Below are 72,089 nucleotides of genomic sequence, written 5' to 3'. Positions count from 1 at the left end.
TTTCAGCTTCAGCATCATTCCCTCCAAAGAAATCCCAGGGCTGATCTCCTTCAGAATGGACTGGTTGGATCTCCTTGCAGTCCAAGGGACTCTCAAGAGTCTTCTCCAACACCATAGTTCAAAAGCATCAATTCTTTGGCGCTCAGACTTCTTCACAGTCCAACTCTCACATCCATACATGACCACTGGAAAAACCATAGCCTTGACTAGATGGACCTTTGTTGGCAAAGTAATATCTCTGCTTTTGAATATGCTATCTAGGTTGGTCATAACTTTCCTTCCAAGAAGTAAACGTCTTTTAATTTCATGGCTGCAGTCACCATCTGCAGTGATTTTGGAGCCCCAAAAAATAAAGTCTGACACTGTTTCCACTGTTTCCCCATCTATTTGCCATGAAGTGATGGGACTGGATGCCATGATCTTCGTTTTTGAGCTTTAAGCCAACTTTTTCACTCTCCACTTGCACTTTCTTCAAGAGGCTTTTGAGTTCCTCTTCACTTTCTGCCATAAGGATGGTGTCATCTGCATATCTGAGGTTATTGATATTTCTCCCAGCTATCTTGATTCCAGCTTGTGCTTCTTCCAATCCAGCATTTCTCATGATGTACCCTGCATAGAAGTTAAATAAGCAGGGTGACAATATACAGCCTTGACGTACTCCTTTTCCTATTTGGAATCAGTCTGTTGTTCCATGCCCAGTTCTAACTGTTGCTTCCTGACCTGCATACAAATTTCTCAAAAGGCAGATCAGGTGGCCTGATATTCCCATCTCTTTCAGAATTTTCCACAGTTTATTGTGATCCACACAGTCAAAGGCTTTGGCATAGTCAATAAAGCAGAAATAGATGTTTTTCTGGAACTCTCTTGCTTTTTCCATGATCCAGTGGATGTTGGCAATTTGATCTCTGGTTCCTCTGCCTTTTCTAAAACCAGCTTGAACATCTGGAAGTTCACGGTTCACTTATTGCTGAAGCCTGGCTTGGAGAATTTTGAGCATTGCTTTACTAGCGTGTGGGATGAGTGCAATTGTGCGGTAGTTTGAGCATTCTTTGGCATTGCCTTTCTTTGGGATTGGATGAAAGCTGACCTTTTCCAGTCCTGTGGCCACTGCTGCGTTTTCCAAATTTGCTGGCATATTGAGTACAGAACTTTCACAGCATCATCTTTCAGGATTTGAAATAACTCCAGAAAGAATGAAGGGATGGAGCCAAAGCAAAAACAATACCCAGCTGTGGATGTGACTGGTGATAAAAGCAAGGTCCGATGCTGTAAAGAGCAATATTGCATAGGAACCTGGAATGTCAGGTCCATGAATCAAGGCAAATTGAAAGTGGTCAAACAAGAGATGGCAAGAGTGAATGTCGACATTCTAGGAATCAGCGAACTAAAATATATGCCTTAGAGATTGACAACTCTCTATTTCTGATATGAAGTGGCATTTGAGGTCTAAAGAATAGTGACACAATTAAATAATGTTACTGATAAAAACTAACAGTATTCTAGTTAGGGGGAGGTATATTTGGGAGGGATAAGCAGCTTCAATATAAAAGACTTGTAAGGAATCCCATGGAAGTTTGCAGTGTAATTAATCATCTGCATGTAGAAGCACTTCTAAAGAAGACTCTGTTTAACTACATGGGATGTAACAACTCTGAATAATTTCCTGCAATCAATTTTAAAAATCTTTACTACTTTAAATTCTTTAATCCTATAGAGGCTCACTTTGGATTTATTGCTAGTACTCATCAATCAACAGGCGCAAGTTTCTTCCCATATCTTTGCCACTGAGTATTGCAAAACAACTGAAATTAATTTAAATGCAGCACTGATTTGCTATCTGAAGTCTTTAAGAAATTAGATATTTTTCAAAAGACAAGTGGGAAAGAAGCCTAGAAAAGAATTTGGATCTCGAAATGTGGAAGGAAATAGAGCTTAGATAGTTTGAAAATACAGAAGAGAAGCTGCCTTCATAGAAAGAAATGAAAAAAAAAGTGAAAGTTGAAAGGAAGGTAATCAGACAGTTGTTCAGAAGTGGATTCATCTCCAGTACAGTTTCTTACACACAGATCTTTATCCACTGGTAATTCCCTTCTTACCTCTTTCCTGAGCATTTTGACTTAGTAAGAACTCGATATCTATTAAGTAAATGCCTAAAGCACACGGGTTCTGTATCATTAAGTGTGTTTATTTAGAAAAGAGGGAATTTACATAAATTATATCAGACTCTTCTTAGTAGTGACATCTCTACTAATCGGATTCTGAGAAACCATGACCTTGCTAGTCTACGTATCTTAAGCAGAAGTCAGTGGGTGTTACCATAGTCATCTTTCCCATTGAGTTAAAGTTTCCATCTCAAAGACTAGGGTGTTTTGGTAGTGTGCAAGTGTGCAAACTTATTGTGTGGGTTTGGATAGGACTTTTGTCTTCTAGAAGCCTGTAAACACATGTATGCTGCACACTATGCAATGGTAGGTACAAGACAGGGCACCCACGCTTAAAAAACTCATCTTTAGAAAAATAAGAATGTGGAAACCATAGCAGTCACTGGTCCACAACATTGATGGAATCTTGATACTTGATTTGTATGAAAAAGTGAAGCAGAAACAGTCTGTTAAATAGAAACTGAATGTGCTCTCCTAGATAATTCCCTTTCTGCATTTCTGCATGGTTCCTGCTTCTCAGTTCTGGAGAGTTCTTTCTTGTCCAGTGTCCTGAATGGAGATCTGAAGTGGGTTTTACATAATAAAGCATTTAGACTACTGCTTGTCAGTGAATATTTAGAGGCCTGAGAACCATTTTAGAATCAAGGGCTTTGGGGCAATATAAACTTCCTTGATAACTTAGGAGGGAATTTTAATCCATTGGTTTTCTTGTGTCATGTTAACATATAGTCAGTTAAAACAACCAAATCTCTTTCATAAACAAAGATCTTATATCTATATATTTCTTTGCTGCTGCTTTAACGCCATACATACCCCTTCTCTGTTTCTGTTTCTTTCCTTCCCCATCCCTTTCTCTCCCATTTTTCATTTGATTTTTACCAAACAATTTAATCCTCTGTTTAATTTAGAATTGTTGATAGTCTTCTACTACTCAAAGTATGTGTCAATCTCATTCCTACTCTTGGGTTAGCCACAAAGTTCTTTGAAAAACCTAAATGATCTTTTTGGCCAACCCAATATTTTAAATCCCAAAACAATAAACTTTTCTAACTCTGCAAATTCTCTGTTCTGGGTTCTCTGTTTCCTTCCAGTATGCTCTCAATGTAACCAATTCTTGATGGAGCTCATCTGTTTTGCTTAAAATCTTGCTTAACATGGTAACATGATAGCTAACACATACTAATATTTTGGTTTTCCATTTTATCCACTTGAGCTGGAGACTTACTGGCATCTGGTCTACTTTTCAAATTATTAGAGGTAAAAGCTTTACCATGCATTTTACCACTGAATTAAATGAATCTCTACCTTTCTAGGCTCCAGTTAACACCTCCTTATCACTTTCCAATACCACATAGTTTATATTTTTGTCAACAACAACACATAACTTCGAGGTACTGATTTTTTATTATTTAGCATAGGATATTCTGCAATAATAAATAGGCCTAAAATGTATAATGGCTCAAACTACAGCCTCAGGTGGAGATTTCTTCACTGTAAGGTGTTCTCTTCTTATAGAGACCTGTCTTGTTCTGGGTTCAGCATCTTCTATGGTCTTGTCACCATTGTCCCTTTCTCTCAGGGCCACTAGTGTGGGGCATTTAGGGAACACAGACAACTCTTGAAAATCTTGGCCTCAAAATAATACATACTACTTCTGTTCATAACCTGTTTACTCGAACTCAGGCACATGGCTAAGTTCTTCAAAATGAAAGTGTTAGTTACTTAGTCATGTCTGACTCTTTGTGACTCCATGGACTATAGCCCATCCATGGAATTCTCCAGGCAAGAATACTGGAGTGGGTTGCCATTTACTCCTTCAGGGGATCTTCCTGACCCAGGGATCAAGCCTGGATCTCGTGTATTGCAGGCAGATTCTTTACAGTCTTAGCTACCAGGGAAGCCCACAACTGCAAAAGAAGCTGTGAAATGTAGTCTAGTGATATGTTCGAAAAATAAAAGAATAAACGTCTGTGACTATCTATGCCTTTCACAGTTTCCTTTGACCGTTTCTCGAATGTTAAGGTTGCCAGGTCAGTAAAAATAAATTTATGTATAAAGCATCATTTTTTTATTCTGTAGGAAGAGGAAGAGGGTAAATAATTGATACAAAATAGTTATGTGGTTATCTTATGTTTTTATATCTTTTACCAGTTGGATAAATTGTGAAGTCCTTCGGGAAAGGACCCAAGAGCTTATATTTTGAGTATTGATAGAGGCCTAAACATAGATAGGATAGTGTAGCAGTGCTGAATAAATGTATTCCCCTTCATTGTTTTATGCTCTAGAGCATAATTCAGCAGTTTCTTTCAGTATGGCCAGAGGGAAGCAATTTAAGCCTTTCTGGACACATAGCCTCCATCACAACTCTGCAAACCTGTTTTAGTGCAAAAGCAGTCATACACAATAAATAAATGAATAAGTGTGACTGTGTTCCAAAAGAATTATTCATAAAAAGCTGGCAGTATGCAGGAGTTTGGGCACTGGATATAATGATCACTTTGCTCTGACTGGTTGCTTGATAGAAAACAACTTTCTTAGACTCCCTGAATCTTCAAATTCCATGGAAAGGGGAAAAGCTACATCTTGTGGTTAGTTTTAAATATTCTGAAAGTGAAAGTGTTAATCACTCAGTGGTCACTTTGTGACCCCATGGACTATAACCTGCCAGGCTCCTCTGTCCATGGAATACTCCAGGCAAGAATACTGGAGAGGGTTGCCATTTACTTCACTATGGGAGTTTCCTGACTCAGGGATAGGACCTGGGTCTCCTCTATTGCAGCCAGATTCTTTACTGCTTGAATCACCAGGGAAGCTTTTAAATATTATATGTGACAATATATGAGAGGATCCATCACTGAGGCTGAAGCAGAGGAGATGCCCATTCAGTAGACACCTATGATCATCACACCTATTCCTTGTTGAGTGTTTAAAAATATGAAAGGTAATTTTGAATGTCTTTTTAATATAAAATAAGAAACATTGAAGAATTGAAACTGCATTATTTTTCCTTTTAGTTCTTACCATGAGTTTGATAGTGGATGCTCAATAAATATTTAACTAAGGACTTGAAGACTGGTGTCTCTGTATTGTCATGTACTAAGGCATCCGGTCCCATCACTTCATGGGAAATAGATGGGGAAACAGTGTCAGACTTTATTTTTTTGGGCTCCAAAATCACTGCAGATGGTGACTGCAGCCATGAAATTAAAAGACACTTACTCCTTGAAAGGAAAGTTATGACCAACCTAGATAGCATATTCAAAAGCAGAGACATTACTTTGCCAACAAAGGTCCGTCTAGTCAAGGATATGGTTTTTCCAGTGGTCATGTATGGATGTGAAAGTTGGACTGTGAAGAAGGCTGAGGGCCAAAGAATTGATGGTTTTGAACTGTGGTGTTGGAGAAGACTCTTGAGAGTCCCTTGGACTGCAAGGAGATCCAACCAGTCCATTCTGAAGGAGATCAGCCCTGGGATTTCTTTAGAGAGAATGATGTTAAAGCTGAAACTCCAGTACTTTGACCACCTCATGTGAAGAGTTGACTCATTGGAAAAGACTCTGATGCTGGGAGGGATTGGGGGCAGGAGGAGAAGGGGATGACAGAGGATGAGATAGCTAGATGGCATCACTGACTCGATGGATGTGAGTCTGAGTGAACTCCGGGAGTTGGTGATGGACAGGGAGGCCTGGCGTGCTGCAATTAACCTTCTCAATGTTATTTTCTTCCCATTACTATATCAAAGACTGAGGATCTCAGCATGATGGAAATAAAAGAGCACTTTATTCTGAGAAAGATGTGGAGATGTTTATAGACATCGTGCTGCTGCATTTATCCTTGATGGTAAATTTTAAGGACAAGACTACTGCTTTTGTATTGATGAAAACTATTTTCATAGCTCTGGTTTTAAAACAAATAATTCTGTTCAGCTTTGAAATGTGTAATGATATAGATGAGAAAAAAGATATTTCCATGGTATCTGTAAAACCTACAGATAATAATGATTTTTTTAAATTAAAATGCTATTATGGTTAGGTGGAAATGGCAGGAGAAATTGGCAGTACTGGTTAAAGGCTATAACAAATGAGGGATGGTTAATTGTTAAGAACTGTTTTGAAAACCTTACAGCTCATCGGGATATTTTCTTGTCCTTCCCTGGTTGGGCTTATAGTTGGTTAAAAACAGCTCTGTAGAGAACTGAGAGCAAAGAAAGTTCTGTACGCCCTCTTACATTTGAAATCGATGTGAATGGACTTTTTAACTTGACGTTAAAAAAATCCTTCCCTCTCATGCATGGGAAAAATTATTGTTACAGTTTTATCACATGTGATTTAATTAACATTTGAAGTGCTAGCATGTTCTAAGAACAGTGGTGTGTAATTTGAGCATCAAATAAATGAGGTAATCCCCATATATGAGATGCTAAGATACTAGTGGAACAAACAGGTAAGCACATACATTTAATACAGTGCTCCCAGTTATAGAGATAGAAACAAGATACTATTGGAGCGAAAGAAGAAACATTAAGTTTAAACTGAGGATTCAAAGATTGATCTGTGAAATAAGTCTCAAAGAATGAAAGAGCCTATATGTAAAATAGATGAACAACAAAGTCCTACTGCATAGGACAGGGAACTATATGCACTATCCTGCATTAAATCAAGATGGAGAAGAATACGAAAAATAATATATATATAGGTGTGTGTATATAGATAGAGCTGAATCACTTTGCTGTCACCAGAAACTAGCACAACATTGTAAATTAACTATGCTTCAATTTAAAAAAAAAAAAAAGGTAAAAGAACAATGAAAATGCTTTCCCCAAAAAAATTAAGATGGGAAGAAAATTCTAAGTAGAGAATTTCAGAAAAACATCTAAAGCAAAAACCACTGATGTTGTTTCTTCTATGCTGCTTTATTTTTCCTTGAGTTTGCACATGCTTTTTCTTTGTCCTTGACTATCTTTGTTTTTACCTGCCTGGTGAAAATAGTTATTCTTCAAATATCAGCTCAGATGTCTCCTATTTGTGAAACCTTCCCTGCCCTTCACAAGCACATTGAATCAACCTCTCCTTTGTTCAGCAAATGCCATTCTCCTGCTTTATGTCACATCACTCTGCTTGGCAAATATCTCTTCTCTTGCTTATTTTTCTCATTAAACTAGAGGCACCTTAAGGAAAAACACCATTGTTGGCAAGCAATAGTTCCTCAAACATTTACTCGTTGGAAAAATAAATTAATATTTTCTTATTCTATTTTTGACTTAATTATTTTCACTGTCACATGTCATATCACATCTTTATTCCCTTTCTTCCATCACATTGTTTAAACTGTTTTACTATTTGAAAGAAAGAAATTGACCCAACATTAAAACAATATTTTTTAAACCTAATACTTTATTTTTATATATTTAAGTGACATTGTTAGAGAAGGAAATGGCCACCCACTCCAATAATCTTGACTGGAGAATCCCATGGACAGAGGAGCCTGGGGACCTGCAGTCCATGGGGTTGCAAGAGTCAGACATGACTTAGTGACTAAACCACCACCACCAAGTGATGGTGTATTTAGCAATTTTATATTTGTATGTAATTATAACTATATGGCAATCAGATTTAAATTTTATCTCATATTTTTTATTTCTATAAAGAAATAAAGAATTTATTTGATATATTCAAATTTGCTTGAAACAATTTAAGTCAAGAAAAATAAAGAAAGTCTTAGAGAGAAAAAGATATATACAAATTATCCCAGAAGAACTTGGTATTAAGTAGAACTTCGAGCTAAGTAGCCATGGCTACTTAGGCTCTCAAATCTGAGACTTTACAAATATCCCTGAGTCTACAATTATTACAAAGCACTGTGTTTATAGGATTTGTGTAGATCATTTTATTTGTAGGCTAAATATAGCAATTATATTATTAATTCAATTTTAGAGTATAAAAAGAGAAGTTAAATGGCTTGGCTGAGATCACCCAGCTCATCACGGGTAAAATCAAGCTCTTCCTTGTTTGTTTCTCAGTCTCTGTCAATTACATGATAGTGACTATCTGGAGGAAAGGATTACTAGATTCCAAATAATCTCCTAGAATCTTATTGATTACTTAAAAATATCACCTACTCAAGGAACATGGTATTAAGGGAGAGCAATAGGTAAAAATTCAGAGGGTGAGAATTAGAGCCCTCAGTTCAGTCTCTCAGTTTTGTTCGACTCTTTGCAACCCCATGGACTGGAACATGCCAGGCCTCCCTGTCCATCACCAACTCCCATAGTTTACTCAAACTATGTCCATAGAGTTGGTGATGCCATCCAACCATCTCATCACCTGCCGTCCTCTTCTCCTCCTGCCTTCAATCTTTCCCAGCATCAGGGTCTTTTCAAATGAGTCAGTTCTTTGCATGAGGTGGATTAGAGGCCTAGCATAGACCTAATGATGCTTCTAACCAGATGAAAGTCAATATCAGCTTTCTCATTTGTAAAATTGAAATGATCATACCTTCCCTAACCACACCCCCAAATTACTGTGAAGATTAAAGAACTTTCTAAACTACAAATCATTATCTGAATGAAGAGTATCATTAAAAGTTATACAATAATAGATGTAAAGAGGACACTACAACCTGTCTTTGTGGTCAGGTTCCTGGTATGGCTTTATACAGTAGTGAAGAGATACATGCTCTAACCTTGGCTCTGCTACTGCCTGACTATGTGTCTTTGAAAAACTCCCATAACCTTTGTCTGTTTCCTCATTTACAATATTAGGATGAACTATATAATCTCTAAAGCCTTTTCTGTGTTGAAGGTCTGTGATTCTAAGTGAATCTAACCATACTTTTTGGCTTAGACTTCCTAATCATCAGCAAAATAAATTGCAGAGACAGCTGGCTGGGGTGAGGGGTACAGTCTCTGGCCACAGAAGAACATAAAACTAACGGGACCACACAAGCCATCAAACAGATGACGGGGCTCTCATTAGCAATGTGCTGAGGCCAGTGACATCCAGGGACAATTGCAGCTGGTCTTTCCTCCACATTAGGATATCTGTTCAATTGTTTTTCTGTGCTAGCTCAGTCTGAACTCAATCTCTGCAAACTTAAGAAAGTGCTCCTTGTTTAATAACCAGAATTTGGAAAATAATCTTTAAATTCAGCCTTTATAGCACATCTACCATGTGTGTAACAGTATGCTGGGCAATGGCAAAAATTTTAAAAATGAATGGCACTCACCCTTCTGTTTGGGAGGAAGTCTGAGCTTTGATGCCAGAGAGCTTTGCATTCGGGACCCCATCTGTTGCTTATTAGTGGTATCTCTTGTATATGTCATTATGTTCACTGAGTAACACTACACATGACACAAAGTAGATGCTTATTATGTGTTAATTAAATAGATATTTTTTGGCTATGTCATTTTTCCTCTAAGTTTCTTCATATAAAATGGGAATAGTGATACCCGATATCTAAAGGAGTTGTGAGGATTAAATGAGATAACAGAAACTTCCTTGGACAGTAGAATCTCTCAGTAAACAAACATCTCCTTCTCTTGCACAAACTCACCTACCTTTTGTTTTAGGGTGGGGGACGAATTGAAGATATTTACCAATGTGGATATTAAAGTAAAACCATCTATGTTCTAGGGCTTCCCAGGTGGCTCAGTGGTAAAGAATCTGCCTGCCAGCGCAGGAGCTGCAGGTTCGATCCCTGAGTTGGAAAGGTCCCCTGGAGTAGGGGCTAGCAACCCTCTCCAGTATTCTTGCCTGGGAAATCCCATGGACAGAGGAGCTTGACGGGCTACAGTCTATGGGGTCACAAAGAGTTGGACACAACTGGAGCGACAGCATGAACACATGCACACATCTATATCATACGTAAACCAAACCAGCCAAAGGAACTGTTAATTCAGACTGAGTAATGAATATAATAAAAAAAGAAGCAAATGAAATCTGTGTAAGTAATTGAAAGCCACTGAAGTAACCAGTTCAACCAGAAAGACACATATATATCTAAACCAGACACCAAACTGGGTGGAAGCCTCTCTCCCCTGTCCTGACCACCTACCTCACTGGTCAAATTGAAGAGCACGCTGGATTAGAATTACAGAGCAGTATCCAGGGTCACCAAACAACAGGAATTTTGTTCCTCTGTCTTTCAATAAAAATGGTGTTATCTAAGAAGGAACATTTATAAAGCTGAAATGGAGAACAATTCCAAGCCTTACATCTGATACAGATAACTTATGAGAATGATTTATAGTTCAGAGTCACAGAAACACTGGTTTGAGTCCCACCTCCGATACTTATGTATTGTGAGAACTGGGGCAAGTTGTTCAATCTCCTTAAGCATCAAATGTTACCATCTAAAAAATGGAGATAAAAATAGTGACTTCGCTGAGTTATGAGTATCAAATGAAATTATATGCCCAGTACAGGGGAAGGACAAACTAGTACCTCAGTGTCTGCAATGTAGTAGATACTCAATATGCATTATTTGGTAAAGAGCCACTGAATTAATAATTGTGATAATTTCACTTCAGAAGGAAGATGTTATGATTTAGTATGAATTTATCTATAATAATATCTGGCATTTAGTAAGTACTTCATAAATGTTTCCTTCTTTGACTTAGGATTTGTGGAAACATGTCCTAATTTTTAACTGCAACCCATATTATTAGCATTGGCTGGAATTTTGAAGGTCAAGATGATTAAACCAAACAGGAATAATTCAAAAACCACAGTGCATGTGCGACACTCAGCATTTAGGAAAAACCCTGGCGCCTCTGTGACTTAGGGCTTATAACACTTTATTTTGCAGGTTAGCAGAGCTAGTTTCAAAAGCATGTGACCAGGACAGGGCTCAGAGCTTGGCACTCGGAAAGGCACTTTGCTTGAGACGTAAAGCCCAGTGATTACCATCTTGAAATTCTTAACTATTTGATCTTTGAATTTGTAAGTGAATTCTGATGGCACAGTGGAAGATCGTCCGGGGAAAGGGGCTTTGGTTCATGTGTGATACTTGCTCCCATCTCCTTTCCACGTCTCTAAGGTTGGATTCTCTGTTATTTGCCTTCTGCTCACTAGTACTCCAGGCCCCAAACTGCCTGGCTTCCTCTTCCTTGCCCTGCAACCGTTCCCGCCCTTACCTAGGGCCACAATTTGAACAGGAATGGGAGGTCCACATTCTTTCAGTGCTCTGCCACTGCCTGATGTGGACACATGGAGAGAAAGACTTGGAGTCAGGCATACCCTGTGCAGTTTCTTAGGCTGGGGAGCATGGCAGACACCCCTGACCTTGGCTGGCAGGGACGTCACACATTCAGCAGATGGGTCAGCATGGAGCTGTCATCCACCCCCTAATCTGGGTACTGGACACAGAGGAGAGGTTTAATCCCTTCAGGGTCATCCGTCTACCCTGAGTTGAAGCAGTGGGCCCATGGGGAGGACAGATTCACTTCCACCCTCGGGCAGAGCCCTTCACTCACATTTGGCCCTAGAACTGACAAATTATGGGGCCAGCCGTAAATGTTCAGCAAACCATATGGCTGAGGCAAAAACTTGCACAGATACTTTATTGTGAGACTGGTCCCCTCTGGACAGACATCTAGTCATATGAAGCATCTCTGAGCATGGGGCCCCTGCAGCCATCTATGTACTCAACATCTTCTCTCGGAAGTCTAGTTCCAAATGCCTCAAACTCATAACAGCTTAGATAACACAGGGTTACTTGCATCCCACCCTTCCCCAATTTCCAGTCTGATTATTCTCTGAGAACTCCATGATTGCTTCAATTCATTTTATAATCTAAAGGCACAGAATCTCACTTGCAGCTTCCATTTTTCTCACCCTCATATGTGATACACAGAATTATACATCTATCATCCTCAACACAAGCTCCTGCAACTTGCTTTATCGTATAGCATCCACTCACCCCTGCCCTTTTCAATCAAGATGATTTTTTTTTTTGCAAAGCAAATCAGATTACATCATTTCTCTTACATTAAACTTTTAATGACTTCTGATTTTGCTGAGGGAAAAAAGATAGCAGAGGCTTAACTTGACCTACAAGTCACTACATGACCTATCCCCTGCTGACCCCTAGTTACTGCCTGTTTTTTGGTCACAAACTTCCTTTCCTAGCTCCCTAGAATTTGAAGATCCCCTTGCTGGCTTAATCACTCACCTTTCCAAATTTTTAATCAACTCTAACATATCTTCATATTGTGGTTTACTTATTGCTTCTTTCAAGGAGGCTGCTTTTCTATTATACAATGTGTGCACAATGCAACATGCCTTTGTAATAAAAGATTTCTAATGGTTATTTATATGTGTGATTAAAAAATATTTGATTGAAGTATAGTTGATTTACAGTGTTGTTAATTTCTGCTGCATGGTGAACTGACTTCATATATATATATGTATACACATATACTTTTTTTCCATTATGGTTTATCATAGATATTGAATATGGTTCCCTGTATACAGTAGTAGGTTGTTGCTGTTCAGTTGCTAAGTCGTATCTGATTCTGCAGCCCCTTGGACTATATAGCACGCCTCCTTTGTCCATGGGGATCTCTACGCAAGCATACTGAAGTGAGTTGCCATTTCCTTCTCCAGGGCTCTTTCTGGATCCCATGTCTCTTGCACTGGCAGGTGGGTCCTTTACCACAGCCACAAGGGGAGCCCTTGACCTTGTTGTCTTCCTGTGCTGTGTATAGTATTCGCCTCTGCTGGTCCCAACCTCCCACACCATCCCTCCCCTGCCCCTCTCCCCCCTTGGCAACCACAGTATTGTGTTTATGTCTGTAGGTCTGTTTCATAAATACATTTGTGTCATATTTTAGGTTGTATGAGTAGTTCTTTGATTATGTCTCTCCCTTCAGTGGAATATGGACATTTGTGTTATACCTCCAGGAGTTCTCACAGTCAATAGTATATAGTAGATGATTAATAAGTACTGAATGAATGAATATGCATTTACCTTATGCTTTTCTTCAACAAAATTATAGGGCAAGTAATATACATAGTTCATACAGTCTAATATGTGGTATGACTAAGACTCGTAGGTTAAGATTATGCAACTTTTAAAGAATAATTTAATTTCTTTGGATCTTAGAGGGTCACAATAACTTGTAAATGTGTTGGGAAACAGCTTGATGAAGCTATTTTCCCTTTAACAGGGAATTTTGTTTAGCAAACCTCACTTTATTTTGGCTTTGTATTTTCACATTTTTCATGTGTGAGCAGTAATGTGTCCATTTTGGAGAGGTTTATTTCAGTTGTATAAATATGTAGCTCATTGTTCCATTGCTATTTTATTTACTTGCTAGCTCGTGTTCATGACTCAGGATATTTTTTAACATGCAAACAACTCACCAGGTATAGTAAGGATAGAGAAGAGGTAGTGGGGTGTGTGTGTGTGTGTGTGTTAAGATAAGTTTTATATTTTATTCTAAGGTTTTCGTCTTTTCATTTGTTTTTATAAAGTCAAAATTTTTTTCTAGAAAACATTCTAAATTCTGCAATGACTCAATACTTTCATTTAGTAAACTGCCACCCAAAAACAGCCCTGGGCAACCAGTCCCACTTACTCTAACTGTATTGGAACCTCAGGCTCCCCTTACCACCACACACACACACACACTGTCTTCTTTTCATCCTCAGTTCCAGAACAGCTGAGCTGTTGTTGACCTTGTGTCCCTTACCAGAGCCTTGAACTTTATGACCCAATTCAACTGTTTAGTTTATCTGTCTGTCTTCTTCCCAAGATGGCAAGTGTTTTGATGGTAGGAACAGTTTCTTATTAAAATTATATTCCCTGGGACTTTGCTGGTGGTCCAGTGACTAAGACTCTGCACTCCCAAAATAGGAGGCTAAGGTTTGATCCCTGGTCGGGAGATTAGATCCCACATGCTGCAACTAAAGATCCTGCCATACATTAAAAAAAAGAGAGAGAGAGAGAGAGAGATCCTGCATTCTGCACATAAGAGCTGGCACAGTCAAATAAGTAAATAAATATTTGAAAAAAAAATTATATTCCCTGACTAATCCACAGCTTCTCACATAATTGCTGCGTGAACGATTGAATTATATCTTGTGAATACCTAGGATATGATCATTTAGGATGCTGGGAGAGATTGGGGGCAGGAGGAAAAGGGGACAACAGAGGATGAGATGGCTGGATGGCATCACCGACTCGATGGACATGAGTTTGAGTGAACTCTGGGAGTTGGTGATGGACAGGGAGGCCTGGCGTGCTGCGATTCATGGGGTCGAAAAGAGTTGGACACGACTGAGCGACTGAACTAAACTGACTGAACTGAGTGGCCACCCATTCCAGTATTCTTGCTTGGGAAATCTCATGGACAGAAGAGCCTAGTAGGTTACCATCCATGGGATCTCAAAGAATTGCACATGACTTGGTGACTAAATAACAACGAAACCACCTTATCTTAGCATCACTCCATCTAAGCATATCCTCTGGGCCACCTCAAGGAGTGGATTCAGCCTTCTGTTTGTCTCCTTTTCTTCTTTCTCTTTTACACATGAACTAGACTCCAGGATATTTGCAAAACAGAGCGTTTCAATAACTCAGCACTGATTAGGACCCTTTCAGAATTCTTCAATGTTCATAAATGGAATCTGGGGTTCAGGAGTCAGGCAACTCAAGTTTAGTAATGGCATCTGTTATCTGTCTGTGTTTGAATGAGTGTTATTTTTGTGTGTTTGAATTAGTCAGTTATCTTTATCAGTTAATCTGGCTTGCTAATAATAATGATTTTGCCAGTTGGTTGTTAGAATCAAGTGAACTATTATAAATGAAACCACTTTGTACAGAATAAAACATCCTTTCATGGTAATTATCACTTATTTTTACTTACTGGTTTATGAGCTATTTTATTGCTGAAGACTAGACTAAAACTCTGACTTTTTTTTCAATATGATTAACCAATTTCTATTCTGAAAGGTAATTCCTTATTAATAATTCTATGGATGATTTCTGTATGTGGTTACCAAGAAGAATTTTGAGTTAGTGATTTTAAAACCCTGAATCTAAAATATGGATACATAGTAACCACATGATGCTGCTGCTGCTAACAAATTCTATGCGTTCACCATGTTGGAGAGTTAACTACCTCATCTGATGCTCAAAGCATGACTTGCAGTAGAATCCTGGTTTATAGTTGAGAATATTGATACATTAATAAAAGAGCATTGAAAATTTCAGACCTACCTTTCTCGTTCTCTCTTTTTCTTTTATTCTTGGGCAAGAAAACCCAGTCAAGCATTTGTGATGACATTATTCATTGCATACAATCCAGAGACAAAAGAGCTCTTTTAAGTTTTCTGGGGGAGGGGGGAATGTTATTTAGATTTTTATAATGCTTTCATAAAGATATTCTATTTATCTTAAAATGATTTTCCCCATTAATTGGGTTCTAGAAAGCACATTATATTTCTGTCAATAGAGTTAAAATGCATATGGCTGTAGGTGCCATGTGTTATTTTAAAATAAGAAAGCAATTGTCTTGATAAATCCAATGGAAATTTTTGAAGAAACGTTTCTTTACAAAGAAATTATTTCTACAGAATACTTTGCACAAAGAAAATACTCTAATGACAAAAGCCTCCCTTGTTTCTAATATCAATGCCTATATTTTTCTCTCCAGGAGTGAAAAAAAAAGTTATCGGAAAATGGGATTTTTTTAGTGGTTTTGAGAGAAGAGCTTTTTCACCATGAACATTTTGACAATCTCTGTGAAACCAATGCATAATTAATCCTTACTGCAAGCTCTTGATATTTACAGGGTCTTATATATCAGAATAGTAGACTTGGTCATGACAGCTTCTTCTATTTCTCAGCATTGAATAGCACAGATAGATAACAAGCAAATCAACTGTGTATAATCATGAGACCTAACTTGAAGCATTTGTATAGAATTAACAAAATTACTAGTGTTAAGGACTATGATTAGTTCTTCCCAACCTCATTAATTGAAATAATTTTACCCACTGACTTAATCATGAGATTTTCTTAAACCATAATTATATTTTTAAAAATGTTGACATATTAGTGCATATTCTCATAAGGTAACGACTACTGGAAAACACAGTTAGACTTAAGCTTTACAATGCATTTTGAAGTTTAGTAGGAGATAGGTCTTATTAAACCTGTCTATAATCTCTTGATCCCTGGAGTCCTATACTGGGGTCTCTGCAGGCTTCTAGCAATGTTTTGAATAAAACTCAAAACCTACATTCTATACTTTGAGCCCTTTTGGATATAAAGAGGAAGGGGATAAGCATGTGAATGGATTCCCTGTGAGTGTTATTATTCTACTAAGCCTTTGTGCTTATAAATTCTCATTTTATCTCTCAGTTACCATGTGAAGGGGAAAAGGGGGCCAACATGCATTGGAAAATTACTATTTGCTAGGACTTCTAAAGGAAATATGAATTATTTCATTTATCTTAATGAACATTATTCCAACTCTATACAGGAAGAAACTGAGTCACAGTTTAGTGACTTGTGTTGGGTTCCACAGGTGGAAAGTGAAAGATTTAGGGATAGAACTTAGTCTTCGGATGCAAAGTCTCAGGGCTCTTGCTTTATACCATGGCCGACAGCCTGGCAAGGGCTGCCGCACAATTATTGCGTGGCTGGACCCTGTTTGGCAAGCCCTTTATTTCTGCCAGCTGCTTTCATTTGACCCTCAGCCACAGACACAGGACATGATAACAAAATTCTATGTTGAGGTATCAGATATAGGAAAAGAGTTGAAAGGAAACTGATATCCTGGCCTGGACACAACAAGGACAAAGGGAATTTTTGTTGACAATTAGGCACTTAAGATGGGTGAGTTCTCAGCAGGGGAAGGACATGAAGCATTACCAGATTATCTTCCTGGTATGAAATCAAGACTCTAATGGATAAAAAGAATCACATGTTCTAAAACAGAATAATCAAATGATACCTCTGGGTCATCTGTCATGTGTCCATAACAGGGGAAAGACATGATATCTGCTTAATAAAAGTAAATCTAGCTGCATAAACAGAAAACTTTTAAATAGCCAGTGGCTTGAAACAATCTAAGTCTAGTTTTCACCTACCATAGTTTGATGTATTGTTCCTGATCTGGTAGCATTCTTAAATAGACTTTAAAAATAACTGTGAATTTTGACTGCCTTAAGAAGATCATTGAGGACTTGGACAGAAAGCATCATATCTTTGAAGTAGAAACCTTGTCTCTCTTATTTACCACCACACTCACTGGGAGACAGATCCCTACCTGAAAGAGAGTTTAAGTGCTCAAAAATTGTTTGTTAAGTGAATGATTAACTGAATGAATGCTATCTAAATATGATCATGTGATTTACTGACCTCATGGAGTTTTCTTTTCACTTTTAAGTTTCTAAGTCAAGAGTTGTTTAGTCACTAAGTTGTAGGTGACACTTTTGTGACTCCATGGACTGTAGCCTGCCAGGCTCCTTAGTCCATAGAATTTTCCAGGCAAGAATACTGGAGTGGGTTGCCATTTCATTTTCCAGGGGATCTTTCTGACCCAGGGATTGAACCCACATCTCCTGCATTGCAGGTGGATTCTTTACCATTGAGCCACCTGGGAAGCCCCCTGAGCCAGGAGAGGAAAGGTTTATTTGTATACCTTGCAAATGCATATTGAGCTACCATAATACATCAGGTACTCTGCTAGGCACTGGAGATAAAATAATGTCAAGAGAGCATCTGTTCAGCTCTTTGAACTATGGGTAAGTATTTTTTAGAAGATATGGTTACAGAAAATAAATATTTTGTGTTATTTGAAATGATACAATGTGGGGAGAAACATCACTGTTTGTAGCTCCAAAAATCATAGCTAGGTATTATGGATATAAGTTATAGGAAGGCAACATTCTACCTAATGTTAATGGAAAGGCTTTTAAACAATTTTCTTCTCCAAGATGCAAGTTCTGGCTCTAGAAGTGATGAGTTCCTTTTCACACAGAAGCTGGAGAAAACTAAATATCATTAACAATTACATAGTTGATATAAAATTCAGCTGTAAAAGTGTCTTGGGTGCTTATTTGAATATTTGTAAAAAATTTCAGGTGTTAGTATTAACAGTTGTAGTAAAGGAGACATGGAGAGAAGGAAGATTGGTGGTAAACCAGAAAGCAGCTTGCCATTTAGATCCATGAAAGAGAGTGTGAAATTCATCTGGTTTGTAACTCAGTTCTTATCTATTTGCTCAAATTTGGAACAAGAGGATCCAGGTCCTGTTATATCAGTCAGATTACAGATATGTTCTAAATTCTACAGAATTCCTCCTAAGTGGTGTATTGGCGTCAATTGCCTCATGAAGCAAAGCTGTCTTTAGCATTCCCTTCCATTCGCAGAGGCACTTAAGAAATTTTTCATGAATCAGGGGGACTTCTCTTTGGTAAAATGGAGTTAAATACATCACTAAAGTACATCTAAAATTGTTCTTTCACCTAAATCATACCAATTTTCTCCACCTCGGGAAAGGATTGCCAAGTTTAGGAAAGAATACCAGATGCTCAGTTAAATTTGAATGCAGCATCTGAGACATGCTTTTACTAAACAATTACTGTTGGTTTATTTGACATTCAAATTTGATGAAGTATCTAGTTTACATTTAATCTGTCAACCTTATTCCAGGACAATATACACAGTGGGGCAGTCATCAACAAATGGTACATGTTAACTTGAAAATAGGAAAATGTATTTATGTGAAATATAGACATTTGCATTGCCCCAGAATTTTTCTAGTAATCAGAAATAAGATGTCAATCCTACTCTCCTAATTCGTCTCACCCCCTCCCATGTCTACATGTCTATTCTCTGTGTCTGTTTCTCTATTCTTGCTCTGCAAACAATTTCATCTGTACCATCTTTGGGAGAATAGAACTGACGTATATATACTATAGTGTGTAAGTCAGAGAGCTAGTGGGAAGCTGCTATACAGCACAAGGAGCTGAATCTGGTCCTCTGAGTTGCCCTAGAGGGGTGAGATGGTGGGGGTGGGAGGGAGTTTTAAGAGGGAAGGAATATATGCATACACGCAGCTGATTCACTTCATTGTACAGCAGACACTAACACAACCTTGTACAGTGATTATAATCCAATAAAAAATAAAGAGCTAACAAAAAAAGAAAGAAACATGATATGACTTTAAAACTGTCTTTTCCCTTATGGATTTCAGAGTCTAGTAGTCATAGGTGAGAAGAATATAAAGCAAAACCAAAACACAGTATCACTGACACTGTGAGAGATCTAATTTGGGGTAGGTTGGAAGTAACCAAGGATGGGAAGTGTGGGCCTGACCTGGCAGGAGTGAGGAGACTTCAGGGAAAGTCTTATCACACAGACAATGTTTAAGTTGAATCTTGAAAGATAAAATGGGCTTCACTGGGAAGACAAGCTCTACTTAATACTTATTGGAGATGATTTTTCTATCAACATCCACATTATATCATAAGTCTGCAAAGTATAGCGGTAAATAAAAAGTTGGATGTTGCAAGCCAGGGGTCCTTCATTTTTAACCAAATGAAATGTATGCTTTGAAACCTACATTATTTTTATAAGCAAAAATGAAGAGTTAGATATTTAGGACTCTAAGCAGAATCCAGAGAGTATCTTTAAAATGAGAAACCCAGCTCTTACTGAGAGAGTCAATAATATATTAATTATTATTTTGAACCAGCTTGCTGTTGTCTGTTTATTGGTCTTTCCATAAAGTATTTCATTTAAATTTATTGGGATGGATTCTCCTCATAGCATGTAGCAAGCTATTAAAAGCAGTGCCAGTGAATAAAATAATTACTCAAAAGCATGGCCACCAGCTGAGCCAGAGGCTTGATCGGTTAATCATTTGAAGAGCAGTGGCTATGACAAGATGCCTTTGTTTAAACTTATCCCAACCCTGTGCAAAAGCACAAAGAAAACTCATTTGCATATCAGCTTCATATTGAAAAATAGATATCATGATGAACTAAAAAGAAAGATAATGTAGTAATATTAGTAGCTGATTGAAAGGTCCTACAATAAGACTTAAAGGAAGATGAAATAGGAGTAACTAACAGGTTTTAGAAAACTAAGATCATGGCATCTGGTCCCATCACTTCATGGGAAATAGATGGGGAAACAGTGGCAGACTTTATTTTTTTGAGCTCCAAAATCACTGCAGATGGTGATTGCAGCCATGAAATTAAAAGAGGCTTACTCCTTGGAAGGAAAGTTATGACCAACTTAGATAACATATTCAAAAGCAGAGACATTACTTTGCCAACAAAGGTCCATCTAGTCAAGGCTATGGTTTTTCCAGTGGTCATGTATGGATGTGAGAGTTGGACTCTGAAGAAAGCTGAGTTGACTCATTGGAAAAGACTCTGATGCTGGGAGGGATTGGGGGCAGGATGAGAAGGGGACGACAGAGGATGAGATGGCTGGATGGCATCACCGACTCGATGGACATGAGTTTGAGTGAACTCCGGGAGTTGGTGATGGACAGGGAGGCCTGGTGTGCTGCGATTCATGGGGTCGCAAAGAGTCAGACATGACTGAGTGACTGAACTGAACAGGTTTTAGAACCCACTGTGTGCTAGTTTCTTTATAGCATCTATTTAACTCAAATACAGTGTGATAGTTAGAATATAATTGTATATATCTCTATATTTAATAGTTGAGGTAAAAAGTTCTGAGATGTTAAGCAACTATAAAAGGACTACTTAGCTAAGTAGTAAAGCTGAGACGTGAGCCAACTCATTTAGCACCAAAGTCCAAATATTTAAACTCTACCAAGTTGTAGGTAGGCATATTTAAGTCCAATACTGATGATGATTTTGATTTTATACTGATTTAAATTATTAGAAAGTAAAACAGACTGCTCCCCCAAAATGGCAAAGTGGAGTGTTTTGCCCCTACAATTTCCAAAATCAAGCCTAGTCACCCATAGATAAAAATGAAAATTTCTATAATGAAAGCAAGTTTGTGCTAAAATTAAAAACAAAAATCCCATCTAGTCTAATTCTCTCCTTCTCTGTGCTATTTATTGCATGTGGCTTACTCTTTTCCACCTGAGGTTACCTCTTGATATTTAACAATAACAACCATTTTCAAGAGTTTTTATTATTCTGCTATCATTCCTTCTTAGCCTACCTTTTGTTTTGTGAACTAATTTTGCCTTAAGATTAATCACTGATTTTTTACTCCCTCTTAACTACTTTTCATCCAAGTAGATTCAGAGGTTCTTGTTTCCCTACTCCCACTGTACGCTGTACATATTTCTATCATAGTTCTTATTATAATTCATTAGAGATAGTATATGTGTGTTCACATCTAGATTGTAAGTGCCAAGCTCTTTGGGGATCAAGAGGCTACTAAAATCATTAGACAAAAATGAGATGAAAGAGTTTGTGGCCTATTTTGAAGAAAAAAAGTTTGCAAGGATCACATCATTGAGTCCAAGGACATAAACACCCTTACCCTCTAGAGGTAATATCGCCATTCACTTTTTTTTTTTTATCAGTAATGCTTTATTTCTTTTTTTTTTTTTTGGTATGCCTTTTATTTTTTAATTTTTAATATAAATTTATTTATTTTAATTGGAGGCTAATCACTTTACAATATTGTATTGGTTTTGCCATACATCAACATGAATCTGCCACGGGTATACACATGTTCCCCATCCTGAAACCCCCTCCCACCTCCGTCCCCATACCATCCCTCTGGGTCATCCCAGTACACCAGCCCCAAGCATCCTGTATCCTGCATTGAACCTGGACTGGCGATTCGTTTCACATATGATATTATACATGTTTCAGTGCTATTCTCCCAAATCATCAAACCCTTGCCCTCTCCCACAGAGTATATCCCCTACTCATGTTTAGCCATATTCTTAAAACATGCTTTCTTTATTCCCATCTCCAATCTTTGCCTATATTCTTTCACTTCTCAGAATAGTCAACATCAGAGATGACAAATGGTTTCATACAGAATATTAAAATGGTTGGTCAAAGCAGCCTGAGTGTTACAAGTAGAAGAATGTGGACTCTTTTCCTTCACTGACAAAGACCTAAATTCTGTTTTCCTTCTCTGAATCCCAGTATATTTAGTCTGTATCCCACAGGATAACAGATCTAGAAAGGATTTTACATCTGTCTGGATTTCCATTCCTCGATTGTGCTATAAGAGTGGAGAGGGCAAAGTAAAAAACTGAGTTTTTTAAATCTATTTTGTATCCCAATTGCAAACTATTGATAACATAGTGGAAAATACAGCATTTCATTTTGATTAATTCCAATATTTTGATTGTTTCTTGGACTATGCTTTCCTCACTACAGTCCTCTAAAGAACTATTGGTAAGCTAGATTTGTACTTTATCTCTAAACATTTCCCAGGAATGTGGATGATTAAAGATGTATAAATAAGAATAAATTCTGAAAATAATTTAATACAGGAAAAAAAGTTTGCACACATTATTTAAGTTTGCTTATAAGTTATGAGGATAACAATGGTTAAGCAAATATATATGTATATCTTCCACAGTGTAAAATACTTTATATGATGTCCAAGATGATATAGCAATTCGACTCCAGAAATAGACTACAACTCAACCTAGCTCACTACTATACCCCAGGATATTTTCTCTTGGGTTAAAATGGCAGCTAGGGCTCCAACCATCATCTTCGTGTTCCAGGCAGCAAGATTAAGGAAGAGGTAAAGAAGGTAAAATGCACTTGGAGATGTCTTTTAAAGAATTTCCTAGAAATTGCAACAGCATAATTTCCCCAACCTGCTGGACACAACTAAACCACATGCACCTACTTTATAGTGTAGTTTTAGTTTGGCCACCCTTCTGCTTTGTTAAAAATTAGTTTTCTATTATCATGGAAGACAGAGAGAACAGATATTTGAGGACAATTATGAGTTTTTCCCATAAGGACTATTTTTTGCTTGTTTTTTTTTGTTTGTTTGTTTTTTGAGCTTTAAAGAGATGAAAAGTATCAAGATTCTGTCCTGGAAAAAAAAATTGTTGTCTCCTAAGAAAACTTCAGTCACTTAACATTTATTGACAGTCAAGGCTAGAGTACTGGGATTAACAAATTCTGGATCACCACCCTTATGGCAGAAAGTGAAGAGGACCTAAAAAGCCTCTTGATGAAGGTGAAAGAGGAGAGTGAAAAAGTTGGCTTAAAACTCAACATTCAGAAAACTAAGATCATGGCATCTGGTCCCATCTCTTCATGGGAAATAGATGGAGAAACAGTGGAAACAGTGTCAGACTTTATTTTTGTGGGCTCCAAAATCACTGCAGATGGTGACTGCAGCCATGAAATTAAAAGACACTTGCTCCTTGGAAGGAAAGTTATGACCAACCTAGATAGCATATTCAAAAGCAGAGACATTACTTTGCCAACAAAGCTTCGTCTAGTCAAGGCTATGGTTTTTCCAGTGGTCATGTATGGATGTGAGTTGGACTGTGAAGAAAGCTGAGCACTGAAGACTTGATGCTTTTGAACTGTGGTGTTGGAGAAGACTCTTGAGAGTCCCTTGGACTGCAAGGAGATCCAACCAGTCCATTCTGAAGGAGATCAGCCCTGGGATTACTTTGGAAGGAATGATGCTAAAGCTGAAACTCCAGTACTTTAGCCACCTCCTGCGAAGAGTTGACTCATTGGAAAAGACTCTGATGCTGGGAGGGATTAGGGGCAGGAGGAGAAGGAGACGACAGAGGATGAGATGGCTGGATGGCATCACTGACTTGATGGATGTGAGTCTGAGTGAACTCCGAGAACTGGTGATGGACAGGGAGACCTGGCGTGCTGCGATTCATGGGGTCGCAAAGAATTGGACATGACTGAGCAACTGAACTGAACTGAACTGATAGAGTAGAAAGGGCTTACTAGTGGCACTAGTGGTAAAGAACCTGCCTGCCAATGCAGGAGACATAAGAGATGTGGGTTTGATCCCTGGGTCTGGAAGATTTCTCTGGAGGAGGACATGGCAATGCACTCTAGTATTCTTGTCTGGAGAATCCTATGGACAGAGGAGCCTGGTGGGCTGCAGTCCACTTCGTGTCCATCATGAAGAGTCAGACATGACTGAAGCAACTTAGCACGCATGCTAGAGTGGGAGATAAATAAGAAAGTGCAGGATTACAATATTGTATAGGCTTATAAAATAGCAGTCTATACAATAGACTGTATGCTATATAATATTGGCACTCTGTACAAAGTGTAGTGGTGATTATGTAGCAATTTTTGGTGGAGAATTGGGAAAGGCAAGAGGGAGATTGATTTACTAGACACAGACACATCAAGGTGATGGAAAGAAAAGTTTCTGTGAGTAGATTGCCTTTTAGATGAACATTAAAAATAGAAAAACATTTAAAGCTAGCTGTGGAATTGGCCTGGAGGCTAAGGTCAATTTGTGAACAAGCCAAGGAGGTAGTTAGGCAAACAGGCAGTATTCTGAGAAAATATACTTAGTCTCATATGAGTTGAAGTAATTTCTGTACCAGTAAGGACTCTGTGGGTTTCAATATGAGTTTGTTAAGGCATAAAGAAGCTTATGTAAGCAAACCCATCTGTTCATTAACTCCAGAAATAAGGATCAAGAACTTACTATATGTACAGTGCCAGGATCTAGGGTTATGGACAGTGACTAAGATCAATATAATTCCAGGACTCACAGAGCTAAATTCTAACTTAATCTTTATAATGATCTTGTTTTAAAGATGAAGAAACTGAGAGAGAGTTGCATGACCTACCACAAAATAAACAGCTAGTAAAGGGCAGAATCCAAGTATGAACGCAGGTCTTCACATTTCCAAAGCCTAGGCTACCATACAGTACTAGAGATAGACCTTCTCTAAGCTTGACATTACCTTCGGAGCAAGTGATCTTTTTACATGAAAGGGATCTTTACTTTATTTAGAAGTTTCCATGGAGCCTGCCCATAAACTAGGTCTAGTTTTGATGTCTTAGACTATCTACTACAACTTCTAGTGTAAGATATGTTATAAACATACAGCAAAAGTTATAAGCTGGGATAGGAGTAAGGCAATAACAGAAACAAGCATATACTGTGTGCTTGGTACTGAACTGTAACTTTGACATATAATCCTCCTTTGTATTCTCAACATACCCTGTGAGTTTAACTTTTGCTATCCCCTTGCTGTTCAGTCACTAAGTCGTGTCCGCTCTTTGCTATCCCATGGACTGCAGCACTCCAGGCTTTCCTGTCCTTTGCTGTCTTCCAGAGTTTGATCAAATTCGTGTCCATTGAGTCAGTGATGCTATCTAACTATCTCATCGTCTATTGTCCCCTTCTCCCCTTGCCCTCAATATTTCCCAGCATCAAGGTCTTTTCCAATGACTTGGCTCTTCATCAGATTGCCAAAGTATTCAAGATTCAGCATCAGTCCTTCCAAAAAATACTCAGGGTTGATTTCCTTTAGGATAGTGAAAATAAATAAATAAAAATAAAAACATCATCTTCCCATTTCAAGTCTGTTTACACTATTGCATTCTCTGATTGAGGATTCAAGTTAGACTGATTGAGAGGTATATCTTGATTTTTGATAATCTTAGTATTTGAATATCACACAACCAACAAGCTAAGAAAGATGTTCCAAGTTCTCTATACTTAAGGGCATTCAAAGGGGATTTTTACAAATTATGATTACAATCCCAAATAATACTTGTCTGTTGTTCTCTCTGAGAACTTGCCTCTGGTGACAATGAAGCCACAACATATCTAAGAAGGATAAGTATGGATATAGATGAGCATTCATTTATCTAGTAAATTCTAACTAAGTTCCTATGCTGACTTATTTGCTAGGTTCTGGGAACACAAAGATAAAAAATGAGTTTAGTGCATGCCCTAAAAATTAATATTCTGATGGAGGAAAGAGAAGCCATAGAACATCAATACTTTGTGTTTATGGCAATGATGAATGTATGATGGGTGTGTAGAGGAGGGCATTTCAGTCAGCCTGGGAGTGAGTCCTTGACCCTGAGTTGGGGTCAGAGACCACCCAGAGAAGGTAATCATAAAGGGGATCTTTCAAGGAAAGTACCAAGAAAAAACATGTCTTCCTCCAGGGTTCTAGAAGTAAACAGTGTATGACCTGAAACATAAGATTTTATTACAGTTATCTTTAAAAGCACACTTGTCCAAATGTGGTTCAGGGAAGAAAATTACCAAGATCTTGTCCTGAAATCAGGATGTATCCGAGGCTGTAAATCATTCCCCAATCATGCATGGTGCAGTGCCATATTTCCACTTATTTGTTTAACATTTTACTTCCAAAGGGATGAGCAAGCTGGTTTTTCCTCATGTTCTTGAAAATATGAAATGTGTCAGCCAATTATCTCCCTCAGCCCTTCATCTATACCAAAGACATGACTAGTCCACAAATTCCCCCAGAGGGATGCCAGTATGTGCTCTGTACTTCATCTCTTTTTTTGTTTAATGTTCTCATCGGATAGAAAAGTAATATTGATTGTCATGGAAACACATTAAATTCAAGTCCAATTTATTTCTACACAAACTGTAAAGATGCTGCTCACGATCTTTAGAATTGTTTCCTACTGTACCTTTTTTCTTAATTTTACCTTTTGATTTTTATTTTACTTTTATTAATCATGAATCCAGTAAGTTTTCTACAGGGCCTAGCATAAATTGCCAGCATAAAGCAAAAAAGTGTCTTTTTAAAAATAGATGTGTATTATTAGTATTTCTATCCTTTATTACCAGATCCTTACAAATACACCTGTGGAGAATTTCCTTCCCATTTTGCAGATAAGAACATTAAAAATCTTAAAAGTGAAGTAACTTGCTAGAATGCATGCCCATAACAGAACAATAGAGCTCAGACCTGGAAGACACTGAAACATTTTTCTTGCTTTTAACTGGACCTTAAAAGTGTTCAGTAGTCAAATAACTGAAGGGACCTTAGAAAGTTTCTCCTCTGTCTCTTGACTTCAAAACACAAACTCATAAATCTATGTTTTATAATTTGTAAGGTACTTTTCATAGCTATTGATAGTGCCCTACAATACTATGAAGTGTGATTCTTAGCCCTGTTTTTAGAGATGAAAAAACAGAGGCTCAGGTAAAAATGAATTATTTTCTTCAAATATTAAACTTAGTAAGTTACAGAGCTGGCTCTTGAAAGGAAATCAAGACTACAAACTCCATGCTCATATATTTCACTCTGATGACTCATTGTGAAGGCAGATTCTTCTGGGTTCAATAAGGCTGAAGATCTCAGCAATGGTTAAATCAGGTTTTCAATTATGACAGGAAATGCTTGGAAAGCAGTGGCAGCAGCAAGAATGGGTAGGCTTAATGGTCCTCTTCCCTCCCCCTTCCTTCTCATCATAAGTATGTACAGATTCTGAGTGTTCTGAATGATTTCTGACAAAAGAATTAAAAACCAAGGAGCAGCCAAGACATCTCAGAGCACTAAGTTTTTCAGTCTCAAAAATTAACCACAGCTTTCCTCAATTTGTTAAATATTCATGTTTTAGACAATGAAAGATCTTACAGAAACTGACTTTGCCAATGGAATAGTACTTCTAAATTATGACTCCATAATTTGTAAATAAAATTAAACTTATCTAATGTGAAAAATCACTAAATCATCCATTTTTAAATGATGTTTTATAACAAGGATAGCCTCTAATAGAATAATTAAATATCAATAAGTTAATATTGGGCTTCTCTAAGGTTCACTGGGAAATGCAGGAGACGTAAGAGATGCGGGTTCAATTTCTGGATTGGGAAGATCCCCTGGAGAAGGAAATGGAAACCCACTCCAGTATTCTTGCCTGGAAAATCCATGGACAGAGGAGCCTGGTGGGCTACAGTCCATAGGGTCACAAAAAGTTAGACATGACTAAGCAACTGAGCACACAAGTTAATATTACCAAGCTGGACTTTTTCATCTTCAGAACTTTGTAGATATGTGATGAGAATAAATGAGCTTAGAAAACAGGTGTAGTGAATTCTTTTACATTTGCCATGATCATAAGCAAGTCAGTAATCTTTTACTTGAATGAATCCCATCCATTTTTAAGAGGAGACGGTAGAAACAGTTAAATTTGACTTTCACAAACACTTATCAAGCACTATTATATCAATAATGGTGTTCAGTTCAGTTCAGTTGCTCAGTTATGTCCGACTCTTTGCGATCCCATGAATTGCAGCATGCCAGGCCTCCCCGTCCATCACCAACTCCCAGAGTTCACTCAAACTCACGTCCATCAAGTCAGTGATGCCATCCAGCCATCTCATCCTCTGTCGTCCCCTTCTCCTCATGACTCATGAACAAATCCATTATATCATTGTATAACATTACAGATGTCTTTTCAAAACTATCGATAATGCCTACCTTTTTTTGTGTCTAAATCGAGCTTAGAAATGCTCATATTGTAGTGGTTTTTGCCATACATTGACATGAATCAGCCATGGGTGTACGTGTGTCCCCCACCACTACAATATTGTAAAGTAATTAGCCCCCAATTAAAATCAATAAATTAAAAAGAAAGAAATGTTCATATTGATGAAATGTTGAAGAAGTGTCTTAAACTAAAATGACACAAAATAAAGTCAAATATGTCTGGATTCCAGCATTAAGTTGTCTTTCTGTAATGCAGAACTTACAACCAATCTTGACTTTGTGGTATGGATTTGAAATGTTATATGAAATCACCTTCAGAACCTTGTGGGCCCTCACACTATAGCCATCATCCTCATTACTACTGCTAACTCACTTTTGTTTTTGATGTTGTGGTTTGTTGTTACTGTTGTTTTTATTCTTAACTTCATTATTGCTCTAAGTCTGACCAAAGATGCATTTATAGAAAGCCCCCAAAGCAACACTTTGTAGCACCTCATTTTGGGATGTAGTGCTCTATATTGAAATCAATTACTGGAGCAATCATCACCTCAATGATTGGAAGATATCATTATTTTTATATATAATTTATTATTTACTAAGCATGCAATAGATGTTATATATCCTATGATAAGGAAAGGTAATATATTTCCTTCCCTTAAGGAATTTATAGTCTAGTTGGAGAGGACACAACTAAGACAGTTCCACAAACACGTGTCAAATTGCGAAAGTAATAGGTATAACTGAGGAGCAGTCTCACCGGAGACTTTGCAATTAGGAAAAGTGGGATTCAATGGAGCACCAGAGGCTAAGCAGTGTGTGAAATCTACCACAGCATAAATGTTATGGATCTGCTTCCAAGTCTCACCAGCACTGCATCTCTATCCAACTGACCTCCAAGCAAATTGATGAATCTGGATTCATCTTGCAATTAAAACGCATCTGTTCCTTTAGGAAAATAATACACTATAAATGTGAAAATTCAAATAGAGAATCTGATAAAACTAGAACCATAGAAACGCGACTATAAGTATGTGACTGTGCAACCACCACACTTCATTGTTACGTCATCTGCAGTTTATCAGAAGAAGAAATGTGCTAAGATTTATGTTAGGTTCATGAGACAATGTATATGAATTATGGTGAGATTGGCTTATACAGTTGTTCATTTCTCATTGTTTTCCTCTTCAAAACCATCTTCTACATCTAACCTTGTGGTGTGTATTCATATAGTTTCTTAACCAACAATTATTTAGCACCCCATTATGGGATAGACGTTATGAATAACTTTAGAGAAACTTAGACAAATAACAAATGTATGAGTAAAATCATCTGCAAGGAACTCCCACTCAGTTATACACAGACTTGAAAGTAGATAACTATAAGACATGATGTAAATATTTTATTTTATTTGCTTATTTTTATTGCAGTAAATTTGCTTTATAATGTTGTGTTAGTTTCTGCTGTACAAAAGTTTGTATCAGCTATTAATATATTACTGTCCCCTTCCTCTTAAGCCTCCCTCCCTCCTTCATGCCCCAACCCACATTTCTAGGTCATTAACAAGCACTAAGCTGAGTTCCTTATACTATGTAGCAGGTTCTTACTAGCTATCTATTTTACACATTGTGGTGTATATATGTCAATAATATTCTCCCAATCCGTCCCATTCTCTCCTTCCCCATCTGTGCTCACATGTCCATTCTCTACGCCTGTGTCTCTGCTCCTTCACTGTAAATAGGCTCATAAAGTACCATTTTTCCAGATTTCACATATATGCATTAATATACTATATTTGCTTTTCTGTTTCTGACTTACTTACTTCACTCTATGTGAAAGACTCTAGGTCCATCCATATTAACAGTCAATAGAAGGTATGTTGCTGTTTAGTTGCTCAGTCATGTCTGACTCTGCAATCCCATGGACTGCAGCCCACCAGGCTCGCTGTCCATGGGGATTCTCCAGGTAAGAATACTGGAGTGGGTTGCCATGTCCTTCTCCAAGGAATCTTCCCAACCCAGGGACTGAATCCAGATATCCCACATTACAGGTGGATTCTTTACTGTCTGAGTCACCAGGGAAGCCCAAGAATACTGGAGTGGGTAGCCTATCCCTTCTCCAGTAGATCTTCCTGGCCCATGAATCAAACCAGGGTCTCCTGCATCGCAGATGGATTCTTTACCAGCTGAGCTACCAGGTATAGTAATAGCAAAAATGGGAGTGATAATCAAACTTCCCCTGGGGCAAGGGAAAGGGAAAAATAATATAAAACAAAATGAGTCACTATTTCTGGGTTGTGAAGAATGAATATACATCTGTTTATTACACAAGTGTGTATGTTGAAATGTGTGCTTTCATGAGGGAGTGAAGGGTCCCTGATGTGAGAGCTTATAGAAGATTAGCAGAGCATGGTGACTAAGCCAAAGCATAGGCTTCACAGTCTCAGCTGTATGAAGCAGTGCCACAGATAAATATTGGTCTTTTTGCCTGAGTTCAGCATCCACTTTCTCAGCCTTGGTGGATTAATTTAAAATAATTGAAATGACAACACACACGTTTCATCTCAAAATATTTGGGCTTCTCTAAAATAGAGGATTTGAGGAGAAGGAGTGGCTCCAGAATAGATGATCAACCATATCACTCTTCCAACCTTTCAGCATTCCTACAGTCATGTCCTTGGCAGGGGTGCTCAACAGGGCTTCCTCTTCTTTGCTAGCCTCTGAAGCTGGTGTTTCTGGATCACTCTTCCTTCATTACTGGCAATTTCGGTGATATCAACAGAGGGAAAGGAGGTCACATCAGTGTCCCTTTAACTCTACAGCTTATGCTGTACAGCTTCAAACATCAGTGTCAAACCTTAATGAGGCATCATAGCATCTAGATGTCCTGGAATAGATTCTCCATTGAAAAAAGTCCTATACCCTGCCTACATCCTGGGATAATTAAATGAGAAAATTAGGAATCTGGAGTAAAAGTGATAACCTCAATCTCTAGTTATTGAACATATTACACAAGCTAGGAATTTAGCTTGCAGGATGCCTGATTCACCTGGCAACCAAGCACAGTTGGCAATCAGTCCTCCTTATAAGAACGAGAACAAGACACAGAGGTCAAGTTCACCGTTGGATCCAAAGTTACATAGCTAGGCAATAGTAGAGCCCAGATAAGACCTGCAACCTATTTTAATTTTCGCAATGGCCATAATAATATTAGTAATAATGTAATCCTGGAATGTGAATTCAAGTGGGTCTTAGGAAGCATCACTATGAACAAAGCTAGTGGAGGTGATGGAATTCCAGTTGAGCTATTTCAAATCCTGAAAGACGATGCTGCGAAAGTGCTGCACTCAATATGTCAACAAATTTGGAAAACTCAGCCATGGCCACAGGACTGGAAAAGGTCAGTTTTCATTCCAATCCCAAAGAAAGGCAATGACAAAGAATGCTCAAACTACTGCACAATTGCACTCATCTCACACGCTAGTAAAGTGATGCTCAAAATTCTCCAAGCCAGGCTTCAGCAATATGTGAACCGTGAACTTCCTGATGTTCAAGCTGGCTTTAGAAAAGGCAGAGGAACCAGAGATCAAATTGCCAACATCCGCTGGATCATGGAAAAAGCAAGAGAGTTCCAGAAAAACATCTATTTCTGCTTTATTGACTATGCCAAAGCCTTTGACTGTGTGGATCACAATAAACTATGGAAAACTCTGAAAGAGATAGGAATACCAGACCAACTGACCTGCCTCTTGAGAAATCTGTATGCAGGTCATGTAGTAACAGTTAGAACTGGACATGGAACAACAGACTGGTTCCACATAGGAAAAGGAGTATGTCAAGCCTGTATATTGTCACCCTGCTTATTTAACTTCTATGCAGAGTACATCATGAGAAACACTGGGCTAGAAGAATCATTAGCTGGAATCACAATTGCCGGGAGAAATATCAATAACCTCAGATATGCAGATGACACCACCCTTATGGCAGAAAGTGAAGAACTAAAGAGTCTCTGGATGAAAGTGAAAGAGGAGAGTGAAAAAGCTGACATAAAGCTCAACATTCAGAAAACTAAGATCATGGCATCTGGTCCTATCACTTCATGGCAAATAGGTGGGGAAACAGTGGAGACAGTGTCAGACTATTTTTTGGGGCTCCAAAATCACTGCAGATGGTGACTGCAGCCATGAAATTAAAAGACGCTTACTCCTTGGAAGGAAAGTTATGACCAACCTAGACAGCATATTAAAAAGCAGAAACATTACCTTGCCAACAAAGGTCCATCTAGTCAAGGCTATGGTTTTTCCAGTAGTCATGTATGGATGTGAGAATTGGACTATAAAAAAGCTGAGTGCTGAAGAATTGATGCTTTTGAACTGTGGTGTTGAAGACTCTTGAGAGTCCCTTGGACTTCAAGGAGATCCACCAGTCCATCCTAAAGGAGATCAGTCCTGGGTGTTCATTGGAAGGACTGATGTTGAAGCTTAAACGCCAATACTTTGGCCACCTGATGCAAAGAGCTGACTCATTGGAAAAGACCCTGATGCTGGGAAAGATTGAGGGCAGGAGAAGAAGGGGACGACAGAGGATGAGATGGTTGGATGGCATCACCGACTCGATGGACATGGGTTTGGGTGGACTCCGGGATTTGGTTATGGACAGGGAGGCCTGGTGTGCTGTGGTTCATGGGATCACCAAGTGTCGGGCACAACTGAGCGACTGAACTGAAGTAAAATAGAATGCTTTCTGAAAGCTTTTTTAAAATTTATATTGAAAATGCCTATCTTATACTTAAACCCTGTAAAAGTTAACTTCTCCCCTTATTCTATTTTTCTATGAAAAGATTCTACTAAGGGCAGTGTCAAGAGGTGAAGAATCCTGTTCACATTCAAGTAGTGTTGACTTACAAACCAGAACAAGAAAGCAAGTGCCCTGACACCCAGTCCACACTTAGTTATCTGGTCCATTTCAGGGCTACAGAAGCAAAGCAGATAATATTCAGTGCATGGAATTTATTTGATTTACTTTTTTCTAATTTGTGGAACTATAGTTTCTCTTATTTGAATGTGCCTCAAATAGACAAAAACATACAAATAGCTTCAAAATGTTTCACTGCTCTGTGTATAAATTCATCCTCTATTCTGTATTTCATAAACACTTTTGAGAATAATTATAGCCTGAACTTTGACAGTTTCTCTTTTTTTCTCTCTCTTTGTAGTAACATCAAAAATGCCTATCCACTGACCACCCCCCTGTTTATTTTAAGTGAGTGACAATTTGTCATATTTTTGGGGGCCTGTAAGGCTAGGGTGAGAATGATTTAGTCAGCACATTGGTGTGAAAGATTTTTAGATATTCTTTAATTTATGCCAAGTATACTAGTCCTCCCAGTTTGTTCAATCTGGACAGAGGCTCTCTGTGAGCTGAAAATCATAAAACACATAGTTAGAATCTTATGCTTCCAATGGCTACAATTGCTGAGACATCATGTTCAGGAGACCTTTTAAATCAAGCCTGGAGGAAAATGAAGGGTTAAGCCTAGAGAGTGAGTTGATGGAGACCATTTCAGGGGAGGGCCTAGAAAGTGCAAAGAATCCCAAGAGGATAGGGGACAAGCTCAGGGTATGGGAAGAAAAACAATCCCTGTGTGCCTAGGGCAGAGTAAGGAGTAGAAGGAGGCGAGGTGCAAGGGTAAAGGGGAGATAGTCATCTGTGCCCTTTCAGGACATCAGCTTGCACTTTGCATTTACTCTGAATGAACCAGGAAGTTTCTAAAGGAATTTGAGCAGATAAGACAGGATGTGACTTTAAGCAGTCCACCCTTGAGTTAAGTTCAGTAGAAAAACATTAGTTGATTTTGTAGAGTCCTTTTATTGTGCTAATCTCCCCCATCAACTTAAAATCAGAAGAGAAGGAAAAAATAAAAAATCCAAACCTAATCAAACAGAGCTATATTAAACTGATGTAAAACCCCTGTGCAGACCTTGGCTATCCTGTCCCTGTCTGAGAGCTCGAAGTCTGTTCTTCCAGCTGCCTGCCAAATCTCTGTTTAATCTGAAGGCTATTACTATTATACTTTTTTGTTGTTGATTTTTAAAAATTGAAGTATAATTGATTTACACTGTTGTGTTAGTTTCTGGTACACAGCAAAGTGATTCAGTTTTACATTCTTTTATTGAAGAATGTATATATATATTCTTTTATTATTCATTTTATTGTGGTCTTCCCAAGTGGCTCTAGTGGTAAAGAACCCAGCTGCCAATGCAGGAGACATAAGAGATGCGAGTTTGATCCCTGGGTTAGGAAGATCCCCTGGAGGAGGGCATGCCAACCCACTCCAGTAATCTTGTCTGGAGAATCTCATGGACCTAGGAGCCTGGCAGGCTACAGTCCATAGGGTCGCAAAGAATCAGACACAACTAAAGCAACTTAGCATCCACTTAGCATGCAGCATGTATATATATATACACACACACACACACATATATATACTCTTTTTATATTATTTTTACCATAGGCTATTAAAAGGTATTGAATATAGTTCCCTGTACTAAGTAGGACCTTGTTGTTTATCTGATTCATATACAGTTTGTATATGCTAATCCAAAACTCCTAATTTGTTTCTCCCCACCACTTTTCTGTTTGGTAATCAGAAGTTTATTTTCTGTGTCTGTGAGTCTGTTTCTGCTTTGTAAATAAGTTCCTTTATATCATGTCTTAGATTGCACATATAAGTGATGTCATACAGTATTTGTCTTTCTCTTTTTGCCTTACTTCACTTAGGGTCATAAACTCTAGGTCCATTCGTGTTGCTGCAAATGGCATTATTGCATTCTTTTTTGTGACTGAGTAGTACTTCATTGTATATGTATATTGACCACCATTTTTTGGATACATGCTCCCTGATATTCATAGCAGCACTGTTTACAATAACCAAGACAAGGAAGCAACCTAAGTGTGCATTGACACATGAGTGGATAAAGCCTATTACTATTTTTATCATTATCATCACCTTCATCATCATCATCATCAATTGTTTTATCTGAAGGCTTAAGATCATTTGGGAGGAGGAAGAGTGCATCAACCAATGAAGTTAAAATTCTACAGCTGCTAAATCCAATCTTAACTGGATTCATCTCCATCTGTAATGATCAACAATCTTAGAGATTTGAGAGTGACAGAGAAAATAAGATGGAGGAATTTATTTGTTTATGTGTTTCTGGTTTATTGAATCTTCTAATCCATCAGAAGATTAGATCGATGTAGATATAACTAGAGATATAATATATGCAAATTATTTTTCTTAGTAAGGAAATAGTATTCATTTTCTCTTAAATATCAGGTGCTTGATATACTCTATTACATTCAGTCTTCTCTATACACATGTAAGATTTGAATTTATATCTCCACTTTATAGATGAGGACAGGGGGACATGGGAATTAAGTAATTTACCTAAGGGATTTTAACTCATGTTCTGCCCGACTCTAAGTGCAATAGTATTCCACTGTATTCCACTTTCAGAGATACATGGTGGGTGTGTCAACCTTTCCCTCCTTATTTTCACAACTGGTTTTCTAAGTCAGCAATATTTCCAGATAAGCCAGATGGGGTTTCTGACTCTTTCCCATCAGTGTTCTAGACAGCCAGTTCCAGGCAGATGGAGTCAGCCAGTGAGAGGAAACCCATTTTCCCACTGTTCTTGTACTGTCCCTCATAGCTCTCCCTTCTCATCTTTCAAATGATGAGAACCTTTCCCCTATAATTAAATGTGGAATATACTGTGGTAGAGGCTTACCATCATCCTGTAATTACCTTTAACATCCATTGAAGATAAAAACCTTGTTTCTTGGCTAATCAACATCACCATCTACAATTTGCTGAAACTAGGAAATGAAGGATCCTCCTGGATTTCTTTCTTTGCTTCATGCAGCATATACCATCCATCACAATATTCTGCCCACTATACCTGCAAAATATATCTTGAATTTAATGCCTTTATCTGACATCACTGCTATGAACCTATTTTAAGATTGGTGTATAGCCTAGGTTTGTATTAAATCTTGCCTAGATTATTGCTTCCATGCTTCCATGAATGACTTTCTTTACAAAAGTTTAGCTATAACACAGCTAGGAAAAATAAGTCATTGTTTTTCTTAGAATAAAATCCACACTTGTTGACATATAATGGCCCCAGTTACCTTGCAGCTGCTGGCTTCTATGAAAGCAGCTTCTAGCATTCTTTCTATTATTTCTCTAGAGAACCAGATGTTCTAGAAATGCTCTGGAGAGCTGGTATAGATATCCTGGATGGTCTAGAGATCAGTGATGCTCCTTTGACATTGCCCCCCTTTATCTCACTGCCCCCCTTTATGTCACTGCAGACAGCCAAACTCATTCCTGTATTAGAGTCTTTGCCTTTGAAGTTTCATCTGTCATCAAGTTCTTTCTCCTGGTATATTTCTTTTTTCATTGGGTCGCAGGTCAAATATCTCCTTTCCCAAGAGCTTTCTTTGACTCCCATCTAAAGTAGTTTCTTTTCTTCCTTGAGTAATACCAGTTGAAGTCATCTTATTTGTTTGTATAATCACCCTTTTCTGTCTCTATTTTAGCAAAATAGGCTTCATTAGAGAAATCCAAAATCTCCTATTCATCACCATGCTCCTAGTGCTTGCATCAGGCCAGTAGCAAGGGCTCGGTCATGGTTTCTTAGGAGGAATGGGTAAGAAGTATCAGAATTGTTACACCCACTGATAACAACATCTAGTCGATCCTTAGATGTAAGGCAGTAAGTAGCTCCCTGTCCTCTGCATCTCCTTTTCCTCAGTTGATAGAAAAGTCAAAGCCTACAGCTAATGTGTAAAGTACAGCAAATAGATGATTATCTTTTATTTTCTTAGAAGTTTTCTCTTTGGCCTACAGTGAAAGGAACATTTCTATGCTAAGACTGCTTTTTACATACATAGTAAATCCTGCCCCGGGAACAAGCTTTATTGACTCCACAATCATGACCTGGGACTTCCCTGGTGGCTCAGTGTTAAAGAATCCACCTGCCAATGCAGGAGATGTGGGCTCAGTCCCTGGGTCAGGAAGATACCTTGTAGAAGGAAACGGCGATCCACTCCAGTGTTCTTGCCTGGAAAATTCCATGGACAGAGGAGCTTAGAGGGCTACAGTCCATCGGGTCACAAAAAGTCGGACAGGACTTAGTGACTGAACAATAATAACAACAGTCATGACCTGGCTGGTTCCTCCTGCATTCAGTGAGTCCTGCCTGTTCAGTATCTTCCCATTCTACTTTTCACTTTAGATAATTGCACACAATCCTTAGAGACCAGTCCAAGCAGCCTTTCTGGTTCTCATGCCTGAATCTTACATTTTGATGTTCAGAATATCTGACTTGCAGTTTCAAATAGATTTTATAACTTGATTAAAAAAATATCCTGTGAGACAAGTCTATATTGTACTGTAGAAATAAACATGTTTGTGAACGTAGGCTTTGTCAGTTTCTCTTTCTAACTCAGTCATCAGACAGGCACTTTCTCCAACTTGCTTATGACCTAGCCATATTGAAATGTGTTCAGTTCTCCAAATATGGTAAGCTCTTTTTACTTCTCTGGGGAAAAGTCAGATGAAAAATAAGATGATTTGGACTTTGCCTGAAAGATGCTTCACCCTTTACCTCCCATTGCTGCCTAGATGCCCTTTGACTTTCAAGTCTTAGTTTCACTCTGATTTCCTTTAGAAAACTTTCTCTTGCATGACCACACTCCAACCCCATGCTTCCCAAACTGCAGATACCATTTGTTCACATGAACATCCATAGTATATAGAACTCACTGTCACACAACTTACACTTTATTCACTTAGTTGAACTCAATGAGGACAGGGACTGAATCCATCATTTTTGTTCCAGATTTTGTACCCCGTAATATTTATTGTAAATACTAGATGACTGAATGGATGAATGAATCATTTCTAGCCTGTCCCATTTCTAATGGTCCTATTGTGTAGATCTCATCAAAAGGTCCGTGAAGATGAAGAACAGTTCTTCTTTGATTTGTTTGTATCCTTCACAGAGCGCTGCTGCTGCTGCTGCTAAGTCGTGTCAGTTGTGTCCGACTCTGTGCGACCAATAGACGGAAGCCCACCAGGCTCCTCTGTCCCTGGGATTCTCCAGGCAAAAACACTGGAGTGGGTTGCCATTTCCTTCTCCAATGCATGAAAGTGAAAATTGAAAGTGAAGTCGCTCAGTCATGTCTGACTCTTAGAGACCCCATGGACTGTAGCCTATGAGGCTCCTCCGTCCATGGGGTTGTCCAGGCAAGAGTACTGGAGTGGGGTGCCATTGCCTTCACAGACTGAGCATATTTCAAATCACAGGGCAAATGCTTAATCAGAATCCCAATTAATTGCATCGAAAATCAAATAAAGCATGGCAGGATTACCTTGTGAATTTTTTTGAGTTGCACACTCACATTATGTACATTTTCCCATGTATATTTTCTAGTTCAATAAAAATATTTACAATTATTTTACAATACCAGGAGAAAAAGATTAGAAACTGATGCATTGACAGTAATAGTTATTTTAATTAAGCTTCTTGGAAACTGTTATTGTGATTGAGTGATATACCCAAATAAATTAATAGGAAACAGGGGTGAGGGCATCTCCACAAAGGGACAGTCCTTGAAAGGACCCTGAGGACAGGAAGAGAGGCATTGGCCACAGTGAGGGAGACTGGAAGCAGTGAAGTTACAGAAGTGCAGAAGCCAAGAGCCTGGAGAGCCTGAGAATTTAGGTTGCTGTTTTAAGATCAACAGGGCTTCACTGATAGCTCAGATGGGAAAGAATCTGCAATGCAGGAGACCTGGGTTCGGTCTCTTGGTCAGGAAGATCCCCTGGAGAAGGGAATGGCAACCCACTCCAGTATTCTTGTCTGGAGACTCCCATGGACAGAGGAGTCTGGTGTGCTGCAGTCCATGGGATCATGAAGAGTAGGACATGATTGAGTGTCTAATACTTTTACTTTTAAGATCAATAGGGAGCTTCTAGAAGGGTTATAAGCTGAGAAAGAATACTCTGCTTCCAAATGGAGTACATCTTTAAAGTGGTGGTAGTTTGGACTGGGTTCTAATGATAGAAACAGAAAAAGAAAGAAAGAAAGAAAAACAAAAAACCATGGATTTTTCTGACATCAAAGAATTAAATCAGTAAACTTACAGAATATGCAGGGGTACCAAGAATACTGATTTCAATTTTCTTTATCAAGAAGAAAATGAATATTTTATTGTTTTTTGCTATATGAATTTTAGTGAGATTCATCTATGTTCTGGGCCTTAATTCACCACTTGAAAGACATCTGTACAATGCTTCTCTGAATTTAAGCTTTGTAACCTAATAGTCATGAGGAACTTATTGTCTATTAAATACATGCATATGTACCTGTTACTTTCTATATGACTATTGTTTGATGGGCTTACTTTGGATGAAAAAAAGTGGCAATTGTTTAGTAGAGCAATAATGATTTGTATTAAAATCAATATGATTGAAGGTGAAGATCATAAAGTTCTTTGTTTCCTTTTTTTATATTTATATTTATTTTATTATTTATTTATGTATTTATTTATTTTTTACTTTATAATATTGTATTGGTTTTGCCATACATCAACATGCATCCACCACGGGTGTACACGTGTTTCCCATCCTCAACCCCCCTCCCACCTCCCTCCCCATACCATCCCTCTGGGTCATCCCAGTGCACCATCCCCAAGCTTCCTGTATCCTGCATTGAACCTGGACTGGCGATTCATTTCTTATATGATATTATACATGTTTTAATGCCATCCTCCCAAATCATCCCCCCCACCCCCATCACCCACAGAGTCCAAAAGACTGTTCTATACATCTGGGTCTCTTTGGCTGTCTCACATACAGTGTTGTCATTACCATCTTTCTAAATTCTATATATATGTGTTAGTATACTGTACTGGTGTTTTTCTTTCTGGCTTACTTCACTCTGTATAATAGCCTCCAGTTTCATCTGCCTCATTAGAACTGATTCAAATGTATTCTTTTTAATGGCTGAGTAATACTCCATTGTGTATATGTACCACAGCTTTCTTATCCATTCATCTGCTGATGGACATCTAGGTTGCTTCCATGTTCTGGCTACTATAAACAGTGCTGTGATGAACATTGGGGTACACGTGTCTCTTTCAATTCTGGTTTCCTCGGTGTGTATGCCCAGCAGTGGGATTGCTGGGTTGTATGGCAGTTCTATTTCCAGTTTTTTAAGGAATCTCCACACTGTTCTCCATAGTGGCTGTACTAGTTTGCATTCCCACCAACAGTGTAAGAGGGTTCCCTTTTCTCCACACCCTCTCCAGCATTTATTGCTTGTAGACTTTTGGATCACAGACATTCTGACTGGCGTGAAATGGTACCTTATTGTGGTTTTGATTTGCATTTCTCTGATAATGAGTGATGTTGAGCATCTTTTCATGTGTTTGTTAGCCATCTGTATGTCTTCTTTGGAGAAATGTCTATCTAGATCTTTGGCCCATTTTTTGATTGTGTCGTTTATTTTTCTGGAATTGAGCTGCAGGAGTTGCTTGTATATTTTTGAGATTAGTTGTTTGTCAGTTGCTTTATTTGCTATTATTTTCTCCCATTCTGAAGGCTGTCTTTTCACCTTGCTTGTAGTTTCTTTTGTTGTGCAGAAGCTTTTAATTTTAATTAGATTCCATTTGTTTATTTTTGCTTTTATTTCCAATATTCTGGGAGGTGGGTCATAGAGGATCCTGCTGTGATGTATGTCAGAGAGTGTTTTGCCTATGTTCTCCTCTAGGAGTTTTATAGTTTCTGGTCTTATGTTTAGATCTTTAATCTATTTTGAGCTTATTTTTGTTATGGTGTTAGAAAGTGTTCTAGTTTCATTGTTTTACAAATGGTTGACCAGTTTTCCCAGCACCACTTGTTAAAGAGATTGTCCCTTCTCCACTGTATATCCTTGCCTCCTTTGTCAAAGATAAGGTGTCCATAGGTGCGTGGATTTATCTCTGGGCTTTCTATTTTGTTCCATTGATCTATATTTCTGTCTTTGTGCCAGTACCATACCGTCTTGATGACTGTGGCTTTGTAGTAGAGCCTGAAGTCAGGCAGGTTGATTCCTCCAGTTCCATTCTTTCTCAAGATTGCTTTGGCTATTCGAGGTCTTTTGTATTTCCATACAAATTGTGAAATTATTTGTTCTAGTTCTGTGAAAAATACCATTGGTAGCTTGATAGGGATTGCATTGAATCTATAGATTGCTTTGGGTAGTATACTCATTTTCACTATATTGATTCTTCCAATCCATGAACATGGTATATTTCTCCATCTATTAGTGTCCTTTTTGATTTATAGAAAAAATCAACAAAGCCAAAAGCTGGTTCTTTGAAAGGATAAATAAAATTGACAAACCATTAGCCAGACTCATCAAGAAACAAAGGGAGAAATATCAAATCAATAAAATTAGAAATGAAAATGGAGAGATCACAGCAGACAACATACAAATACAAAGGATCATAAGAGACTACTATCAGCAATTATATGCCAATAAAATGGACAACATGGAAGAAATGGGCAAATTCTTAGAAAAGTGTAACTTTCCAAAACTAAATCAAGAAGAAATAGAAAATCTTAACAGACCCATCACAAGCACGGAAATTGAAACTGTAATCCGAAATCTTCCAGCAAATAAAAGCCCAGGTCCAGACAGCTTCACAGCTGAATTCTACCAAAAATTTAGAGAAGAGCTGACATCTACCATACTCAAACTCTTCCAGAAAATTGCAGAGGAAGGTAAACTTCCAAACTCATTCTATGAAGCCACCATCACCCTAATACCAAAACCTGACAAAGATCCCACAAAAAAAGAAAACTACAGGCCAATATCACTGATTAACATAGATGCAAAAATCCTTAATAAAATTCTAGCAATCAGAGTCCAACAACACATTAAAAAGATCATACACCATGACCAAGTGGGCTTTATCCCAGGGATGCAAGGATTCTTCAATATCCGCAAATCAATCAATGTAATACACCACATTAACAAATTGAAAAATAAAAGCCATATGATTATCTAAATAGATGCAGAGAAAGCCTTTGACAAAATTCAACATCCGTTTATGATAAAAACTCTCCAGAAAGCAGGAATAGAAGAAACATACCTCAACATATAAAAGCTATATATGACAAACCCACAGCAAACATTATCCTCAATGGTGAAAAATTGAAAGCATTTCCCCTAAAGTCAGGAACAAGACAAGGGTGCCCACTCTCACCACTACTATTCAACATAGTTTGGGAAATTTTGGCTACAGCAATCAGAGCAGAAAAGTAAATAAAAGGAATCCAAATTGGAAAAGAAGAAGTAAAAATCTCACTGTTTGCAGATGACATGATCCTCTACATAGAAAACCTTAAAGACTCCACCAGAAAATTACTAGAGCTAATCAATGAATATAGTAAAGTTGCAGGATATAAAATCAACACACAGAAATCCCTTGCATTCCTATACACTAATAATGAGAAAATAGAAAGAGAAAGTAAGGAAACAATTCCATTCACCTTTGCAATGAAAAGAATAAAATATTTAGTGATATATCTACCTAAAGAAACTAAAGACCTATATATAGAAAACTATATTTATCTTTAATTGATTGATAATTGCTTTACAGTATTAGTTTGATTTCTGTCATACATCAACATGAATTAACTATAGGGTTGCATATTCCCCTCTTTCTTGAATCTCCCACCCACCTCCTGCCCATTCCCAGCCTTCTAGGTTATTACAGAGCCCCAGTCTGAGTTCCCTGAGTCATACAGCAAATTCCTGTTGGCTCTCTATTCACATATATTATTGTACTTGCTTCCATGCTGCTCTCTCATTCATCTCACCTCTCCCTCTCCTCCTCCACCCTTGCCCATAAGTCTTTTCTCTATGTCTCCATTGCTGCTCTGTGAGCAGGTTCATCAGCACCATCCTTCTAGATTCCATATATATGCATTTCTTATGTGATATTTGTTTTTCTCTTTCTGACTTACTTCACTCTTTATAATAGGTTCTAGGTTCATCCACCTCATTAGAACTGACTCAAATATGTTCCTTTTTATGGATGAGTAATATTCCATTATATATATATGTACCACAGCTTCTTTTATCATTCGTCAATGGACATCTCTGTTGCTTCCTTGTCTTAGCTATTGTAAATAGTCCTGCAATGAATACTGGGGGTGCCTGTGTCTTTTTCAGTTTTGGTTTCTTCAGGGTATATGCATATAAGTGGTATTACTGGGTCATATGGTGGTCTTATTCCTAGTTTTGAAGGAATCTCCCTACTTTTTTCCATAGTGACTATATCAATTTACATTCCCATCAACAGTGCAAGAGGGTTCCGTTTTTACCACACCCTCTCCAGCGTAGAGTTCTCTGTTTCTACCTGATGGTTTTGTTTGCTTGTTTGTTTGTTTATTTAAGAAATTTGGCTTCTCTTTAGACATTGATATGTGACTGGTTTCATAAAAATGCAGAATTTGTTGATGGCAAAGATGGTGCTCAGTTCTATTGCATCCAATACATAAAAATAAAGAAAATAAGCATACACATACACACCCACACCCACACACCCCCTAGCAGTAAAGCCTTTCATGATCTACCTCCATCCACTTCCTCACACTCAGTTCTTACAATTCCCTCAAATCCACTGTGCCATAGTCATGACCAAGTATTTTCCAGTCTCTGAGTTGTCATTTTTATTAGTGCCTGAGTGTCTTAGTATCTGTTCTTCTCATTGCTTTGCAATCCTTCTCTCTTTTCCAAAGTTCCTGACATATGGTCACTGCTAAGTAAATTCCTATTATTATTGTTATTATAATTTTTACATTAAAAACATATGAAACTTTAACAGAATCATATTCAGAACTGATTGGATTTTAGAAAGGTGGTTTTGGCTGAAATGTGGAAAAGATGGTTTGCAGACCGTGAGAAATCCAGGAAAGAATGACAATTACATCAGAGCTAGAAGGAATGGAAATAGAGAGGGAAACATGGACTGGATTGACTAATAAATAGATAAATAATAAGTGATAGAAGCTTATTTATTGATTTTATTTAAGCTTGCTTATTAATTTATTTGTTTATTAATTTATTGACTAATAGATAAATAAAAGTAAAAGCAAGAAGAGTTGGCAGTATTCAGATGAGTAAGTTGAATATGACTCCCAGGTTTCTGATGGACCCTAAGTTAAGTGGTAATTTGGTAAGTGGTAATTTTCACTGGAATAAATTGTTAGTTGTGAAATAATGAGTTCAATTTTGTTTGTAATGGATTTGCAGTGTCTGCAGGGCAACTAGTTAAACACTTGATAGACAGTTAAGCATAAACCGAAGCCTATAACCCTAGCATGATTGGTAATTTTTTTAAAAGTAGTTATGTATCAGAGAAGTAACTGCTTAATTCTGCAAAGTCAGAATCATTGATGTGTATAATGCTAATAATGAAGAAGACAATGTTTATTTCATTAATGACTCAATGTCATTCCACTAGTAAGTATCAATCCTTCATCTGAATGTAGGTCTATCTGCTTTTTTCCATTACAATTTATTGTCTCCTCTGTGTGACAGAGATTGAAGAGAAATGAAGTTGGAAGCTTGGCATGAGCAAGATTAACTTTCTTCCATTTTAGCAGACAAAATAGCCCCACCCAACAAATACGTAATTAGTGTCTACTAGAGCATGCTCTGTGTTTGGGATATGACAGCAAACAAGGCACCACCCATGTACCGGTGTACCCACAGAGCACATGCCCAGAAGAGAAGGGACATATGTAGGTAAATTACTGCTTTATGTAATCTCCTCGGAGAAGCCTTCCCAATCAAAGTATGGATATTGTGCTCATAGTCTCTTCTGTTATACAGTGTCATCTCTGCCTCCTGAACGGCTCTCATTAATTTTTTCATCACTGGGGAATATTGCCGAAAGAGAAAGGCAGTATACTTCTTTCTCATATCCTGGAGATATTGGAAAAATACAGTGAAACAAGTTAGGAAGCTCTGTCAGTTCTGTTTCCCCCAGATCTTCCCTCTTCCATCTCTTGCAAGAGTGAACACATAAAACTGTGTTGCTCTTCTGTATTTCAAGGTACTTTGACGTTGAAGTGTCTGAGTTGTTTCACATAAAGCTCTTTGACCTTTTAATGCCAGTTCAGTGATATATCTTCATCAGCCCTGAAGCTAAAAGAAGATGGAATAAGAAGCATTTCAGAGCAAGGATTAGGAAGATTAAGTGAAAAGTCAGCTCATTATTGAGTTTCTACAATAGCCCCAACACAGCACTAGATCATGATAATGAAGAAGGACAAAGGAGACATATCCATTGAGTAGTAGAGCTACACAAAATACATTCGCATTTGTTATGTGCTCAGTACTTACGAGAGTCCAAGATAGACATTGCTATGTCTATTTTAAAGACAAGAAGACTAAAATATTGGGGGTGATATTTTACTCACTTCCCCTCAGTCAGATAGCTAGTGGAATTAATACCTAAACCTTCACAATTTCATAATCTAGAGGGCAGGGAAGAGGGACAACAAAGTGTAATTTGATTTTTTTAATTAAAATATATTTGGGGAGGTGAAATGGACACTAATGATGTGACATCAAACATAGGTGTTTCATGGCAAGTTGATAAATTATATAATTTAGACCACAAATGCTCTTGAAATTAAGGGGTCATGGGTGGGGACCATGACCATTCGTGGACTCGTGAAATGTTGGAGTCAGCAAAGAAGTTCTTGCTGAGGTCTTGAAAATCAAGATAGTCCTAGGATGAAAATGTACTATAGGGATTGTGACATGAAGAGAGAATAAAAGCATTGAGCCTGTGGGTATCATGTTAATGGTAAAGAAGCTTGCTCCTTCCGTTGAAGTATGGACTCAACCACTCAGCATCATATTGGAATGAAATTCCACGTCTCTGTCTTCCTCATAATCCAGGTCTGTGTTTTGATTATCTTATTGACAGAGACACCTTCTACTTCAGCTCTATTCTGGGTCAGTGTATCTTCATCATTTTCTAACCTAGCACTCTACGGTTCTTGATTATTATGTTCGTATAGTATCATTAAGTAGCAAAACACTATTTAGTAGGAAACAGTTCATTCTCTAAAGTAGAGAATACCAGCTTTGCTTGATGATACATTGAGGTCATCATTCTTCAATAATTACCCATATGTTCCAACAGGTTTTGGAATGAGCTTACCATTCCCATGTTAATTGTTGGCTGTGGCAAAGCTCATTTTTCAATAGTGGGATCACACTATGTTTATTGGTCCTGATGAATTGTTTGTTCAGGATTGATGCAATGCAATTTTGTGAAAAAATTTTGCAAATCTAAATGTATACCTGTGGTGGATTCATTTTGATATTTGGCAAAACTAATACAATTATGTCAAGTTTAAAAATAAAATAAAAAAAATCACAAATCAATTTTAAGATAACCTTTTTTTAGAAACCAAAGTGTATCCCAGAAAATACAACACTTTCATGGGATAATATTGACTTGAAAGTGTCATAGAAAAAAAAAAAAAATATATATATATATATATATATATATAACCATTGGACTGTAAGCATTGATTGATTATTCACCAGTTGGCTCAGTTCAGTTCAGTTCAGTCACTCAGTCATGTCCGACTCTTTGTGACTCCATGAATCACAGCATACCAGGCTTCCCTGTCCATTACCATCTCCTGGAGTTCACTCAAACTCACGTCCATTGAGTCAGTGATGCCACCCAGCCTTCTCATCCTCTGTCGTCCCCTTTTCTTCCAGCCCCTAATCCCTCCAAGCATCAGAGTCTTTTCCAATGAGTCAACTCATCGCATGAGGTGGCCAAAGTACTGGAGTTTCGGCTTCAGCATCATTCCTTCCAAAGAACACCCGGGGCTGATCTCCTTTAGAATGGACTGGTTGGATCTCCTTGCAGTCCAAGGAACTCTCAAGAGTCTTCTCCAACACCACAGTTCAAAAGCATCAATTCTTCGGCATTCAGCTTTCTTTGTAGTCCAACTCTCACATCCATACATGACCACCAGTTGGTTATCTATTTTCTAATTCTTACATACTATCTACATTGTCAAATTAATTTTCACAAAGTTTTTCTGATGTAACATTTTATCAAATATCCATCTAATACATTGTTTATGTTGAAAAAAAGTGACAAATGTGTAAGAGTGAAAAAAAGTTGCTAATGAAACTCCAACAAATATACTATTGTGGTCTGAAGAGGCTTTAATTCCTTCTGGAAAACTGTACATTTCTTCAGAATTTTGGGCTATATTATCAGAATTGACTTTTATTTGACTAATCTTTCTTTCTGCCCAATTAAGATAAAGCAGAGGGCTGTAGCAATAAAATAACTAGATTCTGGATTCTTAAACTCATGGCCAGATGTTACAAATGAAGTTTTACTCATTGACCTTGGTTGATGCTTCCAGAAAGATATGATGGATACCAATTTTTCAAGGTTATTCAAAAGCAGATTTTTAGCTTGAATCTGATATATAGCCTTCCTTATCCTTCATGAAAGACTGTAAAGTGATGGTTGTTAGGATTTCATCATGGAGAAAGTGAGAGCATTAAGGAGAAGAAGGGTGACAACATCATTTGGCATCATCTTAGTTTACCATCACCTATTTAGCAAGTGCCTGAGATACGGCATGTATCTTGCCAGAGCTAGAGCACAAAATCAAAGTGTGAGCTCTGGCTTCTACTCTTGATGTCAAGTGATCAGTGCTTATCCTTGGTGGGATTTAAGTTAGTTGTTTGGAGCTGGGTAAAGAAAGAGACATGGGTATTGCAAGTGAGTCTCAATACCCATAAGAGTATGGGTATTGAGTCTCAAGTGAGTACTGAAAATGGTGGAAGAAATATTGGTTGAAATAGCTTGGAGTCATACTTTATTGCAATTCAAATGTCATTCTAAGAAGTTTGGACTTCACTTTCCAAGTAATACAGAGACATAGAAAGTGTGTAAGGTTTTAAAATAGTTTTTAATCTATTAAAAAAAGAAAACTCAATGTTTATCAATCATCAATTATTGTTAGCTCTGACCAAGATATATCTGTGTAAGGTGAATTATACACGATTCAAATCTTCAATGAGCTAACAGTCTTTGGCAGGGGAGGGGAGTGGTGTATATACACATACATAGCAAAGATTCCAACCTCTCCATTTATACTTTCCCATTCCCTAATTCCAGGACATCACCATGTCCTATCTGAACATTCATTACATCCTGTTTCTGAATCTCCCTTCTTACCATCTTTCTTCTTACCAATCTAATCTCTAAGTAACAGAGTTATGAAACTATACTATTTCTCTTATGCTTAAAGATATTACCATATTACACTTTGAACAAAATCCAGACTCCTTGCCTTGGCCTGCCAGGTACCAAAAGACTCAGGTTGGTGAACTATTCCAGCCTCATGGCTCTGGCCATGACTACTCTCACTCCTTGAGCTACTGTCTCATTGACCTTTCTCATTTCTCAAGTGTTATATCTTAAGATCTTTTCTTCCCCAAGTTATTTCACATGCTCTAATTCTGCACTGAATTCTGTCTTCCTGGTTCTTTGGCCAGTTTCTACACTTCTGTCAAGCCTTGGTTTGAAAGTCACAGCCTCAGAAAACACTTGCTTTGGGAACCCACATAGGTATTCCTCCGGCCTTATAATTCTCTGTCCCTAAACCCCATTTTTTCATATACTTATGGATGTGAAAAATTGGTCCATAAAGAAGGTTGAATGCCAAAGAATTGATACTTTCAAATTGTGGTGCTGGAGAAGACTCTTGAGAACCCCCTGGACAGCAGGGAGATCAAACCAGTCAATCCTAAAGGAAATCAACCCTGAATATTCACCGGAAGGACTGTGGCTGAGGCTGAAGCTACCATACTTTGGCCACCTCGATATGAAGAGTGGACTCATTGGAAAATACCCTGATGCTGGGAAAGATTAAAGGCAAAAGGAGAAAAGGGCGACAGGATGAGATGGTTAGATAGCAATACAGACTCAATGGACATGAATTTGAGCAAACTCTGGGAGATAGTGGAGAACAGAGGAGCCTGACGAGCTACAGTCCATGGAGTCACAAAGAATCAGACATAACTTAGCTACTTAATAACAACAAAACCCCATCTATTTCTTTATGGTACTCAATCCAATCTTCCTTTATATATTTGTCTACTTGTTTACTGTTTGTCTGTGTTACTAGTTTATAAGATTCATAAGTCGTGAACCATTTGTCTTCTATTCCCCAGTGTTTATCCAAGGCCTAGTACAATGTCAGAAAAAGAGTGAGCACTAATAGATTTCTGTTAAAATGATTACAGCAAAATCTTGCATTTAGGAAGAATGTCTTTTTGCAAAACAAGAAAACACAGGGCTCTGTTTATTATGTCATCCATGTTTACTGCTTCAGTTCAGTTTAGTCACTCAAGATGTCCAATCTTTTCCACCCCATGGACTGTAGCATGCCAGGCTTCCATGTTCATCACCAACTCCCGGAGCCTGCTCAAACTCATGTCCATTGAGTCGGTGATGCCATCAAACCATCTCATCCTCTATCATCCCCTTCTCCTCCCACCTTCAATCTTTCCCAGCATCAGGGTCTCTTCCTGTGAGTCAGTTCTTCACATCAGGTGGCCAAAGTATTGGAGTTTCAGCTTCAGCATCAGTCTTTCCAATAAATATCCAGGACTGATTCCTTTTAGGATTGACTGGTTTGATCTTCTTGCAGTCCAAGGGACTCTCAAGAGTCTTCTCCAACACCACAGTTCAAAAGCAATTATTCTTTGGTGCTCAGCTTTCTTTATGTCCAACTCTCACATCCATACATGACTACTGGAAAAACCATAGCTTTGACTAGATGGACCTTTGTCACCAAAGGAATGTCTCTGCTTTTTAATATGCTGTCTAGGTTGGTCATAACTTTTCTTTCAAGGAGCAAGAATCTTTTAATTTCATGGCTGCAGTCACCATCTGCAGTGATTTTGGAGCCCAAGAAAATAAAGTCTCTCACTGTTTACATTGTTTCCCCATCTATTTTCCAGGAAGTGATGGGACCAGATGCCATGGCCTTTGTTTTTTGAATGTTGAGTTTTAAGCCAGCTTTTTCACTCTCCTCTTTGATTTTCATCAAGAAGCTCATGAGTTCCTCTTCGCTTTCTGACATAAGTGTGGTGTCATCTGCATGTTTGAGGTTATTGATATTTTTCCCAGCAATCTGATTCCAGCTTGTGCTTCATCCAGCCTGTCATTTCACATGATGTACTCTGCATATAAGCTAAATAAGCAGGGTGACCATATACAGCCTTAACATACTACTTTCCCAATTTGGAACCAGTTCTTTGTTCCATGTATGGTTCTAACTGTTGCTTCTTGACCTGAATACAGATTTCTCAGGAGGCAGGGATGGAGGTCTGGCATTACCATTGCTTGAAGAATTTTCCACAGTTTGTTGAGATCCATACAAAGGCTTTGGTGTAATAAATAAAGCAGAAGTAGGTATTTTTCTGGAACTCTCTTGCTTTTTTGATGATTCAGTGGATGTTGATAATTTGATCTCCGGTTCCTCTATCTTTTCTAAATCTAGCTTGAACATCTGGAAGTTCTCTCTAGGTTCATATACTGTTGAAGCCTGGCTTGGAGAATTTTGAGCATGACTTTACTAGCGTGTGAGGTAAGTGCAATTGTGTTTGAATGTTCTTTGCCATTGCCCCTCTTTGGGAATGGAATGAAAACTGACCTCTTCCAGTCCTGTGGCCACTGCTGAGTTTTCCAAATTTGCTGGCATATTGAATGCAGCACTTTCATAGCATCATCTGTTAGGATTTCAAATAGCTCCACTGGAATTCCATCACCTCCACTAGCTTTGTTCGTAGTGATGCTTCCTAAGGCCCACTTGATTTCAGATTCCAGGATGTCCGGCTCTAGGTGAGTGATCACACCATCTAGTTATCTGGGTCATTAAGGTCTTTTTTGAATAGTTCCTCCATATATTCTTGCCTCCTTTTCTTAATATCTTCTACTTCTGTTAGGTCCATACTTTATTGAGCCCTTCGTTGCACAAAATGTTCCCTTGGCATCTCCAGTTTTCTTGAAGAGGTCTCTAGTCTTTCCCATTCTGTTGTTTTCCTCTATTTCTTTGCATTGATCACTTAGGAAAGCTTTCTTATCTCTCCTTGTTATTCTCTGGAAGCTGCATTCAGATTTATATATCTTTCCTTTTCTCCTTTACCTTTAACCTCTCTTCTTTTCTCAGTTATTTGTAAGGCCACCTCAAATAACCATTTTGTCTTTTTGCATTTATTTTTCCTAGTGCATTTCTTTTTTATTTCTTTTTTGTTTGTTTACTGCTTATTCCCATTAAAAAATTTTAACCTTAGGAAAAATCAGAAATCAAATACATCTAAATTTGGTTCCTTAAGTAGATTTGAAAGAAGAGCCTGGATAATTCACCATCTAAAGCAATACTGCCTAATACAAATATAACATCAGTAATATATTTAATTTTAATTTATTTTGAAGCAGTGCCAATAAAGATAAAATGAAACAGGAGGATGTAATGTTAATAACACATTTTAATTCATTATATACAAAATATCACTTCAATATGAAATCAGTATAAAATTACTATTAAGTAATTATAAAATTATTAATGAGATATTTTATATTATTTTTCTTATATCTTTCAAAGGCAAATGTGTATTTTATACTTATAATTCATCTCAATTTGTAAGCAGAATTTTCATTGAGAATAATTTATCTTATCCAAGTTTCATAAAATTTACAACTGAAAAAATTTACATGCTCAAGTTGTTCCAATATGTACAAAATTTCCAACAATTTAAGTAAATAATTATATACAGGCATCCTCAAACAGGCAATTTGGATTCCACACCACCACAATTAGCCAGTAGCACAATAAAGCAAATCACAGGAAGACTTGATTTCCCAGTGCATGTACAAGTTATGTTTACACTTTACTGGAGCTTGTTAAGTGTGCAGTAAAGCAATGTCTTAGAAAAACCATGTATATACTTTAATAAAATATTTTATTGCTAAAAAAAATGCTAACCATCCTCTGAGTCTTCAGTGAGTCACGGTAGCTTCAAAGACCCCACTGATCTCAGATTCCAATGCTAAATCTAATAATGAAACAGTACTAAATATTGTGAGAATTAAAAACACGTGACATAGTGACACAAAGTGAGCACATGTTGCTGGAGAAATGACCTGACAGCCTCGGCCCACACAGGGCTGCTGCAAACCTGCAATTAGTTATGAATGCTATAATCTGTAAAAAGCAATAAAACAAAGCATGGTTACACAAGGTAAGCTTGTACCTGCTTTTTTCTTTGAACTTAATTAAAGTTAAATTCAATTAATTTAAAACTTCATTTTCTCACCTTAGCCACTCTTCAAGGGCTCAATAGCCACATGTGACTACCTGCTACCATACCGGCCTGCAAGACTGGGAAACGAGTGTGAGTGTGCTTTGTTTGGTTTTGTTTTTTTTCTGAATTTATAGAAGGTAGGACATTCTGATAAAAAAGATGTTTATCTTTTATGCATTTCCAATAAAGAGGCCAATTTTCTTCTTTGGTAAAATGCCCGGTGAAAATCATTGTGATGATGAGCCAGCATTTTAAAAGTTATAGTCATTACAAACTAAGAGCGCTCTCCTAGAAAAGACAGTTGTGTCTTGATTCAGTCAAGCCAGATGCCCAAGCTCCTCACACACCAGATGAGCCTTCTTTGAGGTTCTGTTCCCTGAACTGCTGCTGTTGTCTGCTCGACCACCACTGAGTGTCACTGTGGGCTGAGAAGCTTGTACGAAATCAACAGCTGTGAGAACTGCCTGAAAGGAGAGGAGAAGGGAATGAAAAGGCGCGATGATACATTGAATTCTCCTGGGTTTCTTTGCTTCTCTTTTCACTTCTGACACTGGTACACTTCTAAATCCATATCAAGTACATGAGGAAAATTAAATCAGAGCACAAAGCCGTGAAAGAACAGCCCAGTAGATAAATATCTCCTGTCTTTGAGGAACCTGAAGTTGCCATAATAGTCAATGCGGAGTTGATTAATGTCAAGAAAATAAGATTTACTCTTGTAAGGCAGTATCGTTAGTATCAGAAATACGGCCTTGCCATTGATGCCTTTTCTCCTACTAAATGGCTAATATTTTTGCTTTCCTTTGATTTTCAAGGATGGGAGTTTTTACTTTTGTTTTCTAAACAAATAATTTCTAAACAGCTTTAATGCATATTAAAGGGCATATATATATTTTAATTACATGAAATGGAAGTTCAAGATTTATACTGTAGATGTAAAGAGGAATGTACATATTTAATATCAGGGGAGAAATGTGTGACCATTAGATATAGTCCTGTACTTGTTGCTAGCTTTGGTGAATAGAGAATAAACATTTCATTGCTGGCTGTTATTGGGAGAAACAGGCAGATAGACACTAGTGTCAAAAGAAATAAACATCTTTTAAATTCAGATTTGTAAGTAGCATTTCTTAATGTAAGATTATATATTGGGTGCATAATCTTATATGAAAGAGTGTGCCTGATGGTTGCTGTAAGAAATATACAGGAATGTTCTTCCAAGGACAATTTGGTTATAATGAAACAAAAGCATAAAATTAAAATGAGGATCTATGAAGGTACTTCAGACATTGAAAGTGAAAGGATCCAGTTATTTTGATTTACCTAAATTTTTAATATAACTTCTAAATGATTTTTGTGAAGTGCATGATAAATGCATTCCTGCTTTATTGACTATATTGTTTAATCCTTTCTTAAATAATAGCTTCACAAATATTGATTGCATTTCTCTTTATTTCCTTTAAATCTCAGACATCTAAGACTATGGAGGAGTAAGGATGCTATCAGTCCAAAATAGTGAGAAAAGTTAGTGTTGAAACAGGTCTACTTCACATGACAGATATCTGGATGTGAACATTTATAGCTGTATTATCTGGTTGAGAATTTTGCCTCATGTTCACAGTAAAAAATGAGAAAAGCTGAATGTCTCAAAGGGGAAATGGGGAATTTTCGTCATTTGGAAAGCTGAAAACACCTTCAATTCTATCAACAAACTGATGAACACTTACTACATCCAAAGCAAACTGCACAGACATTAGTTAAATGATTTGCAACACAATTGTGTGAGTTGCAGGTGGTTCAACATATTTTATACAACAAATCAAGACCCAGAAATATACTGTGATTAATCCAAGTTCTCACAGTTAGTGTTAGAGCCATAATTTATTATTTTGTTTGATATCAAAGATTTTGCTGTTAACCAATACTCAGTTCTAAATATTTATTTATGTAATTCCCTGTGGGGATGCATTTGCCATAGTAATAATGCATGTGCATGCTTAGTCTTTAAGTCCTGTCCTACTCTTTGCAACCCATGGACTGTAGCCTGTCAGACTCCTGTATGTATGAGATTTCCCAAGCCAAGAATACTGGTTTGGGTTGCCATTTCCTACCCCAGGAGATCTTCTTGACCCAGAGATGGAACCCGAGTCTCCTACCTTGGCAGGTGGGTTCTTTATCACTGAGCCACCAGGGAAGCTTAGTTTTCTGAATGTTGAGCTTTAAGCCAACTTTTTCACTCTCCTCTTTCACTTTCATCAAGAGGCTTTTTAGTTCCTCTTCACTTTCTGCCATAAAGGTGGTGTCATCCGTATATCTGAGGTTATTGATATTTCTCCCAGCAATCTTGATTCCAGCTTGTGATTCTTCCAGCCCAGCGTTTCTCATGATGTACTCTGCATATAAGTTAAATAAGCGGGGTGACAATATACAGTCTTGACGTACTCCTTTTTCTATTTGGAACCAGTCTGTTGTTTCATGTCCGATTCTAACTGTTGCTTCCTCACCTGCATACAGGTTTCTCAAGAGACAGGTCAGGTAGTCTGGTATTCCCATCTCTTTCAGAATTTTTCACAGTTTATTGTGATCCACACAGTCAAAGGCTTTGGCATAGTCAATAAAGCAGGAATAGATGTTTTTCTGGAAATCTCTTGCTTTTTCTATGATCCAGCGGATGTTGGCAATTTGATCTCTGGTTCCTCTTCCTTTTCTAAAACCAGCTTGAACATCTGAAAGTTCACAGTTCACATATTGCTGAAGCCTGGCTTGGAGAATTTTGGGCATTACTTTACTAGCGTGTGAGATGAGTGCAATTATCATGGCATCTGGTCCCATCACTTTATGGGAAATAGATGGGGAAACAGTGGAAACAGTGTCAGACTTTATTTTTTGGGGCTCCAAAATCACTACAGATGGTGATTGCAGCCATGAAATTAAAAGACACTTACTCCTTGGAAGGAAAGTTATGACCAACCTAGATAGCATATTCAAAAGCAAAGACATTATTTTGCCAACAAAGGTCCATCTAGTCAAGGCTATGATTTTTCCAGTGGTCATGTATGGATGTGAGAGTTGGACTGTGAAGAAAGCTGAGTGTCGAAGAATTGATGCTTTTGAACTGTGGTGTTGTAGAAGACTCTTGAGAGTCACTTGGACTGCAAGGAGACCCAACCAGTCCATTCTGAAGGAGATCAGTCCTGGGTGTCCATTGGAAGGACTGATGCTGAAGCTGAAACTCCAGTACTTTGGCCACCTCATGTGAAGAGTTGACTCATTGGAAAAGACTCTGATGCTGGGAGAGATTGAGGGCAGGAGGAGAAGGGGATGACAGAGGATGAGATGGCTGGAAGGCATCACCGACTCGATGGACATGAGTCTGAGTGAACTCCGGGAGTTGGTGATGGACAGGGAGGCCTGGCGTGCTGCGATTCACAGGGTCGCAAAGAGTGGGACACGACTGAGCGACTGAACTGAACTGAACTGAACCAGGGAAGCCCCACAGGGATAGTTGTTCAGTTGCCAAGTCAAGTCTGATTCTTTGCAACCCCGTGGACTGCAGTAGGCTAGGCTTCCCTGTTCTGTCCCTCACCATCTCCTAGAGTTTTCCTAAGTTCATGTCCATTGAATTGGTGATGCCATCCAGTCATAGTACCACTGCTTAAAGTAAATATTTAAAAAGTGGGCTAATTTAAGGAAATGGAAATTTCTGTTAAAAAGTCTCAATTTTCTTACCTCCATCTTTCACTCATCCTGAATGCTACCTTAAACTCATTTTACTTAGTTTCCTAAGTTTTAATATTTTATTGTAGTATATGGAGACAATAATATCTACTGTCAAGTATTCTAATGTGCTATATGGAGTTAATAATATCTACTATTTAAACACTGTGAAAATTAAACTCATAATACATGAAACAGCTACCAAAGTCTAGTCTTAGAGAGTTCTCAATAAGTGGTGGCTATAATTATCTTCTTAAATCATTTTCTTTATTATGTACTTCTTGAGAACATAAATTGACCTAATACTAAGTACAGATACTTTAATTTAGGTCCCACTGATTCCTATCCATATATGTTTTCTTTTACATTTAAAATGTAATAAGTGCATTCTGTCACAAACATACCTGTCTGTCTATTATCTATCTATCCATTCATCCATATCTTCACCCACAAAGTTTTTCTCTTCAGAACATTTTATAGGGTATTTGCTTTGAGGATTTAATGGTTTGCTAAGAAAAGCAGGATTAGCTAATTTGTTTGTCTGTTTTTGTTTCATCTCCTGGGTGATTAAGAGAAAGCTGGAGTTGATTACCTTTAAAAGTGTAGAGATTGAAAGAAACTAGATAGTAATGAAGTGTCTACAGGGTGATGTTGTGAAGTGCAGTGGGTGTGACCTTGGGATGAAGTGCAGTGATTGTTCCCACAAGGATTTAGTCTGTTACCATTTAAAAAAGAAGACAACGGATGGCAAAGGATTAACAATGAAATCCTTTTCTTTGAACTGTTGAAGTTCTCCCAAAATATGCTATTTCACCTTGATGTTCAAGGTTCTTGCAATGCAGAACACATGATAATATAAAATATGCCAGCATGGATCAAACATATGCTTTACGTGTGTTTTTAGTGTATTTACTGTACATGGCAGAGTGGTATGGAGAGCAGAAAGGAATACAGAATGTATTGAATAGTTTTCTTTTCAGAGCCTTGTAATTATTAATGCCTCTAGAAACGTTAGTTCCCTTCCACCTAATACACTGAATCACTCGTAAAATCTGTGAGAGTGGCCCCATTTTTAGGTAACTGAAATTAAGATGAAAGAAATTATAAGGTCTTCATAGGATCATATCCTTAGCGAGTAGTAGACTTTCAGTATAAAGCATTAGCCCATTTATTTCTATAGCTTGCATTCTTTACATTATACTAATGATCTTCAAATATACTTTTAGCTTAAGAACACGTTTTTGTTCCAAATAAAATTTTTCACAGAAGCTTATGTATAAACCATATTAAAGCTGTGCTTCTCTGTTTGGCACAGGTGTGAGGGTCCAAGGCTACACACTCAAACCCCCATCCCTTACCCCTTCAGGATGCCTGCTGCATATCTGTGGATATTCTTAGAGTTCTCTGGACCACAGTTTGAAAACCAAGGCATCACACCATACGTACACTCAAATAGACCACAAATCCTTGAGTTCTTTGTTTGAATAGCCATATGGCGGGAGATAATCAGATAGCATCTTTGCAACAGGATTTTACATTCTAAAACAGTTTTTAAAGGGGAAAGAAATAGCACAAATAATTAAGACAGCTTGCTTGATGTATATAGAAATATCCTCAGACTTGGGCTATCATAGGCACAGAGGCTTATGGGTAATTCCTTTTCATCCAGGGTATAATACAGTCAACTAATGAGCTGTTCTCCCTTTCTTTAGTAGCTGTTCTCTTTTACTCTAAGAACTATAGCTAAATATTGGAGATACCCTTTTAATTTTTTTTTTAAATGTTTGCCCACTTCCCTCACAGGCCTGTTGAATCATGGGTACATCTAATTAACTTTTCTGGATAATTTGATTTACAAAATGATACATACTTTTGCAAGTGGGTACAGAGCTATTCTGTGTGGAGAAGAGCTCCATTTGAGCCAGCTGTATCCCATGGCTCCTCTCTGATCTTCAGAGGTTTCTTTGCGGGCTGGAGAAAGGAAGAACTCTGGATGCCCTTTGTATCCTGAACAAAGAAGACAGCATGGACATCTTTATACAAGTTCCAAGTGTGAATTCACGGGCTGCCCGTTCTCACCTTTGGCTTTTCCCCAGAGTGTTCAAGGCTGTTGCCCTAACAGAATCTCTGTGGCCTCAGTTTGTTTGGCACAGCATCTCTCTGATTACCAGACACCTGAGAATGCACTGGGATTTGACTTATAGATATATTTTTGACAAAATATATCTAAGCCAAAGGTTGACAAAATCAACTGCAAAAAAAAGTATTCACTTATTATTAAAAGAAGCAAACACAGGTATACTCTAAAGGGATATCACTCTGACATTTTCATAGAACCATCTCTTTTATCCCTAATGTGCATCTGAGAATGAGCAAATCAGTGATGGTCAAAGGGAAGAAAATAAGGAGACTGATATATTTATTGATAACACACACATACAAAAACATACAAAAAATAGAAAAAGAGAGGAGATTGAGAACTAAGCAGTACTGAATGCCTGCAATTCACCAGACCTTGTGCAGTAGTAACTCCAAAATATGGAGAATGAACTATGCCAATATAAGTGCCACAAAACTTGCACCTATCACCTGTGGCCCCAGAGCATTCTGTCTGTATAAGTATGGCAGCATCTATTATGCTAAGGCATAACTGACATTCTGTTCACATTTCTGAGACTACCATATATGTTTCTCAAGGTCTTATATACCAATATTAACTGAAAACCTGTCATTGTGCATTGTTACAATAACATGATGTCAGAAAGGAACTAGAGTTGTTTGATTAACTTCTTTGTAGCTTACCCTTCCCTGAATAACCAAGTACAATTCCAGGCTGACAGTCATAACACTCACAGACATATCATTTATATTCCAAATTGTCATCTGTATCCATATCAACAATAGTGAATAATCACTTTTTATGGGTAATTATTAAGTTATTTCCTTCATTCCTTAATCAGTCTAAGTTTTTATCTACAAAGATCAATTTTTTTGCCCTTATCAAAATCTTTTGTGGAAAAAAAAAAAAAAACATGAAATCCTCTTGGTTGAAAATCATTCTTCCATATCAAATTACACAAAAATATTTTTTAAATCCCAGTTACCAATAAACTAGTATAAGTTTTAAAATGCTCAGCTATGTATTTCATTCAGTAAGAATTTGCTGAATACATAATATTATGATTCTGCTAAGCTCTGGGTATATGAATAAGAAAACAAAACCAAAAAGCTGCATAAGAGGCTTCTACTCCAGTAAAATAATGGTAACCAAATATTGTGATACATTTATACAACAGTTGCTTTGGGGACATAGTATACAGGCAGCTATATAAGAGTAATGAATCAGGAAAGGTCTTGTGGAGATGAAATTTGAGTTAACATAAATTTTAAGTAGGAATTACATAGATGAAAGACAGTAAATAAGGATGTTCTAGATAAATAAAAGTGCCAATTATTTTAAATGGCTAAAAGCAGGAATCATTGTTTTAGAAAGATTACTCTATAACTGTGCAATTTGAGTATGCTATTTTGATCATGAAAGTATACTTTAACATGGAAACTGTCAAGTTGGAATCAGAAGTTATTAATTCCCCATAATAGCATATATTTTGAGCATTTCCCCCCATAAGTGACAATATGTTCTTCTGAAAAAGTAAAAGGCTTTTGACTCTTCATAAACATTTCTCAGATATTCAGAGAAATATGTGTAATTAGGGCAAGGAGCAGAGTTTTGTTCTTTTGTGTGTGTGTGGGTGCTTTGTTTTGTTTTGCAAGGATATTATATTGATGTGTAAATTATCCAGGGTTTCTACAAGCAAAGGATGTGTTGAACTGTTGAGGTCCTTTAATGGATGGGAACCTGGTGGTCCGGATTCAATCGAGAGGAAAGTAAAGGAGAGAGAAAGAGGCTGATATTCCTTGGTTTACTCAGAAAGCCAATAAAGCCCCTGGCATGGGGCTTGCTCTGTTCACAGAGGCCTCAGGCGCCCTCTCAATGGGGTGAAGGCACAGAGCAAGCCCAGGCAGGAAAGTGAACTCAGAGAGCCCCTGCGCTCCAGGGGATCAGCCTGAAAAATAGAGAGAGGGAGAGAGAGAGAGAAAGCAAGACACGGGGATCAAAGCTCTGATGGAGCAGAGGTGTTTTAATCAATACGGTGTGGGCATATATACTGTAGTTATTCTCAGCAAAGATAAAGATTAAAATTCCAGACTTATAAAACATAGGCGATCCATATCAAAGAGAGAGAGAGAGTTGTAAATAATCACTTTTACCATATGGTTCATAAAAAGGAAGAGGGTACTTATCACCGTATAGAAAAACTAATGAAGGAAATGCCTGGATTCCTCAGCCCCCGGGAAAGTCTTGCCTCTCCTCTTAATTCCTGAATATTCAGGAATTAATAAGGAACAGAGAATTCCTGACAGATCCAAAACAGCACACAGGAAGCCTCCTGTTAAATGATTACTGACATTGAACAAAGAGACAATTTCTTCTAAGATATTATATGGATCTAATGCAAAAATAACAATAACAGTATCATGGCCCAAGCTCTTAAAATTCAGAGAGACACTATAGGAAATATGGGAATTCAGTAAAGAACAGGACTTTGTTTTTAGTTGCTTATTGATTACGGTTTGTGAAATTAGCATGAGATTCAGAATGGGTACCCACTCCAGTGTTCTTGCCTGGAGAATTCTATGGACAGAGGAGCATGGTAGGCTACAGTCCTTGGGGTCACAGAGAGTCAGACATGACTGAGTGACTATCATTTTCACTCTGTGACTGCGAAGGCCAGGATGGGGAACCTGGTATTGCCCCTCACTCTCTGTGGGATCTCAGACTTACAGCTTAAAACTCCTCAGACTCAATTTCCTCCTGGAATGGTGCTGACATGTTTACATGGGCCACAGATTTGTGAGGATTACATTTATCGGTCAATACTTGGTGGATCATAAGGTGCACCAGTCAAGAAAGTAATGGTTTTACAAGTGTATTTCATGCTTGATTTAGCTAAAAGAATTTTGATAAAGTGCATTTACAAATTTAAAAACTTAATAATATTAATAAAGATACAACCTCTACCACCACAGCAGACTCTGAACAAGATCGCAAAACTTATCTCAAGAAAGTGTCGTGGGCTAGTTTCTAGTATATTATTTTACAAAAGATCGACACAATTGGAAACCTAGAGTTCTCTGAGTAGCAACTGGTGTTTGAGATGAGATTCAGTTCAGTTCTGTTGCTCAGTTGTGTCTGACTTTACTCTTTGTGATCTGATGGACCACAGCATGCCAGGTCTCTCTGCCCATCACCAACTCCTGGAATTTCCCCAAACTCATGTCATGAGATGAGATTAGATTGGCTTTGACCCCCAGCTCTAACATGTCCTTCATAGACCCTTAAGAAGGAGTAGTGATCCTCTACTTATCCTGATTAATGTCTGAAAATTAAGGTTTGAACATTTAAAAACAGAGTCTTTAAAGTTACATAGACCTGAGTTTAAATGTGGCCCTTCCATTTCCTAGCTGTGTGGCTTGAGAGAAGTGATTTAAATTCTGTAAACTATTATTTTCTTAAGTTTTAAATGGACAAAATGTCTACTGCATGTGACTGGAGAGAAATGACTAAATATAGGTAAAATATTTAGACTAACGTCTAGTATTAGGCAAAAAGTCAGAGCTCAGAAAGTGTCTATTTTTATCAATATTAAAATCAACCACAAGTAACATTTAAGCTATTGCTATATGTCAGACATTGTATTACTTACTTTCTTGACTAATTTATTTATCACTCTCTCAGGCTTTCACCAGAGTGTAATGCAGTGGTTGAATAACCAGCTTTGGATATTAACCACTTCACTGGGTACGTATTCCTATTGTACCGTTTTTTTTTTTTTTATGAAGTAGGTTAACCTTCCTAAATTTCTGTTTCCTCAACAACAAAATGGGAATGTTATCAGAACCAGCTTCTTCCCATTTCTTCAGACATTCAGTATGATAGGGTGTGTAAAGGGCTTGAAAAATGCCTGGCATATGGCAACCATTTAAGCAATGGTGTTTTGTATTATTATGATTGTGATGATTATTGTCACCTTCACATATTATGCTGTGTGCTAAGATGCAGGCAGAGAAAATGATTTATCCTTTATAATTCCTATGTAACTATTGTGTGATAGAAAATATCCAAGTCTTGCTGTGAAACTGAGTTCTTCTCTACCTGGCTGTTTGATTGTAAGTAAATAATTTTCTGAGCCTCAGAAGTCTCTTCATTCATAAAGTGATTACAACTGTTTTACATTGCTACTGTAACATATTAACTCAAATCTCCTTACTGAAAACAATACCTACTTATTATTTTACAATTGCTATAGGTCAGAGGGCTTCCCTTGTGGCTCAGCTGGTAAAGAATCTGCCTGCAATATGGGACACCTGGGTTCAATCCCTGGGTTGGAAAGATCCCCTGGAGAAGGGCAAGGCTACCCACTCCAGTATACTGGCCTAAAGAATTCCATGGACTGTATAGTCCATGAGGTGGTAAAGAGTCGGAGACGACTGAGTGACTTTCACTTTCAATAGGTCAGGAGTCTGGCCTGGAATGACTGTATTTTTGGTTAGGATCTCACATGTCTGAAGTTAAGGTATTGTTGGCCTGGGAATTTCTGGATACTCTGGAGATTAATCTGCCTCCAATTGCATTCCAGTTGTTGGTGGAATCCAGTTCCACGGGTTGTAGGACTGAGGGCACTTTTTCCTTTCTTGACTGTCCTTCACTCCTGGAGGCCTGTCACTGGTCTGTACACATGGCTTCTTACGTCTCAGAAGCAGCATGGGCACATAGAATCCTTATCAGGTCTGGGATGCCTCTGAGTTTCCCTACCATTGCATCCCTTCTGCTTTCAGCAAGAGAAAGTTCTCTGCTTTTATAGGTTCAGATGTTTCAACTTGACCTACCTGGATAATCCAGGGTACTTGCTCACATTTAAGGTCTGTGACCCAAATCTACAACATCCATTTGCCGTGTAGCATAAGATATTTTCATGTTCTAAGGATTTGTACATGGGCATCTTTAGGGCACCATTCTCCCTACCAAATGAAATAGTAATTACCTTTAAGTGTATCATGATATGCCAAGAGATAATATATGAAAAGTTGTTTAATATAATATCAGTACAAGTAGCAGTTGTTCAATATATATTAATTTTTATTTTCCTTCATTTTTACCTAAAATACATTAGATTTCTAAAAGACACCTTCATACTTGAATACGGACAATAACTTATATGAAAGTACTTTGAAATTTTAGAAGAGCTAATCAAATTCCAGTTCTTGTAGTTATCATCAGTATTAAAATCAACAGCAAGTAACATTTAAGCTCTTTCTATATGTCAGAGGTTGTGTTATTTACTTTCAATCTTACCTAATACTCTCTCATACTTCCACCAGAGTGCAGTGCAGTGGTTAAACATCCAGCTCTGGATATTTAATCACTGCATTGGGATCATCTTCCTCTTGTACCATTTACTTTACCAGGAACTTAACCTTTCTAAATTTCTGTTTCTTCATCTGCAAAATGGGAATACCATCAGAACTAGCTTCATGCCACTGAAGGGCATGTGCAACAAACAGTGTTTGAGTACTGCAACATTCTGAGATAGACTACTGCATGTAGATATTCTAAGTGGAAAATTACCAGTGGCAATGATTACATGGAAACCTAGAGGTGGTTTGGAGCTCATTTCACCTATGACTTGCTAAAAATCAACTGAGAGATATGGAATGATTTAGGTTTGTTTGGTTTTCTGCTTTATTTTTTTTCCCTCCCTTTGCAAAGCTAAGCTTTGTCAGGTTTAGAAAACTTTGATATGCATTATTTATTTTCTCAGGGCAAATATGGAAGGGAATACATATTATATTCACATTCATAAGGATTGTGCCTTCAATGACAAATAAATAATAATTAATTGATGTACTTTATTAATTTATATAATAATATTAAGTCCAAAGTATTCACAAGCCAGATTTGTAGGTTCATGCATTCAGAAAAGGGTGATTTTCTAAAAGTGTTTTTTGTTTTAATGTCCTAAAGCTATGAATATTCAATGTATAATTTGAAACAAAAAAATAAAGACTAAGAAGGAAACCAAAATATACTGTAATTGCATCACCTAGAGCAAAGATACCCATATTATAAAGAGTTTATTTCATGGCTGTGATCACATTCTTTCACTTTAATATATAATTTTATAACCAAGCGTTTCTCGCATAGTCTTAAAATGTTTGTGATATGCTTTTAGTGGGATTGCCTAATCTCCCACTGAGAACATTTTATGCCAGTAATTTCAATTAATGATTATTTCCTCAGTATCTATGAAGCTCACTGTGCTAAAACTGGGCTTAAAAGGATGAGAAAGGGCTACCCCCTCCCCCAAAGTTTTGTGTGAGAAAAAGACATGTAGAAACAGAAGGGAACGTGCCATCAATTATTTTCAATCATATCTATTAGGATAACAATATAAATATGCTTCTTAACAAGCATTTATATACATTTTACATTCAGATTATCACTTTAAACTCCAAAAATGTTACCAGCAAGCATACCATTTTCTTGAATTTGCAGCTTTATGGTCAATGTCAAGAATTGTTAATAATTTATCTGGATTTATTAATGAATATTCAATTACCCTAGGACCTTAAAAACTATTCAACAATCCTGAATCTTCAATTTGTTCTACAGTGTCAGGGTGATAATGACCATAAATAATAGTCCCCTCCTTTTGGGGCACTCTAATCTTAATTACGTGTTTGCTCCATGCATTCATCTGACTGGAATTTTATGATCCAAATGTGATTTACAGCTGTAAATTAAATAATTATCTGAAGTACTGCCAGGGCTACTGGGACTAGAGTTGTGAAATCTGATCAATCTTGTGGAGCTTAATGTCTCCTAAGAATGGAAACCAGCCCAGGAATTCATAGCCTGTTTTATTGTCTCCTGCAGCCTGGTCATTTAGATCAGGAAAGTGAAAAAAAGAAGAAAATGTATTATCTGTCTCAAACGTGTGGCAGCCAAGTGAAAAGATTTAGAAAGTCATAAAAATTACTCTTTAAAAAAAAGAGTATGGAAACAATTTGATGTGGGTGGTTTGGAAGAAACGGACCAGAATAACTCTTGTCCAGCAGTTCATGAAAATACCTGTCTAGTACTGTACCTTTACATAATCGCAGCAGGCCATATGTTACTTCAAATCTGCTAACAAACAAAAATTTAGAATTTGAGGCACTCTATTCCCACATGTGCTTGAATTATTATAGTCATGAAGAAAAAAGCAATCAAGTACTTTCTACATATAAGGCAAGGATAAAGCAACCATTGCTTTATCCTATATATCAATGGGATATCTATCTATCTATCTATCTATACCAATGAAAACACTGAGGAAAGAGAAATTCCATGTTATTTAAAAGGTTAGAGAGATCTTATTGTTTAGTTGCTATGTCGTGTCCAACTCTTTGTGACCCTGTGGACTGTAACCCCGCAGGCTCCTCTGTCCATGGGATTCTCTAGGCAAGAATGCTGGAATGGGTTGCCATTTCCTTCTCCAGGGGATTTTCCTGACCCAGGGATCAAATCCTTGTTTCCTGCATTGGCAGGCAGATTCCTTGCTGCTGAGCCAGCAGGAAAGCCACCAGGAAACTCACCTGTATCCTGGATCCTCTCTTTTGAGAATAAACAAAGGCTCACAATGATTGTTGCCTACCCCAGTTAACATCGGCCAGACTGTGCAATTGAATTCTGGATGCCATTTTCATGTGACTTTTTTTCCCCTTACGCATTGTGTAACTTAACGAAAATCTTGGTATTTGTTTTGTTTTTCTCTTTCTGCCTTACTTCATGGGCACTGCCTCGTGTAAAATAGCTAGCTAATGGGAACCTATTGTATAGCACCAGGAGCTCAACCTGGTGTTCTGTGGCGACCTAAATGGGTGGGATGAGAGGTAGAATGGGGGAAGAAGGGGGTCCAAGAGGGAGGGGATATATGTATACATATAGCTGATTCACTTCGTTGTACAGCAGACACTAACACAACATTATAATGCAACTATACCCCAATTAAATTTTTTTTTCTTCCTCCCCACATGTTTTCCTTTCCTTCTGATCCCTATCCTTTAATCAAGAGAGAGGCTTGCTCCGTATTGTTTTACCTTTCAGTCTATAGTGAGTCATTCTATTTCTTAAAGTCCTATTAGACTGTGGAAAGAACAATGAATAAGATGGTCAGCATCCTTTGTCTGATGGAACCAACTACTAGGACAAATAATAACAAGCATATAAACAAATATGTAAAATAATTGCACATGAGGGTGAAGGCTATTAAGGAAGCCATCTGATCACTGAGCTCTTGGGACTGAAGTTAATACTATGTAGGTGGTACTTTAGACACTGTGGCTAGGGAAGTCCTTGGCACAAGCTGGGCTTGTAGGAGATGGCAAGCAAGCTGCATCTTGAAGGATGAGGGAAAGGTCTGGCTATATAGGTTCATACTTTTGTTTTTACAAACTTATTGCACAAATTCTAGCATTCTTTTCAAATGACATATATAGACATCCCCAGATGGGAGCCTTCTCTGTATCTTAACACCAAACCTGCCAATGTACACATTTGTAATGATCTTTCTCTTCTTCTGTCATATTATCATGAAATAGGGTCCTGCTGTTCTCTAACATGTACCACAGGTAAAGGATAACATTGTCAATATATATATATATATAAAAAAAAACAACTTATTGATGTATTCTGTCTTACTAAGTCTAATCTAATGCAATGTTGATCTTAGTTCCATTTCTCAATGCATAGGCTCCAGAGAGGGAAATTCTCCCCTCTATCCTTCTTGAGTTCTTATGGCTGGACTAATTAAAAATATTGACACAGCACAGATTAATGGGAGAAAAATAAATTTTAATTCATGTGAATGGTATTGTCATAGAAATGGCACGTAAAAAGTGGCCAAATCAGGTAGCTTGTATACTTTGCAGATGAAGAAACAAATTTGTGTGACATTGACAAGACAAGGAAATTCAGGTCTTGAGTGATCAATTAGTGAAGAATCTAAACAGAGTCTAGGCTTGAGGTAGTAAATTGAAGAAGTTACGAGGTTTATTTTTACAAGCTTCTCACCCTGAATTGCCTAACTGTGGTGATAAGGATGTCCTTCTATCTCCAACTGCTGGGGTGTGCCTTTCAAGTGAAAGTGAAGTGTTAATGGCTCAGTCGCGTCCGACTCTTTGCAGCCCCATGGACTATAGCCTGCCAGGTTCCGCTGTGGATTCTCCAGGCAGGCATACTGGAGTGGTAGCCATTCCCTTCTCTAGGGGATCTTCCCAACACAGGGATTGAACCAAAGTCTCCTGCATTATAGATGGGTTCTTTACTGTCTAAGCCATCAGGGAAGCACCTTTCAAATAAGAGATTTATTCCCTGCTTTCAGGGAGACAGAAAGAAGGGTCACCATGTCCCTCTTGCATGGGCCATTTCTTAAGTAATTTTAATTCAAAATAATCAGTATCCCTTTATGGCATATTTTGGGGCAGCTCATCCTGAACCCAAACACATGCCTGCTGTGGGAATTACCTTCCACTTGTTCATCTATCCAAGAAACATATACTAAGCGCCTAATATGTACCTGAGACTGTGTAATAAGAGGCACTTGGAATCCAAAGGTGAGGAGGACAGATGGAAGTCTAATGCTCTAGGATCTTGCATCAGCAATGCTTGTCCATAAGGAGCTCTTTCCTCATTTGCAAATGAGAGTGAATTATTAATCATGAACTTTCTGCTTGCTGTTTTTAAAATGTGCATCATAGTCACTATGTTTTCTCCTTCCTAAGCAAGAGGTAAAAAGAGCATTATTCCTTTCTGTGTTTTTTGTTGTTGTTTAGTCACCAAGTTGTATCTGACTGTTTCATAACCCCATAGATTGTAGCCCACCAGGATCCTCTGTCCATAGGATACTCCAGGAAAGAATATTAGAATGAGTTGACATTTCCTTCCCCTGGGGATTTTCCCGACCCAGGGATTAAACCTCCAACTCCTGTATTGACAAGCAGGTTTTTTACCATTGAACCACCAGGGAAGCCTCTCAGAGTTTTGGGAGAGGATTAAATGAGACCCATATATTGACTAGCTTCAGACTTTTATACAAAAGCAGTATAACACTTCTGTATAATGTAGTACAGTGCCGTGACTATTGTTCTTGGCTCATACTCATTGAAAAGAATTGATCATCATTATTAGCAACAAATATTTACTAAGCACTCACCACAACCAAGTTTCCTCTCCAGAGTATCTTTATTGACTGTACTTCTCAGACTTGTCTGTGGAAACAAAATCATATATTCTGTATTAGGCAATGGCACCCCACTCCAGTACTCTTGCCTGGAAAATCCCATGGATGGAGGAAGCTGGTTAGGCTGAAGTCCATGGGGTTGCGAAGAGTCGGACACGACTGAACGAATTCACTTTCACTTTTCACTTTTATGCATTGGAGAAGGAAATGGCAACCCACTCCAGTGTTCTTGCCTGGAGAATCCCAGGGACGGGGGAGCCTGGTGGGCTGCTGTCTAAGGGGTTGCATAGAGTAGGACATGACTGAAGCGACTTAGCAGCAGCAGCAAGCTACCTAGAGTGATCAGAGCTACTAGAATTACAGAGAAAGGGCATTTTCTGGGTTTATATGTTTGTTTTATTATATTCTAGATAGACATATATTTTATGTTATTTCTTCTTTATGAATTGTTTCTATAAAAGTATATTAGGAAGAAATTCCCATTTTTTTTTTTCTTTTTTCTATTTTTTCCCCCTGGTTAAGTAATGTATCTGAGGAGATATTGTTTTTGTCAAGAAAAAAAAAAAAAAAGATTCTATCCAATAAGAGGAAACAAGATTACACTGAGATCCATGTCAGTAAAGTTTACGCTCTATTGACAAGGATGTTATATCACTGTATAAAATTCTTGCTAACTATCTCTTGAGATGACCTAAAAGAAATCAAATGCAAAGTGACATATGAAGCTTGCAATATTTTTGCAGTATATTTTTTCACCAACCCCCAAAATTTACCAGGACTCAAAGCTTTTTATAATTTAAACCAACTTTGAGCTGATCAACTAAAGATATCAAATCTAGACCAAAACAAATAAATTCCATTCTCTGGAGCAAATTATTTCTTCTAGGCTTTCCCTAGAGCTGCACATTGTTGAATTCACCATTCAGCACCTAAAAAACTCTAAAATGACACATGACAAGCAGAATGTCCTCAGCTTGGATGAAATCCACCCCAAAGTTTGGAACCAGTTTATTATTGTCTAAAAATTACTGCTACAGTATAGTTAATTAAATTGAAAGGTAAAATTTTGCACATTTGATTTGTGTATGGATTAGCATGAAAATATCTTAATTCAACTGGCTTACTAGATTTTTTTGAAGAGATTTGTTTTCTGGTTCTAATTTGTAGTAATTGTTGTAAATGCTTATGGATGCCCTTGCTGATTAAGGCATGTGTTCAAGAACACTCAGTTGTGTTCGACTCTATGTGACCCCATAGACTTTAACCCTCCCGGCTCCTTTGTCCATGGGATTCTCCAGGCAAGAATACTGGAGTGGGTTGTCATTTCCTACTCCACAGGATCTTCCCAACTCAGGGAATGAACCTGCTTTTCCTGCATTGGCAGGTGGATACTTTATCACTGAGCCTGCTTATGCTCTTGATGGTAATCAACACATCAACCAAGAATAGACTACCAGAAATGACAAACTTTCTAAATATAGATTTTACCATCAAAATGTGATTCATATCTCCTCTCTGTTCAACTAGCCTAGTTCTAGACTTTTAAATTCCCATTTGCACTCTTTTTACAATTCCAAACTGGTTTCCTCTGTTGGGCTTTTTGTCCGTTACTCCATCCTACATTGGACAACCGCATCAATCTTAATCAAGCACAGAACACAGTGTTAACTCCTTAGCATGGTGTCAAGATCCTCAATAGTCTAGTGCTGATCCAGACCATTAATCCCCTTCATTCACCCATTCCTAGACTGCAAGATACTTACTCTATTCTTCATATATTCCTGTTTATGTGCCCTAGCTTGGATTGTCTATGGCAATATTGACATCATCTTCATCTCTGACTATTGGCGTTTGAATAGTCAGAGTGCTCTATGAATGTTAAGTAATCCTGTTAACCATCTTTAGAATAAAATCCATATAGTATATAAATCACTCTATAAACTTATTCTACCTTTTTCTCATCCCTTATTCCTTGATGATATTCAATATACAAAAGTGTGTCCATCTTGCTAACTTGGATATCACATATGTATTATATATTGGTTGTTGATATGTAGTAGAAGCAATAAATGTCCTTTTACAATGTCAGGCATATGTGCTTAGACATCTTTATTTTATTTTTATCCAGAATACCAATCTTCTTTCCATAATTTCCCTTTCACAAAAGTTTGACCCCATTATCTATTTTTCCTCCTTCAAGTTTAAGTTTAGCTGATACTTCTTCAGGGAATTTTCCCCTAAAGGACCCTTAGGCAAAGTTGAGTATCTCATGATATCCATGAATATATTTGTGTCATTGTACTTAATTTTTATACTATGTTTTCTTATCATCCCTAGTTTGTAAATTCATTGAATGCAGGGATCTTTCATATCAGAATTTTATAAGGCCTACCACCAGATTAGAAATACAGTCAATATTTGTCAAAATGTTGGATTTACAAATGTCTATTTATGATCATAATTTGTGATCTAGAACTACACTTTCATGAAGTCCTTCATATTTTTGTCCATTGGAAAAATGTTTTTCTTCCTCTGAATCTCCATATCATTTTTTTTCATTGAATTTATAATTTTCTTCCCTTCAATATTTGAAATTATTGAGTGGTTAACTTCTCCAGACTAAACTGTGAAATATTTTAGTAAGAGCTATGTTTCATTTTTTTCTGTACTCTTCTAATCCTGGCACAGATTGTAAAGCTGATGGTCTTTTAATGCATTTCGAGTAAATGGATGGTTAGATGATATATACTAATGTTTAAAATATATTCACTAGAATGGGCTACTTCTATTGGAGTATTGGGTAATCATCTAACCCAAATTCTACTTCATGATGAAATCCTTACATTCACAGTAACAGAGAAGCATCTTATGGGGTCCACTGTATGAATGGTGGGGGAGGAGGAGAATTGGCATAGTGCACTGGAGATGGAGCTGATGTTTATGTTGGCATGACA

Source organism: Bubalus kerabau, chromosome 5 (genome assembly GCF_029407905.1).
Source record: "Bubalus kerabau isolate K-KA32 ecotype Philippines breed swamp buffalo chromosome 5, PCC_UOA_SB_1v2, whole genome shotgun sequence".
Taxonomy (NCBI): domain Eukaryota; kingdom Metazoa; phylum Chordata; class Mammalia; order Artiodactyla; family Bovidae; genus Bubalus; species Bubalus kerabau.
This window is presented reverse-complemented; position numbering follows the sequence as displayed.